A 63,932-nucleotide genomic window follows, 5' to 3' on the forward strand; every position below is an offset into this window, starting at 1 on the left:
AGTTGGTCTGGGTGGGATGCTCTTCAGCAGGTCAATGGGGACGCGATTAGCCTGCTTCTGTGCAGTAGGGATTCTATGATTTATTTGGGTGCTCAATAAAAAGCTTTGTTAATTGAATAATAAATCCGGGGCAACATAACAACGATGTGTTTAAAGGAAGATAAATAAACCCATGAGAGAGAAAGAAGTCAAAGAATATCCTGCTAAAGTGAATTGCAGAGGGACATGGAGCAGAAACATTGGTCTGGACATATCGATCTACTTTGGGCTGTGCTCAACCATAATGTAGGTAAATAAGGTAATATGTTTTTAAAAAATACTAACTGTGGGTATCAAAGCCAACAGGAAGCAAAAACTTTGCTAAACATTAAGAATAAGAACAGTGAAGAGGACAATTGGCCTATTCATAACTGCTGAAGGTGAGACCATAATGGATCATAAGGAAACAGGAGACTTAGAATCATAGAATCATTCAGCGTGAAAACACACCCTTCAGTCCAACCAGTCAATGCGGACCATAATCCCAATCTAAACTAGTCCCACCTCCCTGAGTCTTGAAATCCCCCAAAATACCCTTTCTACAAAAGGGTAGCCAGAACTGGACACGATACTCCAGAAGAGGCCTCACCAATGTTCCTGTACAATTTCAACATGACATCCCAGCCACTATACTCAAAGGTCTGAAGAACGAAGGCCAGCGTGCTAAATACCTCTTAGCCAGCCTGTCGATACATGACCCAAATTTCAAAGAATTATGTAACTGAACCTCTGGGTCTTTCTGAACTCCAACACTTGTCTTCACTGTAAAGAAAGCACAAATGCCAGAATAATCTGTTCAAGGGTCTTTGTGATTGAAAATAACACTTCCAAACGGTAATGGACAAAATGTTGGAAATTAAGTTTGACAAGTTTCTGCGGACCTGATATTTTTCCCTCCAGGCTATTAAGAGGAATGGGTAAGAATATGTTGATCTGAGGATGTGCTATCTTGGTAATGTCACTGGATTAGTAATCCAAAACCTCAAACTAATGTTCTGGCAACATAGATTTGAATCTCATGATGGCAGAATGGTGAAATTTGAATTTACTCAACATGGAATTAAAAAGCTAGTCCAATGGTGACCATCTAGATCAGTAACATCCTTCAGGAAAGGAAATCTGCCAGCCTTATCTGTTCTGGACTGCATTTAACTCCAGACCCATGACAGTGTGGTTGACTGTTAATTGTCCATTCCAATGGCAAGCCACTCTGATCAAGGGGTGATTAGTCCTAAATTTCCAAGCTTGCCAGATTCAGAAAATTGGTTTACATGATGGCAAATGCCATCCCAATAATTAAAGTTGAAGGAAGAAATCAGTGGTCCATTTTCATTCTTAAAATGAGTCACACCAGGTTGATTTTCATGCAATGAAGCATGTTCAGGGATTGAGGGATATCAACTAATTATAGTGCAGGATGCACGTTGAATCTGGGGTGATTTGAAGATCTGTACAGGATTATAATGGAGGGATTGGCAGAGCTCGTGGTATTATTAAGCTACAATGCATGTCACATCTTCTTTCTTCCTAGGAGTTTTGTTTGTGGTTTCTGAAACACACAGTAAGATTATCTAAGAAACTGTTACCGAAGTCAATAGAATGTGTACCAGAAGCATGAAGAAGCTCTTGTTTCTGAGCACCATCCTCACGATCACAAGGGCAAAAACCTATGACAAGTGCGAGTTAGCTCGAATCTTCAAGCGTGCTGGATTGGATGGTTTTGAAGGATACAGTCTACAAAACTGTGAGTTTCAGTAGCTGCTCATAAATAAATGCCTCAGTTATCATCATAGTCTGCCTAGTATCTCCTTCTGATTATTCTGAATGACATTAATGAGGTTTTTGGATAATAGCTTTGACTTTGTAACATTCTAAGTACAATTATATAACTTTTTTAAAATGAAGGAATAATTATGTATATATTGACACATTTTTGGAATTGAATGATTGAATAAGAGAAGGTTCACTCAGCCTTCTGAGATGTTGGGTTGTCTTCTTTTTTTAGATTAGATTACATTAGATTAGATTACATTACAGTGTGGAAACAGGCCCTTCGGCCCAACAAGTCCACACCGACCCGCCGAAGCGAAACCCACCCATACCCCTACATTTACCCATTACCTAACACTACGGGCAATTTAGCATGGCCAATTCACCTGACCCTGCACATCTTTTGGACTGTGGGAGGAAACCGGAGCACCCGGAGGAAACCCACGCAGACACGGGGAGAACGTGCAAACTCCACACAGTCAGTCGCCTGAGGCGGGAATTGAACCCGGGTCTCAGGCGCTGTGAGGCAGCAGTGCTAACCACTGTGCCACCGTGCCGCCCACTAAATTATCCAACCTTCTGTGGGAAGGTTGGATAATTTAGGCCTGTATTCATTAGAGTTTAGAAGTGAGTGGCGATCATTTTGAAATCTAATGATACTGAGGAGAATCAGCAGGGTGGATACTTACAGCACATTTCCCCTTGTAGGGAGACTAGGGCCAGAGAACATACTTATGAATAAGACATCTCCTGAAAGAACTGTGGATGCTGTAAATCAGAAACAAAAACAGAAGTTGCTGGAAAAGCTCAGCAGGTCTGGCAGCATCTGCGATGAGAAATCAGAGTTAATGCTTTGGGTCCAGTGACCCTTCCTCAGAATTGGGGAAGAATCCTTTCTCTCAGATAGTCACTAAACTGTGAACATCTGTTCCCCAGAGCGGTGGAAGCAGGACGTTTGAATATTTCTGAGTCACAGGTGGACAGATTCTTGATTGATAAGGGAATCAAAAAGAGTAAGTGCAACATTGGGATTAAGGCCACAATCAGGTCAGTCAAAATTATTAAATCTGATCTTAGAGCTGGCACAACATTGAGGGCTGAAGGGCCTCTACCGTGCTGTACTGTTCTAGGTTCTATGTTCAAATGGTGGAGTAGGCCTGAGGGGCTATTTGGCCTTCCCCTGCACCTAATTTGTAAGTTTATATGTCCATGCCATGGGGTGGCAAGGTGGCTCAGTTGTTAGCACTGCTGAAAATGTGTTGCTGGAAAAGCGCAGCAGGTCAGGCAGCATCCAGGGAACAGGAGAATCGACGTTTCGGGCATAAGCCCTTCTTCAGGAATGAGGAAAGTTTGTTAGCACTGCTGCCTTACAGTACCAGGGTCCCAGGTTCGATTCCAGCCTCAGGTGACTGTCTGTGTGTGTGGAGTTTGCACATTCTCCCTGTGTCTGCGTGGGTTTCCTCCCACAGTCCAAAGATCTGCAGGTCAGATGAATTGGCCATGCTAAATTGTCCATAGTGTTAGATGGATTAGTCAGAAGGAAATGGGTCTGGGTGGGTTACTTGTCGGAGGGTCGGTGTGGACTTGTTGGGCCGAAAGGCCTGTTTCCACTCTGTATGGAATCTAATCTAATCTAATGTAATCATAAAACAACATGATGAATGAGCCACTATGGTTTGATTCTGAATATAGGAACATACAATCACACAATACAGATCAGGCCCTTTGACCCATCGAGTCAGCACTTGCATAGCACAGATCGTTCTGCCATAGTGCGTGTTTCGTTAGCACGAATTCACTGTAACGCGTTTGATGAATTGAGGATACTCTTTGTAAAACGCAAACTTTTAAAACGTGTGTTGGCTGTAATACCATTACGTCACCAACACTTTAAGCTCTGTTTCTAAAGCGCGATTTTTCTATTGCACAGGGTTGCACAAGAACGAAACCATTGTATTATAGATTAACTATCTGTAGTCCTACTTCCCTGCACTGGGGCCACAGCTGGGTGCTGTGCTTTTCCAGCGCCACACTTTTAGACTCATAGTCTTGAATGTTATTACATTTGAAGTGCTCATCCAAGAAACCTTTCAAGGTTGTAAGGTTTCCCAGCTCAATTTTAATTGAATACTGGATTAAACTGAAAAGGCTGAGTGGGTTTGCTTATCTCTACCCACCCACTTTAAGGGTCAAGTTATGAAGAGAGATGATACAAACTAGACCTATATTCTCTCAAAGTTAAAAACTTAAAGGGTGAGCTGATCAAAATCCTCAAGATATTAACAGGAAAGGACAGGCTTTATAAAGATAAACTGTGGGTGGCACGGTAGCTCAGTGGTTAGCACTGCTGCCTCACAGCACCAGGTTCCCAGGTTCAATTCCAGCCTCGGGTGACTGTCTGTGTGGAGTTTGCACATTCTCCCTGTGCCGGTGTGGGTTTCCTCCGGGTGCTCCAGTTTCCAAAGAGGTGGGGGGTTAGGTGAATTGGCCATGCTGAATTGTCCATAGTGTTAGGTGTCAATAGTGACAAGGAAATGGAACTGGGTGGTTTACTCTTCGGAGGGTCGGTGTGGACTTGTTGGGCCGAAGGGCCTCTTTCCACACTGTAGGGGATCTAATCTAATCTATTTTTACTGGTTGGGGATTTTAGAACCAGGGGCATAGTCTGAGAATAAGGGCCAGACCAGTCAGGAGAGATTATAGGAAACACTGGGACACACAAAGGGTGGTAGAGGTTTGGAACTCTCTTCCACAAACGGCTGGGGATGTCGGATGAGTTGTTAATTTTAAAAATGAGTTGGATGCATTTTGTAAAAAAAGAACCCACAAAGGACTGTAGTTGCTGGAAATCAGGAACAAAAGCAGAAAGTGCTGGAGGAATTCAGCAGGTTTGGCAGCGTCTGTGGAGGAAAAGCAGAGTTAATGTTTCATTACCCTTTTGCGTGTACCTGGGAAAAGCATGCTGAAGATGGGCAGCAAAAGGAGGAGATGTAGCTCAGAGAGTGCGATGAACAGTTGGCCAAGTTCAGGGATGGGTAAAGGTTAGCCTGGAAGAATAAAGAGCTGCTAATAGGGAGCATCAGTGGCTGATAATGGGTTGTTTCTAAGGGCAGCCCTTGTGATGACAAGGCCTGGTGGGGGTTGGGGTAAGGTCGTGACCCTAAACTGATTGCACTCAATATTGTGCTGAGCTTCACTAGACTGCAAAAATGACCCTGAGCTTCCAGTTGCCTGCCATTTTAACACCCCACCCTGTTCCCTGGCCAATATCTGTCTCAGGCTTGCTGCAGTGCTCCAGTGAAGCTCAGTGTATGCTGGAAGGACAGTACCTCATTTTCCGGATGGGAACCCTGTAACCTTCAGGGCTCAATATTGAGTTAATCATTTTAGGGCCTGAGCACCATTTCCTATGTCGTTACCCCAACCCCCACATGCCAGGCCTTATCATCACTTGGGCTGCTATTGCAAACAACTGATTGTCCACCATTAACGGTCCCCATCAGCAACTATTGATTCCCCTAGGCTGACCTTCACCCATTCCTTTGCCCCTCTGTTGTTCTCTCTCTGTGGGCTCCATCTCCAACTATGTTGACTCTTCCTCTCTCCCTCCCACCCCATCTTCAGCACATATACCAGCCTTTTCTGAGCTATAATCAGTTCTGAAGAAGGGTCACTGGATCTGAAATATTCACTCTTCTTTCTCTCCAAAGATATTAAGGGATATGGGCGAAAGGCAGGTATATGAAATTAGGCCTCATATTAGCAATGATCTTACTGATTGGCGGAAAGGGGTCAATGTTCTGAATAGCTTTCTTCCATTCCTATGTTCCTCCTTTTTCTCTGATCCCCAGGGGTTTGTACCGCCTTCTATGAGAGTGCATACAATTCTGCTGCCCTCAACATTGACTGGCACCAGGGGAAAATCTTGTCAATGGATTGTGGCATATTTCAGATCAACAGTTTCTGGTGGTGTCTGGATAATGATACTCCTGTTACATTAAGGAACTGTGGCATGAGCTGCTCAGGTAAGACACTCTTTTGTCGTTCCTCTCTAAAGTTAAATGAAGTGCAGAAAATAGCTTACCTGTAGTTTCTTTAAAGTTCTCAAGGCGAACTTGGTGAGAAACTGTCCATTAGACTCTGATTTCCCCACTCCTTCCCAGGACCATCTTGGACATGCAAGGAACGAACAAACTAATTCTCAGTGCTGCTGTGAGTGCACCCACAGAGATAAACAGCTGAGTTTAATAAAGCCTCTGTGCTGTTCATAAAAACTTTCTTGAACTCCTCAGTGCCAACAAAAAAATTTGGAGAATGAGAGACAAGGCAAACGAGAATTCAATCAGTAGTAGGACACTAAGACGTTCGGAGGAACAGAGGGATTTCAGGGCACTTTTCCACAAATCCGTGAATATAGCAGGATAGGTTAATAGGATAAGAACAAAGAAAGAATGAAGAACAAAGAAAATTTACAGCCCAGGAACAGACCCTTCGGCCCTCCACACCTGAGCCGATCCAAATCACTGTCTAAATCTATCGCCCAATTCCTAAGCATCTGTATCCCTCTGCTCCCCACCTACTCATGCATCTGTCCAGACGCATCTTAAATGAATCTACCGTGCCTGCCTCTACCACCTCTGCTGGCAACATGTTCCAAACGCCCACCACCTTCTGTGTGAAGTACTTGCCGCGTGTATCCGCCGTAAACTTTTCACCTCTCACCTTGAAAGCATAACCTCTCGTTAATGAATCCTTCACCCTGGGAAAAAACTTATTTCTATCCACCCTGTCTATACCTTTCATGATTTTTTCAACCTCAATCAGGACCCCTCTCATTCTCCTTTTTTCTAATAAAAACAATCCTAACCTACTCAACCTCTCTTCATAGCTAGCACCTTCCATACCTGGCAACAGCCTCGTAAATCTTCTCTGCACCATCTCCAAAGCGTCCACATCCTTTTGGTAATGTGGCCGAACCAATGTCTTGTACAATTTTAACCTGACTTTCCAGCTCTCATACTCAATATCTCGTCCAATGAAGGCAAGCACACCATATGCCTTCTTGACCACTCTATCCACCTGTGCAGCAAACTTCAGGGTGCAATGGACCTGAACTCCCAGATCTCTCTGCTCATCAACTTTTCCCAAGGCTCTTCCGTTTGCTGGATGATTTGCTCGAGAATTAGACTTCCCAAAATGCATCACCTCACATTTGCCTGGATTGAGCTCCATCTCCACTTCTCCGCCCAACTCTCCAGACTATCTATAATCTCCTGTATTCTTTGACAGTCCCCTATGCTTTCTGCTACTCCACCAATTTTCGTGTCATCCTCAAACTTGCTGATCATACGAACAGTGACCTCTTCCAGATCATTTATGTATATCACAAACACCAGTGGCCCCATCACTGACCCCTGTGGAACACCACTGGTCACCTTTCTCCATTTCGAGAAACTCCCTTCAACTACTACACTCTGTCTCCTGTTGCTCAACCAGTTCTTTATCCACCTAGCGAGAACACCCTGCACAACACGTGGCTTCACTTTCTCCATTAGTCTACCATGGGGAACCTTATCAAACACCTTACTAAAGTTCATCTATATGACATCTACAGCCCTTCCTTCACTTCCTCAAAGAACTCTATTAAGTTAGTAAGGCACAATCTCCCCCGCATAAATCCATGTTGCTTATCACTGATAAGCCCATTCTTTTCTAAATATAAATAGATCCTATCCCTCAGTACCTTCTCCAGCAACTTTCCCACCATTGACGTCAGGCTAACTGGTCTGTAGTTACCCAGAATATCCCTACTACTCGTCTTGTACAAGGGGGACAACATGAGCAACCGTCCAGTCCTCCGGCACCTCACCTGCTTTTAAGGATGTCACAAAAGATATCTGTCAGGGCCCCGGCTATTTCCTCTCTCGCCTCCGTCAGCAACCTGGGATAGATCCCATCTGGTCCTGGGGATGTGTCCACCTTAATAACCACTAGCATACCCAACACATCTTCCCTACATATGTCAACGTGATCCAGAGTAGTTAAACATCTATCTCTAATCTCAACTATTAGTTAATAGTCAATAGCATGCAAGGCACTTGCCTTTATCAGTCGTGGATGGATTACAAGAGCAGGGAAGTCACATTGGAGTTGTACAAGACTTTGGTTTGATCACATCTGGGGTATTGTGTGCAGTTCTGGTCACCACACAAGAGGAAGGGTGTGATTGCACTGGAGGGAATGCAGAGGAGATTCACTAAGATGTTGCCTGGGATGGAGCATTGTTGCCATGAAGAGAGGCTGGACAACCCCAGATTCAAGAGAAGGTTGAGGGGGACCTGATGGATGTCTATAAGATTATGAGAGGTATGGAGAGGTTGAATAGAAAGCAGATGTTCTCTTCATTGAAGATCAATAATAAGGGGTATAATCTTAAAGTGAAGTGCAGAAGGTTTAGAGGGAAAAGATTTTTCACTCAGAGGGTGGTGAGATCTGGAATACACTACCTGGGTGGGCCATTGAGGCAGGAATACTCGCAACCTTGAAAAAGTACTTGGGTGAGTATTTAACATGTCATAACATTAAAGGCCATGGGTGGGAAAGTGGGACTCAGGCAGATCGTAGCATAACTTTGATAGGACAGACTTGATGGGCTGACAGTACTGTATGATTTTATAGAAGGTGTATGAGGTTATGAGAGGTATGGATAGGATGGAGAGGAAGACACTTTTCCATTGGTAGTAATAATAATAACCAGAGGTCAAAAATTTAAAATGAGAACACCTAGAGGAGATTAAAGGAGAATTCTTTTCACTCAGAGGGGTGTGCAACTCTGGAATACAGGGTATGAATAGTTGGTTCAGATAGAAGACCTCATAACACTTATTTAGTATTTAGATATTCACTTTTTTGAAGCTACTTCATGTGATATGGGCATTAATATTTATTGCCCATCTGAATTGCCCAGAGGGTAGTTAAGGGTCAACCACATTGCTGTGTTTCTGGAGTTAGGTGTCGACCAGACTGGGTAAGGATGGCAGTTTCCTTCCCTCATGGACATGAGTGAACTAGATGGGTTTTTAGCAACTATCAACAAGGTGACAATTAGACCATCTTTTTCCCCAATTTTATTGCAATCAAATGTCACCATCTGCCATGGTGAAGGTTCAAATCCACATACCCAGCACATTGACCTGGGATTTTGTGTCACTAGCCCAGTGATATTATTGCAATGCCACTACCTCCTGAACTATGGGCCAAAGCTAGAAACTGGGAGTAGGGTAGTTAGATCTTTGTTGTCCCATACAGACCTGATGGGCTGAATTTTTTTTTCTGTGAAGTAAACACCTGCGATTCTATGACTCCCGTGACTTGGAAGATAAAGGTCCATTTAAAGAGAAAGTGAGGACTGCAGATGCTGGAGATCAGAGTTGAAAAGGGTGACACTGGAAAAACACAGCATCTTGAAATAAGGAATGCCGGAAAAATCGACTCTTCGGCTCCCTGGATGCTGCCTGACCTGCTGTGCTTTTCCAGCGCCACACTTTTTGGTCCCAAAGACCCATGTAGTCAAGAACCATCCAACCAGTAATGACCCCGATTCTCAATTGGCTGAGTGCTGGTTGACCAATGATATGGGATGTGTGGAGATGTGGATGACTTTAGAACAGTACTGCACAGTACAGGCCCTTTGACCCTTTGTTGGAAGTCATGGGATGAAACCTCCAGGAATATGTTCACCCGAGTTGTTGAAGCTACCGGGTATCTGACAATGCCAAGCATACAGGAAAGGGTTGTAAGTTTACTCACTGAGCTGGAAGATTTGTTCTCAGACATTTCGTCACCATGCTAGGTGCCGACTTGCTTGGCTCAAGCTTTCTTCATCCTAAAGGTGGAGAGAATTTCCTCCGTCTTGGCCCACTGCTGTAGAAGGGAGTTGATTAGCTCAATTGGCTGGATAGCTGGTTGTCTAATACAGAGTAACAGCAGTTTCCACACTGGCTGAGGTTCCAGTGAAGAGCTCTCTTACTCAACCTCTCCCCTTCACTGAGAAGTGGGGTCACCGTCAGGTTAAAGCATCGTTGTTGTCTCTACAATGACTGAGCAGTGCGACAGTTCAGTCAGACTGTGGTAACTTTAGCTAATAATGGTCTACGTTACAAAGGTGAATTTTGAACATTGATGCTTCTGAAGAAAGTGATAGTGGAAGATGCAGGTGCACGCTCAGCTTTGCTAAGGCAGTGATGACTCAGTGATACCAACATTGTCTTGGAAACTTCTCGTGATCACCTTCCTCCAGGACCACCCATTGCTAAGTGAGATGAAACTTGACATGGGACAAAATTCAATTGTCAAGGGACCATTGATGGATATTAAATCATTAGTTTCTTGAAGGTCACTTGGACTACACTTTAAAAAGCTGGTACAGGTAGACAACCCTTTTCCGAAATCCCGAAATCCAAAAAGCTCCAAAGTCCAAAGGTTTTTTGTGAAGTTTTTATTCTTATTAACAAGGCTGTTTGGCATGCAAACAGTTAACCCAACTCCACACCCACTCGATGCGTTTAACTCAGATGTGATGCTTGTGGGTGTGGCCCAACACTGGCAGGCCTCAATTCTGTTTCAGGGCCCATTTTACTCACAGTAAGTCTGTTCTTCGGAAAGATTTTAAAATATTTCATCATCGAACTGTCACTTATTCTGAAATTCGAAAACCAGCTGGTTCTGAGCATTTCAGATAAAGGATTGTGCACCTGTACCAGCTATGGCGAAGCCAGACAATTCTGAGTGGAACACAGAGTCACCCCAGTGCAACCCTGAGGGAGCACTACACTGTTAGAGGTCCCATCTTTCAGGCAAGTCGTTTAGCCAAGGTCCCATTTGTTCTTTGAGAGGTGTGTAAAATATCCTTTCACCTAAGAAGTGGGAAGTGTACTCTGGGGTCCTGGCCAATATTTATCTCTCCATTAAATTAATAGATTATCTGCACATTTATATAATTGCTGCTTGCTGGAGTCTACCGGGTGGTTTTAAAACAAAATGATGTGCCAGTGACAAACCCAGTATTTGTTGCACTCTCTGAATTGCCCTTGAAATTAATACCTTGATCCAGCCATTTGCAAGGGCAGTTGAGAGTCAACCACATTAACATGGGGCTAGAGTAACATGTAGACCAGACCAGGTAAAGATGGCACATTTCCTTCTCTAAAGGATATTAAATGTGTTTTTATGACAGTCAATACCAGTTTAATTGTCATTGATGGCTTTATGTTCCAAGTTGTATTAAATTCAGACTCCACCAACTGTGTCTGAGGGATTTGAACCAATATTCCTAGGGCCTGGGTCTCTGAAATATGGGTCTAATAATATTACTACAATGTCACAGTACTTCTAGTGTGGTGTGAACATTGTCTATGTATTTCCTACATTGCAATTGCAATGCAAACCATTGGCTGTCTGTAAAACACTTTGGTATTAGTGACAAAAACTGCTGGATGAATGCAAAATCTTTCGACGCATTCTAATATCATACTTATTATCTTCTATTGCAGCTTTCCTAGATGATGACCTGACCGACGACATTGTATGTGCGAAGAGCATAGTCAAGTTGCATCCTGGAATGTCAGCCTGGTACAGAGCGCCCTGTTTCTTCTCTCTTTCTCTCACTAAAACTTTGACATTTTTTATTGACATCATGTAAAGTATCATTTTGGAGAACCAGTCCAAAGTGCTGTACACTCCCTATTGAAACTTCCAATATAAAAAACGAGTCAAATTTCAGCTCAAGGAATTGGTGCCCATCCAACACCCTCAACATTCACTCTCTCCACATTTATGTCCAATGGCAGTAGGGTATACCATCTACAAGATGCACTGTGTTGTAGTGGTGCAGCTAATGTGAGCCTTCAGCTGACCACCACTGCCACCATGGTTGTACAAGCTAACTAAACAATTTGGCATCAAAAAGAAGGTTTGTTGCTACTTTCCTCCTGTAGGGTTGGGATCTATGGGGCCTGCTTTGTCTCATGTGGTAGAGGAAAACCACAAGGGTCTTAAACAAGACATTGGTTTATTATATGACAACAATCAGGTACAAGTCACTTTGGTATGATGGGAGAAAATGAGGACTGCAGAGATCAGAGGCAGAAAGTGTGGTGCTGGAAAAGCACAGCCAGTCAGGCAGCATCCGAGGAGCAGGAGAATTGATGTTTTATAGAACATAGAACAATACAGCACAGAACAGGCCTTTAGGCCCTCGATGTTGCACCGACCTGTGAACTAATCTAAGCCCATCCCCCTACACTATCCCATCATCATCCATGTGCTTATCCAATGATTGTTTAAATCTCCCTAATGTGGCTGAGTTATCAAGAAGCCCTGATGAAGGATTTTTGCCCGAAATATCAACTGTCCTGCTCCTCGGATGCTGCCTGACCGTCTGTGCTTTTCCAGCACCACACTTTTTGACATTGGTATGATAGGCAATGGGGATTCTACATGTGGTCAACCTCTCCTTTGATATCTAGAGCTGTTCTGCCTTTCCCCATACAAATATTTATGATATTGTCCCGTTGGGTGCAATTCGGTGCAGCCTTCAGCATTAACTCTTTTAGAATCGTCCCCTTAAAACAACACATTTCAGCAATTGGCCAAAGCTTCTTCAAAAGTGGGCACAATTACAATGTTTCAAAGACATTGGATAAGTACATGAATAGGAAAGGGTTGGAGGGATATGGACCAGGAGTAGGCTGGGGGGACTAGTTTAGTTTGCGATTATGTTCAGTTGGACGAAGGATCGATTTTCATGCTGCATGGATCCATGATTCTATGACTCTATGAGTTAGGTTGTCATAGTTTGACTTCAAATTCAGCACCCTCCAAATCTACAACTTCTACCGCATAGTCAGCAAGAGCATGTCAACAACAGGAGCTGCAAGTTCCTCTCCAAGTCACTCACAATCCTGACCTGGAAATATATCTTCATTCCTGTAGTGTCACAGGGTAAAGATCTTGGAACTCCCACTCCAACAACACAGAGGGTGTCCCTACACCAAATGGGCTGCGGAAGTTCAAGGAAATAGCTTGTCACCAATATCTAGATTAGAGTGGTGCTGGAAAAGCACAGCAGGTCAGGCAGCATCCAAGGAGCAGGGAAATCTATGTTTTGGGCAAAAGCCCTTCATTAGGACTGAAGGCAGGGGTCTCCAGGGTGGAGAGATAAATGGGAGGGGGGTGGGTGGGGCTGGGGAGAAGGTAGCAAAGAGTATAATAGGTGGATGGGGGTGGGGATGGAGGTGACAGGTCAGAGAGTGGAGTGGATAGGTGGGAAGGAAGATTGGCAGGTAGTACATGGTTGAAGAGCTTCAGGGCAGAGGAGATGACCTAGGGGTTGCAGTGAGAGAGAGACTCACTGAGATTTTTGTGGAGAGAGGAGGAGAACTTCTTCAAGAACTTCTTGCAAGAGGCTTCACAGTAAGGTTAAAATCAACTAGGCAAAAGTGAGGAGTGCAGATGCTGGAAACCAGAGTCTAGATCAGAGAGGTGCTGGAAAAACACAGCAGGTCAGGGAGCATCCAAGGAGCAGGAAAATCGACGTTTCGGGCAAAAGCCTTCATCAGGAATGAAGGCAGGAAGTCTCCAGGGTGGGGAGATAAATGGGAGGTGGGGAAGGGTGGGGGAGATGATTGGGGGGAAGGTAGTCATCAATATCTCAAGGGGAAATTAGGGATGGGCAATAAATGCTGGAATAAATAAATAAATGAAAAAGAAAGCAGGAGATGTGAGAGTTTCAGTTTAAACTTGGTTTGAGAAAATATTGCTGTCATGGATGAGAATGGAGAGCCAGGATTTGGAGCTCACTAAGATGTTGTTGCACTGTGGAGACCAAAGAAAGGAGACTGCGTCCTTGAAAGACATGAAGAAATTATAGCTTATGGAATCCAAATAATTAAAGGGTTTTGTCCATGACCATCTCTAAAACTCCAGCAAATGTATTTCATTGGCTATAAAAGGCTTTTGGAGCTCCTGGGTTAGTGATAAGCGTTGAACTAAAGGATTGGAGTTGGTGTAGGTTGTGAATGCAATGTTGAGCTGCCACCAAACAAGTGGATAGATTTGAGTAACACAGGGTGGTGGAAGAATCCAATGTTCTTCACTCCACCTGGGATAACAGCTTTCCCCTTTCTCTCTTTCTCCCTCTTGAGATGGTCCTCAAAACCTAACTGTTTCACCAAAGACGTTGGCCACCTTCCCTAATTGGTGATTTTGTGTGGTTGGCACTGAGCAGATTTACACAGCTATTGCTGGGACTGGAGGGTTTGAGCTATAGGCAGAGGCCGAATAGGCTGTGGCTTTTTTCGCTGGAGCATTGGAGGCTAAGGGCTGACCTTATAGAGGTTTATAAAATCAAGAGGGTCATAAATGAAGTGAGTAGCAAAGGTCACTTCCACAGAGTAGGGGAGTCCTAAATTGGAGGGCATAGTTTTAAGGTGAGGGGGTAAGATTTACAAGGAATCTGAGAAGCAACGATTTCTCACAGAGGGTGATGTGTGTATGGAATGAGGTGACAGATGAAGTGGTAGAGGTGAGTACAAATGCAACATTTAAAGGACATTTGAACAGGTACATGGATAGGAAAGGTTTAGAGGGATATAGGCCAAATGGGATTAGTTCAATTTAGAAAATCTGGTCAGCATGGACAAGTTCGACCGAAGGGTTGAGAGTATGGTGCTGGAAAAGCACAGCAGGTCAGGCAGTATCTGAGGAGCAGGAGAATCGACATTTTGGACAAAAGCCCTTAATCAGGAAGCCTTGATGGAAGGCATTTGCCCAAAACGTTGACTCTCCTACTCCTTGGATGCTGCCTGACCTGCTGTGCTTTTCCAGCACCACACTCCCATCTCTAATTTCCAGCATCCATAGTCCTCCCTTTCGCCAAGTTGAACCGAAGGGTCTGCTTCCATGCTGCATGATCATATGACTCTATAGCTGTCAAGCATTGTCCAGTTGCACTCCTGTGAAGTACTCAGTGTTCTTATTTGCAAATTAAAAGTGCGACATCAACTCCAGTCATTACTGCTGTAAAGAAGAAGCAAAGGCCAAGCCTTACATGAATGTCTGAGTTAATGTAAAATCAGTCTGAAGTTGAGTTATCTGAAGGAATAAGAGGGAGCCATGGGGCAGAAAGATCAATCAATATTAACTGAGCCATTCAAACAGTATCACATCTTGGACATAGTGAATAGCAGCAAAAACAAGCACTTGTATTTAACACAATAAACCTGCTGTGCTCACAGGAAGTAACGTGTGTCAATGAATAGCAAGGTGAGAGGGAGGTTGGGAGAGAAGATCAAAGCTACAAGCAGATGTTTTGATTTTGAGGAGTTTCAGTGGGACTGGGAGGTCATGGAATGGAACTGTGAGTCTTGTGCTGGGCCCCTTTGAATAGTCAAACACCAAAGTTAGCTTTTGAGGGAAAGGCTGTTTGCAAAGCATCCTATCCTCAGCAGATTGAGAACTGGAGACTGACTCTGGACTGAATGCTGCCATTTGCCTTTTGCAGGACCGCCTGGAATAGCAAGTGCAATCGGAGAAATATTGACCACTTTGTGGCCGGATGTAACATTTAAAGATGGCGTAGACCCAGTTGGTTTGGAACGTTTTGGCTCAGCGGAAGACGGTGTTTACACAAGTTATTTATGCCTTGTTGGAACCTGGTAAAGGGGTGATAGAGGTTGTCTTTTCAAATTGCATTAACTGCTGACATGGATTATTCAATCCCTTTATCCTCTTTCTCAGCGATTGTGTCATGTTATTCTAATGCAGTTAACTTCAGACAGATACAAAGGTCCAACCTTCCAGTTCTTAGAGATAATTCTCAGTCCGTTGAGGAGAATGAGTCACACTGAATAGAAGGGTTTCAAATTTATAGAATGAGACAGCACAAAAATCCAGTGACCCATTAGAATTGCTAATGTAGTGGTTATTTAGTCGACTAGTAATCTGGAGAGCTGGTCTGATGTTCTACCGCATCAGTTGGGCCATTTAAACTCTAAGATTAAATAAATGTGAGTTAAAAATCAAGTATTAATAAAGACAACTATCTGAATATTTTTATAAAAGCCATCAATTCACAGTCCTTAAAGAACGACACCTGCCCTCCTTACCCAGTCTGTCCTAGAGGTGTGACTCAAGGCTCACGTCAGTGTGGTTCATATTCTTCTGAAAGGACTGACAAGCCCCTCAGACAGAAGGGAACTGAGTGATTGACAATCAAAGCTGCTCTTTCCAGCAATGCCCAGAATTGAGGAACAAATAAAAAATATGTATGTGATGTTCCTTTTAAAGAGCCTGACCTCCTTGCTGAGTCTCAGAGGCCTTTAAATGATACCCTTTCAAATATGTGTCCAATTGCTTTCTGAAAATTAGTTCTGCATCGATCTACACCTGCCTTTCAAGCAGCACGTTTTGGATCCAAACGGGATGACATAATGTCCATTCCTCTGTCTGCTACTTCATTTGTCAATTACCTTTAACCTGTGTTCATCTACCTTCCTATCAATGAAACAATACCTCCTTTTACACCCTATCTCTATTGTATATTCTTTAAATATCTCCATTTAATCACCCATTAAACCTCTTTGCTTTCCTTTCTTCAATTATGGGAGGTGGGCATCTCTAGCTGGGCCCTAATTGCCCTTGAGAAGATGGATGAGCCACCTTCTTGAACTGCTGCAGTCCACCTGCTGTCTATCATTAGGGAGGGAACTTCAGGATTTGATCCAGTGACAGAGAAGGAACAGTGATATATTTCCATGTTAGGATGGTGAGTGGCTTGGAGGATGGGTTCACCAGGTATCTGCTGCCTTTGTTCTACATGGAAGTGGTCATAGGTTTGAAAGGGGCAGACTGAGGATCTTTGGTGAATTTCTGCAGTGCATCTTGTAGATAGTACACACTGCGGCCAGTGAGCCTCGGTCATGGAGGGAGTGGATGCTTGTGGATGGGATGCCAATCAAGTGGCTGCTTTGTCCTGGATGGTGTCAAGCACCTTGAGTGTTGTTGGAGCTGCACCCATCCAGGCAAGTGGGGAGTATTCCATCACACTCCTAACTTGTGCCTTTCAGGTGCACAGGCTTTTTAAAGTCAGGAGATGAGTTATCACTGCAGAATTCCTTTCCTCTGACCTGCTCTTGTAGCTGCTGTTTTTGTGTAGCTGGTCCAGTTCAGTTTCTAGTCAATGTGCAGCCCAATGATGTTGATACTGGGTGTATTTAGAGTGAGTGGATCCGCAATGTCATTAGGCTGGGAGGTCTGCATTGTAGCTACATCGAGTAGACAGCAGTGGTTCAGGAAGTGGCCCTTCTGAAGGGCAATTATGGACAGGCAATAAATGTTGACCAGCCAGCAATGCCCATGTCCCATAAATAAATAATTTTAAAAAACGCTTAATCCTAGCTTCTCATGTCTCTCCATCCAACTGAAGTTCTTTATCTCTAATATGATTAGGAAACCTCCTGTGAACTCTCTGAAGGCCTTGATAGCTTTTTTTAAAGTTAGCCACAATATTTCAGCTGAAACCTGTGTTTTGTAAATGCTTTGTATGATTTCCTTGTTTCTGTCATCTGAGCTTCTACTCATAATGCAGTCAGCTATACCTTTGGCTTGACAACGATATCAACTTTATGTCATCGAATCAGTGAATCAGAGAATCACATAGTACAGAGGAGGCCCTTGGGCCCATCTACTCCTGTATGAGCAAAGAGACACAACCACCTGCAATAATCCCACTTTCTCGCACTGAGTCCATAGTCTAGAATATTGTGACACCCCCAAATGCTCATCCTAGTACCATTTAAAAGTTGAGAAGTTACCACATCTCAACTACTCTTCCAGGCAGTGCATTCCAGACTCTCACCATCTTCTGTTGAAAAATCTTTTCTTCAAGTACCCTCTAAACCTTAAAATTATGCCCCTTTTTGTCATCCCCTTGTCACCTTTGAAGTTTGGTAAATCTCAAACTCTCAGGTCTCCCTGATCTTACACCTCTTTTGAAGTTGTATCATTGAGACCTTCTGAAATGTTTGTTCAATATTGACATTACCAGAACAATATTAAATAATCCTTGAGGTAGGTTTTCTACTGGCCAAACAGTTATTAGGCATGTGTAGGTGGGAGCTATGGTTGGGGACCCTGCAGAATGCCCATCATGGCACACTCCAAAGGAATTGCTCAGGAACTTATAGACCAGTGAGCTTTACTTCAGTTGTTGGTAAAGTGTTGGAAAAGGTTATAACCTACACCCTAAAGGGTATAAGAGATAGGATTTACAATCATCAGGAAAATAATAATTTGATTAGGGATAGTCAGCACGGTTTTGTGAAGGGTAGGTCGTGCCTCACAAACCTTATTGAGTTCTTTGAGAAGGTGACCAAACAGGTAGATGAGAGTAAACTGGTTGATGTGGTATATATGGATTTCAGCAAGGCGTTCGATAAGGTTCCCTACAGTAGGCTATTGTACAAAATGCGGAAGAATGGGACTGTGAGAGATATAGCAGTTTGGATCAGTCATTGGCTTGCTGAAAGAAGACAGAGAGTGATGGTTGATGGGAAATGTTCATCCTAGAGTCCGGTTACTAGTGGTGTATCGTAAGGGTCGGTGTTGGGTCCCCTGCTGTTCGTCATTTTTATAAACGACCTGAGTGAGAGCATAGAAGGGTGGGTTAGTAAATTTTCAGATGACACTAAGGTCGGTGGAGTTGTGGATAGTGACGAAGGATGTTAAAGGTTCCAGAGAGACATAGATAAGCTGCAGAGCTGGGCTGAGAGGTGGCAAATGGAGTTTAATGCGGGCAAGTGTGAGGTGATTCACTTTGGTCAGAGTAACCGGAATGCAAAGTACTGGGCTAATGATAAGATTCTTGGTAGTGTAGATAAGCAGAGAGATCTCGGTGTCCAGGTAGACAGATCCTTGAAAGTTACCACCCAGGTTGACAGGGTTGTTAAGAAGGCATACAGTGTTTTAGCTTTTATTAATAGAGGGATCGAGTTCCGGAACCATGAGGTTATGCTGCAGCTGTACAAAATTCTGGTGCGGCTGCAGTTGGAGTATTGTGTACAGTTCTGGTCACCGCATTATAAAAAGGATGTGGAAGCTTTGGAAAGGGTGCAGAGGAGATTTACTAGAATGTTACCTGGTATGGAGGGAAGGTCTTACGAGGAAAGGCTGAGGGCCTTAAGGCTGTTTTCATTGGAGAAAATAAGGTTGAGAGGTGACTTAATAGAGACATATAAGATAATCAGAGGGTTAGATACGGTGGACAGGGAGAGTCTTTTTCCAAGTATGGGGATGGCATAGCTTTAAATTGAGGAGTGATAGATATAGGACAGATGTCAGAGGTAGTTTCTTTACTCAGAGAGTAGTAGGGGTATGGAATGCTTTGCCTGCAACGGTAGTAGATTCGCCAACTTTAAGTACATTTAAGTCGTCATTGGACAAGCATATGGACGTACATGGAATAGTGTAGGTTAGATGGGCTTCAGATTAGTATGACTGGTCGGCACAACATCAAGGGCCGAAGGGCCTGTACTGCACTGTAATGTTCTATGTTCTATGTTCTATAACTTGAACATGACTCTGGGCAAATGAACTGTGCCTAGAATCCTATGAAACTCGCTACAAACATCAGAGAGTCTACAGTCTATCAATACCTCTACTTCTTCAGGAGGCTAAGGAAATTCAGCATGTCAACAATGACTCATAACACTTTTGTCAGATGCACCATAGCAAACATCCTATCCGCATATACCATAGCTTGGTACTGCAACTGGTCTGCCCAAGATCACAAGAAATTACAGAGAGTTCTGAATGCCGCCCCAGTCCATCTCGCAAACCAACCTTCCATCCATTAACTCCACCTACATTTCCCGCTGCCTCGGGAAAGCAACTAACATAATCAAGGGCCCCTCCCACCCTTTTCCACTGGGCAGAAGATAATAACGTTTGAAAACGTGTGCCAACAGATTTAAGAACAGCTTCTTCCTGACTGTTATCAGACTTATGAATGGATTTTTCTCTGGACCTTTCCTGTAACACTATCTACTGAATTGTGTTCCATTACTCTGATGCACTTATGCAAGATCTGATTTATCTTGTTAGCACGCAATGCAATACTGCATCTTGGTAAATGTCAATAATGAATCAAATCAAATTGTATTAGATAAGATGGTTACTCAGGGAGAGTTAGACTATTAAATGCATTACCTCCCAATTAACTGTTAAACAAACCCAATAGTTACTTTACACACAAACCCCAAACCCCTCACACCCTCAAATTTTGACCTGACATTCCTCCAGGACTGAAAGAACCACATCCCCGAGCCCTACTCCTCCATCCCGCCACCATCCCCTGCAGCTGAAGCCAATCTGATCCTCTCACCCAACCCCCACCGTTGCTGAGGAACCTGACCCCTGACCTGACAGCCCTCCTTTGGACCAGGATACCTCAGACGGAACACCAGTCCTCCCCACTGAACCTGTCCTGCACAAATCGACTTGCCCTCAATGCGTACCTGTCCTCTTGTCACCTTGCATCCTGGCACTCTGCCTAGCTATCATCTTACCCAGCAGGCACAGTAATTGCTGGCCACCTTGGCACACTACCCTCCTTTACCTGTCTGGCAACTAACACCATAGCATCATCACATTTACTTTTGGGTATTTACTGTTCGAGAGCAACGGCCAGGAAATGTAAATGTCGGAATACAGTGGCTGGCTGATGTGAAAAGGGGCCACGTTTCACCTTTCTCTGACAATTCCACAAGCAGGAGAGCTGTCAGGGTGGATGCATGGCTCTGCATTTCTGAAGGAGAGAGACCTGAACAGACTCTCCTTCTTTCCTTCTAAAAAAAGATGAGCCAGACCAGTAAAAGTTGAGAGTGTGTTGCTGGAAAAGCACAGCAGGTCAGGCAGCATCCACGGAGCAGGAAAATCGATGTTTTGGGCCGGAGCCCTTCATCAGGAATGAGATTGATTTTCCTGCTCCTTGGATGCTGCCTGATCTGCTGTGCTTTTCCAGCAACACACTCCTGCTGTGTCTGGAGCAATGGAAGCAGTGAGAAACGGAGATAGAAACATCAAGCATTGCAACTTCTGCAATTGCAGATGCAACACCTGCCCGTTTAATTCCTCCCGCCTCACTATCCAAGGCCCCAGACGCAACTTCCAGGTGAGGCAGCGATTTTCCTGCACTTCACTCAATCTAGTCTCCTGTATTTCCTGCTCACAATGTGGTCTCCTCTGCACTGGGGAGATGAAATGCAGACTGGGTGGCTACTTTGCAGAACACCAACTCTCTGTCCCCAAAAATGATCCTGAGCTGCCAGTTGCCGCCACTTCAATGCATCACCCTGTTCCCTGGTCACCATCTCTGCCTCAGGCTTGCTGTAGCGCTCCAGCAAAGCTCAGCCCATGCTGGACGAACAACACCTCATTTACCGCTTGGGGAACCTACAGCCATCTGTGCTCAATATCGAGTTCAATAATTTTAGAACTTGAACACTTTCTTCCATGTCCTTCATTCACCCCCACACCCCAGGCTATGTCATGATATGAATTGTTTTCACGTCAGCCAATCTATTCCCACCTACTTATGGTTCCCATTATCAGTGTTTCTTTCTCCCTGGTTTATTATTATCCATCCCTTTGTCTGACTAACTGACTTTCTCTCCCAGTAAGCTCTGTCTCCACCTGTCATTTACACCACTTACCCCCCACCGTCTTCAGCATTTGTATCACCTTTTCCCAATTATTAGTTCTGTAGCCAGACAGAAAATGGACTCAAAACGTTAACTGTGCTTTCTGTCCACAGATGCTGCCAGACATACTGAGTTTCTCCAGCAATTTCTGTTTCTGTTTCAAATTTCCATCATCCACAGTTCTTTGTTTTACTAAATTACCTGTTTTGTTTAGGATTAATACCTTTTCATTGCTTATAATTCTGTTTTATGCATTAAATTTTTAAAAATAGTTTTGCAAGGTATTTTTTCCAGTTGCAGTTCAAACTGTGAAACTCCCACCCCTGTTTTACATCTGTGCTTTTGAGAGTTAATAAATAAATAAGTGCAACAAATAACAGGCCTTGAGTGTTACATTCCTATTGTACGAAACAATTCTTTGGAATATGATTTGGAGGTGCCAGTGTTGGACTGAGGTGGACATGAACCCAAGGTCCCAGTTGAGGCCATCCCCATGGGTACTGAACATGGCTATTAGCCTCTGCTCGGCCAATTTGCGTTGTTGCCTGTCCTGAAATCCACCTTGGAGGATGGTCACCTGAAGGTCAGAGGTCGAATGTCCCGGACTCCTGAAGTGTTCTCCGACTGGGAGGGAACCCTCCTGTCTGTTGATTGTTGTGCGGTGTCCATTCATCCGTTGCCATAGCCTCTGCTCGGTCTCACCAATGTACCATGCCTCAGGGCATCCTTGCCTGCAGTGCATGAGATAGACAAAGTTGGCCGAGTCACATGAGTACCGACCGCTTACATGTTGGGTGATGTTCCCACGTGTTTTGGTGGTATCCCTGTTGATACTCTGACATGTCTTGCAGTGTCCACTGTGACAGGGTTGTATGGTGCTGTCCTGAAAGCCAGGCAGTTTGCTGCAAACAATGATCTGTTTTAGATTTGGAGGCTCTCTCTCTCTCTCTCACACACTCACACATCAACATCCATGCTCAGACACGTACCCTCTCACAGCCTTATACCCCTTTACACTCACACTCGCACTCATACACATGCACACACTCATATCCTCCTCCCCTCCCCAAACACGCACACACACAGGTGAATTTGTACTTGCAGAATTGCATTTTATTTTGCTCAAAAACTGCATGAATCTATGTAATATTCTGTAAATCCATTTTTTAGAAATTTAATCCGTCTGAACATTGGGGCACAGACAGCCTCACATAGGGTACCTTACACCTTCAATGCATTATCTGACCTATTGTTAAAGTTCACTTGAGAATGTAACTTTAAAAAGGTTCTGGCTTTATATATGAAAGAACTGAAACCAATATGGTCATTCTAAAAGATGAGTGACTTAACAATACATCCAATATATAATCTTAGTTGCATCATACTGTAAAATTTTAGCTATAAATTCTGTGTCTTACAATGTTATACTCCACAACCACCTGACGAAGGAGCAGCGTTCCGAAAACTAATGCTTTCAATTAAACCTGTTGGGATATAATCTGGTGTCATGTGATTTTTAACTTGGAATGTGGGCATTGCTCGGTAGGCCAGCATATATTTCTCATCCTGAGTTGTCTTGAATCACATAACTTCATGCATTGTATGTACAGGTGCATCCACAAAGTTGTTAAGGAAGGAATTCCAGAATTTTGACCCAGCCCCCATTGAAAGAATGGGGATATATTTCGGAATCAGGATGGTGAGTGAATGGCAACTTGTAGGCGGTGGTGTTCCCATGTATCTGGTGCCCTTGTCCTTCTAGGTGGTAGCGGTTGTGAGTTTGGTAGGTGCTGTCATCCCAGTTGTGGTGAATAATGTTAGATGATGAATTTCAGCAATTTGACTTTTCACCAGTGACAATGTTGCATTGCTGACCATTCCATCTTCATGGATAATGCCATGCCTGAGGTGAAATGTCCCCTTCATGGGTGAACTCATAGTAGTAAGGATGCAAAGCTCGAGCGTGGAAATATTGCAGGCAGGGTTGTTGGGTATGAGGAAATCACTGCATTTCCAAGAGGTTGTTTCCTGGATCTGGAAAGTCTTGAACTACACATTGCAGTCTCAGGGTAAGGAATCATCCGTTTCAGATGGAGAAGAACAACATTTTGTTCATAGTGAGGGTTGTGAACTTTTTCCTGCCCTCGAGGTCTTTGGGTGCTTTGTTGTTGAATCTATTCAATATATATTTCATGTTGACTTTCAGGATAAAGTTTGATAGATTTTCGGATTCAAAAGAATTCAAGGGTTATGCACTTGGTAAGAAAAATGCAGTTGCAACAGAAGATTGTACAAGTTCTTATGAGCTGGCTGAGTAGGCTTGAAGGCCTGAATAGGTGACTTATGTTATTTTTCTTATTCTCTTATGAGGCTGGTGGCAGGAATATGGCAAATTTACCTGATTTAGAATCGAACTAATGAGCTGCAGAAACCATGAAAAGCCTCAGATGATGCTGTCTATTCTTGACTGGGAAGGGATCTGCAGCAGGGTGAGAGTCACAGATTCGTAGAGATGTACAGCATGGAAACAGACCCTTCGGTCCAACTCATCCATGCCGACCAGATATCCCAACCCAATCTAGTCCCACCTGCCAGTGCCCGGCCCATATCCCTCCAAACCCTTCCTTTTCATATACCCATCCAGATGCTTTTTAAATGTTGTAATTGCATCTGCCTCAACCTCATTGGACAAATAACATAAAAATAGGGGGTACAATTCTGAAAGAGGTGCAGGAGTAGAGGGACTAGGTGTACATGTGACAGATTATGAAAAGTGGCAGCACAGTTGGAGAGAGGAGGAAGGAAAGCATACGATGTTCTCGACTTTATTAACAGGAGCACAGGGTACCGGAGCAAGGAGGTGAGGTGGTACTTGTACAAAGACACTGGTTAGACCTCAGCAGGAGGATTGTGCTCAGTTGAGAGTTCAAGACTAGAGGAGCGATGTAAAGGCACTGAAGAGAGAGTGCAGAAGTTGAGCCATTCCTGGAGGACAAGAAGGGCTCCAGGAATGAGCAACATCAGTTCTGAGGAATAGTTTGAAGAATTTGGGGGCGGCACAGTGGCTCAGTGGTTAGCACTGCTGCCTCACAGCACCAGGATCTCAGGTTCGGTTCCAGCCTCGGGCGACTGTCTGTGTGGAGTTTGCACATTCTCCCCGTGTCTGCGTGGGTTTCCTCCAGGTGCTCCGGTTTCCTCCCACAGTCCAAAGATGTGCAGGTCAGGTGAATTGGCCATGCTAAATTGCCCATAATGTTAGGTACACTATTCAGAGGGAAATGGGTCTGGGTGGGTTACTCTTCGGAGGGTCGGTGTGATCTTGTTGGGCCAAAGGGCCTGTTTCCACACTGTAGGGAATCTAATCTAATCTAATGGGAATCTAATCTAATTTAGGACTGTTCTCCCTGAGGCGAAGAAGGCTAAGAGGAAATTTGATAGAGGCTTCATGAACATAGAACATAGATTGTTACAGCGCAGTACAGGCCCTTCGGCCCTTGATGTTGAGCTGACCTGTGAAATTCATCTGATGCTCATCTAGCCTACACCATTCCATTATTATCCAAATGCATGTCCAATGCCCATTAAATGCCATTAATACCAATGAGTAACTACTGTTGCAGGCAGGCCGTTCCACACCCCTACTACTCTCTGAGTAAAGAAAATACCCCTCATATCTGTCGTAGATCTATCATCCCTCAATTTAAAGCCATGTCCCCTTGTGTTAGCCTTCACCAGCTGTGGAAAAAGGCTCTCACTGTTCACCCTGTCTAACCCTCTGATTATCATATACGTCTCAATTAAGTCATCACTCAACATTCTTCTCTTAGTTCCCTCAGCCTTTCCTCATAAGACCTTCCTTCCATATCAGGCAACATCCTAGTAAATCTCCTCTGAACCTTTTCCAAAGCTTCCACATCCTTCCTATAATGCAGTGACCAGAACAGCACACAATACTCCAGGTGCGACTTTACCAGTGCCTTGTACGGCTGAAACATGACCACGTGGCTCTGAAACTCAATCCCCCTACTATTATATATCAATGCACGCATTTGCTCGGTGGTTAGCACTGCTACCTCACAACGCCAGGGACCCGGGTTCAATTTCCACCTCGGGCGAGTGTCTGTGTGGATTTTGTACGTTCTCTCTGTGTCTGCGTGGGTGTGCTTTGGTTTTCTCCCACAATCCAAAGATGTGCAGGTCAGGTGAATTGGCCATGCTGAATTGCCCATAGTGTTGGGTGTATTAGTCAGGAGTAAATGTAAGGTAGGGGAATGGGTCTGGGTGGGTTACTCTTCGGAGGGTCGGTGTGGACTTGTTGGACCGAAGTGCCTGTTTCCGTACTGTAGGGAATCTAATCAAACACCATATGCCTTCTTAACAACCCTATCCGTCTGGGTGGTAAATTTCTGGGATTTATACACCTGGACACTGAGATCTCTCTGTTCATCTACACTGCCAAGAATTTTACCATTAGCCCAATACTCTGAATTCCTATTACTTCTTCCGAAGTGAACTACCTCACACTTTTCCGGATTAAACACCATTTGCTACTTCTCAGCCCAGCTCTGCATCTCATCTATCTCCCTATGTAAACCACAACATCCTTTGGCACTATTGACAACTCTGCCTACCTTTGTGTTATCCGCAAAATTACTAACCCATCCTTTTACACCCGTATCCAGATCATTTATAAAAATGACAACAGCAGTGGCCCCAAAACAGATCCTTGCGGTACACCTCTGGCAACTGAGCTCCAGGATGAACATTTCCCATCAACCACCACCCTCTGTCTTCTTTCAGCTAGCCAATTTCTGATCCAAACCGCCAAATCACCTCCAATCCCGAAACTCCATATTTTGTCCATGTGGAACCTTATCAAACGCCTTACTGAAGTCCATATACACTACATCAACTGTGTTACCCTCATCCACCTGTTTTGTCACCTTCTCGAAGAACTCAATAGGATTAGTTAGGCATGGTTAGAATAGTGCTGGAAAAGCACAACAGATCAGGCAGCATCCAAGGGACAGGAAAAAAGCCCATTATCAGGAATGAGGCTGGGAGTCTCGGGGGTAAAGAGATAAATGGGAGGGAGTGGGGTTGGGGAGGAGGTAGCTGCGAGTGCAATAGGTGGATGGAGGTGGGGGTAAGGGTGATACGTCAGAGAGGAGGGTGGAGCGGATAGGTGGGAAGGAAGATGGACAGATGGGCAGGTCATGAGGATGGTGCTGAGCTGCAAGGTTGGAACTACAGTAAGGTAGGGGAGGGGAAATGAGGAAACTGGTGAAGTCCACATTGATGCCCTGGAGTTGGAAGGTCCCGAGGCGGAAGATGACCCACTTTCGCTAGGTTAGGCATGACCTACTCTTCACAAAACCATGTTGACTATCTCTAATCAAATTATTCCTTTCCTTATCTCTTAGAACCTTTTCCAACACCTTACCCACAATGGAAGTCAGGCTCACTGGCCTATAATTACCAGGGTTGTCCCGACTCCCCTTCTTAAACAAGGGAACAACATTTGCTATCCTCCAGTCTTCTGGCACTATTCCTGTAGACAATGATGACATAAAGATCAAAGCCAAAAGCTCTGCATTCTCCTCCCTGGCTTTCCAGAGAATCCAAGCGTAAATCCCATCTGGCCCAGGGGTCTTATCTATTTTCAGATTTTCCAAAATTTCTAAAATCTCCTCTTTGTCAACCATAATCCCATCTAATTCAATAGCTAATATCTCCATATTCTCACTAACATTGCCTTTTTCCAATGTGAATACTCACAAAAAGTATTCATTGAGCTCGTCCCCTCTGGCCTCAGATTCCACACACAACTTTCTACTACTATTTTTGATGGGCCCTAAACTCACTCTAGTCATTCTTCTATTCCTGATATACCTATAAAAGGCCTTAGGGTTTAAGTCATAGAGATGTACAGCCTGGAAACAGACCCTTCAGTCCAACTTGTCCATGCCTACCACATATCCTTATTTAATCTCGTCCCATTTGCCAGCATTGGGCCCATATCCCTCTAACCTGTTCCTATTCATATACTCATCCAGATGCCTTTTAAATGTTGTCATTGTACCAGCCTCCACCACATCCTCTGGCAGCTCATTCCATACACGTACCACCCTCTGTATGAAAAAGTTGCCCCTTAGATCTCTTTTATATCTTTCTCCTCTCGCCGTAAACCTATGCCCTCTAGTTCTGGACTCCCCCAACCCAGAGAAAAATCTGTTTACTCTATCCATGCCCCTCATGATTTTATAAACCTGTATAAACTCATCCCCTCAGCCTCCGGCACTCCAGGGAAAACAGCCCCAGCCTGTTCAGCCTGTCCCTGTAGCTCAAATCCTCCAAACCTGGCAACATCCTTGTAAATCTTTTCTGAACCCTTTCAAGTTTCACAACAGCCTTCCTATAGGAGGGAGACCAGAATAGGTAGAAATTGCTCAGAAAAGGATCAAGACTCTGTGGAATTCATTGCCACAGAAGGCTATGGAGGCCAGGTCATTGAGTACATTTAAAACAGAGATGGATAAGTTCATGATTGCCAAGGGGATTAAAGGTTACGGGGAGAAAGTGGGAAAATGGGGCTGAAAAACCTGTCAGCCATGATTGAATGGCGGAGCAGACTTGATGGGCTGAATGGCCTAATTTTTGCTCCTATGTCTTATGGTCTAAGAACAAGAGAACATAGGTTGGAAATTAAGAAAGTGTAATGTGAGAAAAAAATAACATTTTCCCAAGAGTGGTTTGGATCTGGAACAGATGTATGCTTTTATCAGATTCAGTTGAGTCAGTCAAGAGTGCAGTAGCTAATTGTTGCAAAGGCATAAGGAAAAGGCAGGAGAATAGCACAAGGTAATGATGCTCCTATGGAGAGCTAGTACCCATTCAATGGGTCAAATGGCCTCATTTTGTTCTGTAAAACTTTGTGATTATGTGACCTGACCTCTCCAGAAGTCCATAAACTGTGATCCTAGGATTAGCGATTATTCCCTGATTAACATTCTGAGGAGCATTCAGATGCTCACTATGACTAAAGTTTGATTTAAAGGCAGGCAGCTATTGAAAAATAACGTGGACACTTAACAATTTGAGTATGTTCTTGTATTTATTCATTTCCTAATCCTTGTGGGAACATTTGGAAAATGCGTGGGTTTCCTCTGCGTGCTCCAGTTTCCTCCCACAATCCAAAGATGACCATGTTATGTGAATTGGCTGTGCTAAATTGTCGAGGAGAAAGTGAGGACTGCAGATGCTGGAGATCAGAGCTGAAAATGTGTTGCTGGAAAAGCGCAGCAGGTCAGGCAGCATCCTTGGAGCTGCCTGACCTCCTGTGCTAAATTGTCCCATAGTGTTCAGGGATGTGTATGCTAGGTGCGTTAGTCATGGGAAATGTAGAGTAATAGGGTAGGGGAATGGGTCTGGGTGAGTTACTCTTTGAAGGGTTGGTGTGGACTTGCTGGGCCGAATGGCCTATTTCCACACTGTAGTGATTCTATGATGATTCTGTGATTCTATTAGCCAGATCAAAACAGAACAGGAGCTCAATGCATTGCAGAAGCAGAAGTCAAACAATGAAGGGAATTGGTGTGAGGTTGGAGCATGTTAATAGACCTTCTCAGGGACTCTGTCCCTTACCATCACACTCTCATCATTTGAAATTGTGAGATTAATAGCAACATCTTGAAGAGAAATTTTGTTGTTGGTCTCAAATAGAATATCCAAGGCTGAGTTAGATTTTTGCTGAGGAAGGGAATCAAGGTTTAAGGGGATTGAATGGCAGAGCTCACTCGATGGGCTGAATGGTCTACTTCTGCTCCTGTATCTGATGGTCTTTCCGGGTCAGTCGACTGTTTTATTTCATCCTGTACTGCCCAGTGACACTGAAGCTCATTGAAGGCCATCACCCCTCTCTCAGCAGGAGGAAGGGGGAACTGATTCAGGAACTTCATGGCAGTGAACCACAGATGAAAATTCACAGTCCTACACTGCCTTCCAAACACTGATCAGGTTGGGGGGGTCAACAGCAAATGATTCCCAGGCCTGACTAATTAGCAGCTCCTGCAAGTCCAGGTTAATGAGATGTAAATGCGCTGGCAATGTGAAGATGTGAGAGGTGAGGTACAAAGTGTAAAACTGAGCATTGGCTCTTCTGTCTTCACATTCTGCAACTATCCAGAAGATGACTGAGATCTTGCCCCATGCACTTCTTCTTCCAGCCAGACCTGCAATGGAAAACAATGTTAAAGCTGGAAAAAGCAGGAACTTTGAACAAGAAGAGTCCCATTCATTCCACTCAGCTATATGCCATTCTAGTCCAGAAATAGGTCATTCAGCCCTTTGGGTCTTACATTTAGAATATTGTGAGTAATTGTGGGCCCCATATCTCAGGAAAGATGCACTGGTCCTGGAGCGAGTCCAAAGGAGACTCCTGAGAATGAAGGCTGAACATATGAGGAATGTTTGAGGACTCTGGGTCTATACTTGATAGAGTTTAGAAGGCTGAGAGGGGATATAATTGAAACTTACAGAGTGCTGAAAGGCCTGGATGGAATGGGGTTTGGGAAGATATTTCCATTAGCAGGAGAAACCCCCTAAGACTGGAGGCCACAGCCTTAGAGTAAAGGGAAGACCCTTTAGAACGGAGATGAGGAGAATCTTCTTCAGCCAGAGAGTGGTGAATCTGTGGAATTCACTGCCACAGAAGGCGGTGGAGGCCAGGTCATTGAGTATATTTAAAACAGAGATAGATAGGTTCTTGAGTATCAACTGGGATCAAAGGTTACAAGGAAACATATGTGAGAATTGGGTTGTGAAACTTATCAGTCATGACTGAATGTCAGATTAGACTCAATGGGCCAAATGACCTAATTTTTACTCCTATACCTTATGGTTTGTAAACAGCATGGTATTAAAGTGAAGTCCAGATTCAACCTTCCCCAGTCAATTGTTTTTTTACCTCCCTGCCAAATGGTGCAGAATCCTGGTTCTACTGGGGCTGTCACTTCAAATCTCTGTTATGTTTACACCACTGAGGCCCACCAGGATTCATAGTGTCCCTACAGTGCAGAAAGAGGCCCTTCAGCCCATTCAGTCTACACTGACTCTCTGAAGAGCACCCCACCCAGCACCATCTCATCTCTATAATCCCACATTTACCATAGCTGGTCACTTGCCCCACAGATCTCTACAAACTACGGGGCAATTTAGACTGAGGAGTGACCTTGTAGAGTGGCAGAGATACAGTAAATGGACAAGGGCTTTTCCTTGGGGTAGGGGAGCCCAAAACTAGAGGGTGTAGGTTTCCGGTGAGAGGGGAAAGAGGGACCTATGGGGTAACTTTTTCACACAGAAGGTGGTGCATGTCTGGAAAGTACTGCCAGAGGAAGTGATGGAGTCTGATACAACTACAACATTTAAAAGGCATCTGGATGGGTATATGAATAGGAAGGGTTTGGAGGGACATGGGCCAAATGCTGGCAAATGGGACTTGACTGATTTAGGGTTTCTGGTTGTCATAGATGAGTTGGACCAAAGTGTCTGTTTCCCTTCTGTATATCTCTATAGCTCTAATCCACCTAAATTACGCATCTTTGGACTATGGGAGGAAACCCACACAGCCACTGGGAGAATGTGCAAACTCCACACAGACAGTTACCCAAGGTTGGAATCGAACCTGGGTCCCTGGCGCAGTGAGGCAGTAATGCTAACCACAGAGTGACCTAAAAGGTGAATTTGATGGCAGGGTAAAATCACAAATAATCTTTGTGTATGTGCTAACAATATTCACAGCAAAAAGCTGAGCCAATCCCATCAAGTCGTTCAACCCAATTGAAATAAGGGCACGCTGCCTCAGAAATGGCTGCACTGTGGATCTCCCCTTTTGGGAAAACAAACTTCTACCTTTTTAAAAAAGTGAGGCAAGCATTGAAACTTGCTGGTGCATGTTCTCAGGAACGGCTGTTCAAATCTCTACCCTCTGGTATGACCATGAGAAAAGCCTGAGGTGTCACCAGCTGCAGAAAGTTGGCCGAATACCAACATTGACGACATTGGCTGCAAGTTCCATGGGTGTCCTGAGAGAACTCATGGTAGGCAATGACATCCTTCATAGCTCAGGCATGTTCTACCACAAAAATATCCTAAATATCCTAAAAGTCTCAGATCCCCATCACCTTGTCCAGTTCCCACCTTCTAAACAGGCAACCCTGACTTTCAATTTCACCATTTCTCTGATTCAATCGACTTTCTTCATACCATGATGATGTTTTGTACTGTGAACCCTAGCTCTTCACCTTGCATTCCCTTTAAGTCTGGTTTCTGTCATATTAAATTGTCATCATGGTTCACAGAGGCAGCGAGAAACTAAATAATAAAGCAGGGCTCAAAACATACCAGATATCCATTCCAAGCTGAGTAACAACCACAGACTTTACACATTGAATATCATCAGTGATATCATCATCCAGCAAACCTACAATAAGAAATGAATAAATTTAGCTTTAGTTTTTAGTTGCTCTTTTACAACAAAACCATTGTGCCATTAGAGAGAGCCAAGCTGAAGTTAGGGGGTATTTAGGGCAGGCCACACAATCCCAGCAAACAACTCAATTGATAGACTCAAATAGAGTTCACATCATTAAAAAGTGCAAGTTTTTCTTGCCCCACTGTGTCAACGGAAAGAGAGGACAAGCGGCAGTTTAACCTGATGGTCACTGCATTTCAGACAAAGGGTCAGCTTCAGAAGGTCGGCCATCATGGTGGGGATTGAACCAATGTTGTTGGTACTATCAATGAATCTCAAGCCAGCCATCTAAACTAACTGCCCCCAACATCAACGATACCTCACAAACAACAGTGACATCTCTTTCTAATCACAAGGTGATTTCCCCAGGAAGGAATGGTGACTGAAGGAGAGTTACATACTGAGCATTACATCAATCGAGGAGCTGTGTTTAGTTGACCAATATCTCACCTTCCAGGGAATCTCCTGTTTTCTGAAATCTAAGATGGCCCATGTTCTAGAGAAGGACAAAGAAAAATCTTCCAAGACACTCTGATGCTCACCTTGAAGTACAGCAACTCTATTATCAATGACCCTGGGAAGTCCTGAGGATCAGAGGGACCTTGTATGACTACTGGTCATTAGGACAGGTAGATAAAGTGGTTAAGAAAGCATATGGGATATTTGTCTTTATTAGTCGAGGCATAGAGTTTAACAGCAGGGGGCATTATGCTGGAACTGTATGAAATGTTGGTTGGGCCACAGCTGGAATATTGCGTGCAGTTCTGGAATCCACATTATAGGAGGGATGTGATAGCACTGGAGAGGGTGCAGAGGAGATTTACTCCTGGTGCCTGGGCTGGAGAGTTATGAAGAGAGATTGGATAGACTGGTGTTGTTTTCCATGGAGTAGTGGATCTGGAAGGGAGGGCATGATTGAGATGGATAATATTATGTGGGCATTGACAGGGTAGACAGGAAGAAACTTATCCACTTGGAGGGATCAGTGACCAGGGATATAGTATCACAAAGCTAGTCCCTTTTTGTTTCTAAAAGCTGTTCCTTGGTTCAAGGATACTCTGCCCTTGATTTGTTTCAGAGGGGTAATAAACCAGGCTGGGCTCTGAATCAGTCTGGTTTGGTACAGAAATGAAAAAGATTTTGAGAGGCCTTTTTTATATGTGTAAACAGATGAGACTTCAGGCCAAAGTGGTCATGTTTTAGAAGTGACCTGTATAAAGAGAGGAGAGTGGTCAGTTCTTTAGCTGAACTGAGCAGTTTTAGTTCAGTCTTGAACTGGTTGGAAGTTCAACAGGGAGCTGTGTGGATACTCTCTCTCTCTTTCTGCCCTTCAACTTCAATCTGTAAGCATGTGATCCATTCAAACTGATTTTTAAAGGGAGTTTGCTTATTGGGGCAGTTGTGTATATGTGGAACAGAAAAAAGGACCCCTACAGAACTCAGTCTTGTTGGATAGTCTTTATTCTGTTCTTTTTGTTTCATTGTGTAATTTTGTGAATACATTTTTGTCTGTTTTAAAATCTCGGAGCCAACCCAGCTAACTTAATCTGGGTAATTTACACTACACCTACTGAAATAAATTGCAAGGTTATGGGCTGAGCTGACTGCTGAAGCAGGTTTTGAGTGGTCTAGCTGAGTCCATAACAGACTGGGGGCTCTTGGCAGGATTGTAAACAGCGAGTGGTCGGTGTTAGTGTTTGTATTTCGGATGTTGGTTTGGGTGGGTAGACAAAGTTTGGGATAGGAATGGCTCTTTCAGTCACCAAAAAGTTTCTGGATGTGGATGCAGTGACTATGGATGTTTTGCAAAAATTGAATAAGACCAAGCTGCAGGAATTAGCAGGGAAGCTGGAATTGGAAGTGTTTGCTTCTGTGGGGGAATGAGAGATAATTACAGCAATAGCTCAGCATTTAAACTTGCTGGAGAAACCATTAGAATCTATAGAGATGGCAAGAATTCAATTGCAAATGAAGCAGCTTGAGTTAGAGGTGAGAGGTAAGGAAAAGGCAGTAGAAATGAAAGTTTGAGTTACAATTAGAAGCAGAAGAGAGGGAAAAAGAGTGTTTGAACTTCAAAAACTGACACTTAAAAAGGAAAGTCAGCTTAAAAGGCTGGAGATAAAGATTGAGGGTAGGCTCAGTGAGGAAGTAGTGAAAACTCATGTGGAAGAGCAGAGAGTTAAAACAGCGAGGTCAGCAGCTGAAGGGGCTGATGACTATGAGCAGGTCCATAAAACATGGTTTGGCTTCCAGAATCAATTTCAGTCTCTGAGGGATAGAAATTGGGGTAAAGAGAAATCCTCATGTGGAAAGGGAATGGTAGATCTCAGTGAAGATCATCAGGATAACCTACCACAGGGTAAAAAAAACACCTTTGAGGGGGACAAAGAAGTTAAAAAGCTCCGGTGTTTTCATTGTAATAAAACACAGTGTTGGTGGGCTCAGAGAAAGCCAGATGTAGGAAAACCCGATGAGTAGCAAAATGCTCAAGGGAAATTAGACAACTGCTTCAGAGTGTACAAGATGATCAGAGGTTGATTAAGGAGGAAGTGCCAGATCTGCTTAAAAAATATACATGCAAGGGTAAAGTTTATTCACATAGGCCAGGAGTAGTAGGTAAAGAGGTTACAATATTAAGGGACACAGGAATCCTTTCAGTCTTAAAGCTGAAGGATGAGGGACTATTGCTAGAAAAGGTTCTGGTAACAGGAATTCATTGTGAGACAAAGAGTGCTTAGTTATGTAAAATGAGGCTAGAGGATCCAGAGAAACGTAGAGAATTTGTAGTTGGAGTACTGGACAAACTCTCAGCTTCAGGAATTCAATTTGTCCTTGGAAATGATAAAGCTGATTCACCGGTAGGTGTGCTGCCTACTCTTGTTGAAAAGCCAGTGGAGATGCAGGCAACTGAAGACATGAAGAATGTTTGTCCAGGAATTTTCCCAGATTGTGTGATCACAAGATCACGGAGGCACAAGTTGAAGCAGAAGAGATCAAAAGACACAGATAAGGAAGCTTACATAGCATTATCCGAGATCTTTTTTGATCAGATAAGTGGAACAGAGAAGAAGCAAATAGCTAAACATGCCAATATCTTTAGCTCTACTAAACTGATTGAATTACAGCAGAAAGATGAGGAGTTAAAACAGTTAAATCAAAAGGCATCTTCAGAGAAAGATAGTTAATGCATTCCTGTGTGTTATTACTGAACAAATGATGTCTTAATGAGGAAATGGAAACCATCAAATATCTAAGCAGATAATAAATGGACAGAGATTCATCAAATTGTTTTGCCAGTAGGGTCTCAAAAGGAGGTGCTGAGAGTGATGCTGATAGCATCCAAGCTATCACTTGGAAGTCGTTTCAGGGTGAAAACACAGGCTAAAATGCAAATGCATTTTTACTGTTCAACAGTACAAGTTGTCATTGAATTACTGCAAGGTGTAGTTGAATTTTGCCAGACATGTCATGCATGTCAGCTAATTGGAAAACCACAGGCAGTAATAAAACCTGCACCTTTAATACCTATTCCAGCATTTGAGGAATCTTTCACAGATTCTTGATTGATTGCGTAGTTCCCCTACCTCAAACAAAAAGTGGGAATAAGTATTTATTAACAATAATGGATGTGTTGACTAGATTTCCAGAGGCAATCCCATTACGCAACATTACAGCTAAAAAGGTTGTCAAAGAACCACTTAGATTTTTTACTCGATACGGCCTGCCAATAGAAATCCAGTCAGATCAAGGATCAAACTTCACATCCAAACTATTCATAGACAACTTGGGAATAAAACAATTCAAATCTGCCGCATACCATCCAGAATTGCAGCGAGCACTAGAGAGATGGCATCAAGCATTAAAGGCAATGTTGAGGGCTTATGGTCAGGATTATCCAGATGTTTGGGATAAGGGGGTTCCATTTGTACTTTTTGCGATCAGAGATGCACTGAATGAATCGACCAAATTCAGTCCATTTGATTTAATTTTGGGGCACTAAGTAAGAGGACCGTTAAAATTGATTAAGGAGAAATTAATAAGTCAGAATTCAGAGATCACCCATTTGAAGTATTTGTCAAATTTTAGAGAATGACTAAATAGAGCTGGAGAATTGGCTAGACAGCATTTAAAAGTATCAAAGTATACAATGAAACAGGAAGTGGATAAGAAATCAAAAATTCACAATTTTGCATTTGAAGCTGAAGTATTGGTGTTACTTCCAGTAACAGGAGAGCTTTCAAAAACAAGGTTAAGTGGACCTCATCAAATCGAGAAGAAATTAAGTGAGGTGAACGACTTGATAAGGATTCCAAACAGGAAGGAATCTCACAGAGTGTCTCATGTGAATATGCTCCAAAGTTATTTTGATCGGGAAGGAAAGCAAGAGAGAAGGTGTTAATGATTATAGCACAGAAGGAAAAGCCAAGTTCAGAGGATTCTGAATTGGGCATTCCTCAAATCAAACTGGACATGCTGTGGATGGGGATGAGGGACAGAAGCAACAGCAAGTAAAATAGATGGTCAAGGAGCGAAAAGCAAGGGAATAATAGCAGTCATGAAGTGATATAGGTAAAGAGTAGGTGTTAATAGCAGAAAATAGATCAGCTCTTCTGAGAACAAATCCCCATTCCAATAGGCCGCTTTGCTTTCATGCTCATATTTCTCTTACAGGTCTCAAAGCAAGTTGAAGGAGCAGCACCACATTTTCCACATTGGTAGAAACTCTATTGATGCTGCCAGACCTGCTAAGTTTCTCCAGTGCTTTCTGTTTTTATTTCAGGTCTCCAACATCCAAGGTACCTTGCTTTCCATTGGCATTGTACTCACTGGAGTTCAGAAGAATGAGAGGTGATCTTTCTGAAAACCTGCAGCTCTTGACAGGGTGACTGCTGCGAAGATACTTTGACTCTTACATTGACATTCACCATAGTTGCTGAGATTAATTCAGTGGTGGGCTTTCTCACATATTCATTTGTTCCACGATTAGTGTGGCGTATCATTCACAAAGTTCACTGCAACAGCTTACCAATCCTCCTTTGACAGCTTCTGCCTTAGCTAGAAGGACAAGGGCAGCAGATACATGGGGATGCCACCACTTGAAATCTAGCACCAACCGCCCCCCCCCCCCCCCCAAACCACTCGTCATCCTGACATACAAATATATTGCCATTCCCCTAGTGTTGTTTGGTCAACGTCCTGGGAGAGACGTTCTCTCTCTAATGACATTGTGGGTGTCCCTGCTCTCTTGGAGTGCAGGGACCTTCACATGACCTTCTTGAGAATGATTAGGGATGAAGAATAAATATTGGTTTTGAGCCTCTTGACCCATGTTCCTGCCAGGCAGATGCCCACTTCCCCAACCTACTCTTCAGGCTCCATGCCATCGTACACTGTAGGCCGGGAAACTGAAACACTGAAACATTTATAAAGCACCTTTTACATTTTCAGGGCCTCTCAAACTGTTTTACAGCCAATCAAGTAATTTTTTAAATGTGCCAGTTTTGCATTGCAGGAAATTGTTTTATTCACTTGTGGGGCATGGGCAATCCTGGCAGGACCAGCATTTATTGTCCATTCTTATGTCATTGAGAGGCTGGTGGTGAGCTGCCTTCTCAAATCACCACAATCCATGTGCTTATGTAGTCCCAAAATGTAAGTTCCAGGATTTTGACCGAGTGATGCTGAAGGAACAGTGATATATTTCCAAGTCAGGATAGTGAATGACTTGGAGGGGAGCTTGCAGGGAATGGTGTTCCCATGTATCCGCTGCCATTGTCTTTCTAGATGATCATGGTCATGAGTTTGGTAGATGCTATCTAAAGATCTTTGGCGAATTTCTGCAGTGAATCTGAGAACATAGAACAATGAACTTGGAACATTGAACAGTCATAGAGTCACAGAGTCATACAGATGTACAGCATGGAAACAGACCCTTCGGTCCATCTTGTCCATGCATACCAGACATCCCAAACAAATCTAGTCCCACCTGCCAGTACCCAGCCCATATCCCTCCAAACTCTTCCTATTCATATACCCATCGAGGTGCCTTTTAAATGTTGCAATTGTACTAGCCTCCATCACTTCATCTGGCAGCTCATTCCATATACGTACCACCCTCTGTGTGAAAAAGTTGCCTATTTGGTCTCTTTTATATCTTTCCCCTCTCACCCTAAACCTATGCCTCCTAGTTCTGGACTCCCCCACCCCAGGGAAAGACTTTATCAATTTACCCTATCCATGCCCCTCATGATTTTATAAGCCTCTATAAGGTCACCCATCAGCCTCCGATGCTCCAGGGAAAACAGCCCCAGCCTGGTTAGCCTCTCCCTGTAGCTCAAATCCTCCAAGTTGAAACTTTATTGCTGGAACAGCACAGCAGGTCAGGCAGCATCCAGGGAACAGGAGATTCGACGTTTCGGGCACAGGCCCTTCTTCAGGAATGAGCAGAGAGTGTTCAGCAGGAGAAGATAAAAGGTAGGGAGGAGGGACTTGGAGGAGGGGCGTTGGAAATGTGATAGGTGGAAAGAGGTCAAGGTGAGGGTGATAGGTCGGAGTAGGATGGAGTTCATCCCCTTGGACTTCACCAGTTTCTTCATCCCCCCTCATCATCCCCCCTCCCCCCACCTTGTCTCAGCCGAATCCCTCCAGCCCGGCACCGCCTTCCTGACCTGCAGTCTTCTTCTTGACCTCTCCGCCTCCATCCTACTCCGACCTATCACCCTCACCTTGACCTCTTTCCACCTATCACATTTCCAACGCCCCTCCTCCAAGTCCCTCCTCCCTACCTTTTATCTTCTCCTGCTGAACACTCTCTGCTCATTCCTGAAGAAGGGCCTGTGCCCGAAACGTCGAATCTCCTGTTCCCTGGATGCTGCCTGACCTGCTGTGCTGTTCCAGCAATAAAGTTTCAACTTTGATCTCCAGCATCTACAGACCTCACTTTCTCCTCAAATCCTCCAACCCTGGCAACATCCTTGCAAAGCTTTTCTGAACCCTTTCAAGTTTCACAACATCTTTCCAATAGGAAGGAGACCAGAATTGCACGCAATATTCCAACAGTGGCCTAACCAACGTCCTGTACAGCTGCAACTCCCGTACTCAATGCTCTGACCAATAAAGAAAAGCATACCAAACACCTTCTTCACTATCCTATCGACCTGTGACTCTACTTTCAAGGAGCTCTGAACCTGCACTCCAAGGTCTCTTTGTTCAGCAACACTCCCTAGGACCTTACCATTAAGTGTATAAGTCCTGCTAAGGTTTGCTTTCCCAAAATACAGCATCTTGCATTTATTTAAATTAAATTCCATCTGCCACTTCTCAGCCCATTGGCCCATCTGGTCCAGATCCTGTTGTAATCTGAGGTAACCTTCTTCACTGTCCACTACACCTCCAATTTTGGTGTCATCTGCAAACTTACGAACTGTACCTCTTATGCTCGCATCAAAATCATTTATGTAAATGACAAAACGTAGAGGGCCCAGCACCGATCCTTGAGGCACTCCACTGGCCACAGGCCTCCAGTCTGAAAAACAACCCTTCACCACCACCCTCTGTCTTCCACCTTTGAGCCAGTTCTGTATCCAAATGGCTAGTTCTCCCTGTATTCCGTGAGATCTAACCTTGCTAATCAGTCTCCCATGGGGAACCTTGTCGAACGCCTTACTGAAGTCCATATCGATCACATCTACTGCTCTGCCCTCATCAATCCTCTTTGTTACTTCCTCAAAAAACTCAATCAAGTTTGTGAGACATGATTTCCCACTCACAAAGCCATATTGACTATCCCTAATCAGTCCTTGCCTTTCCAAATACATATACATCCTGTCCCTCAGGATTCCCTCCAACCAGTTGCCCACCACAGAGGTCAGGCTTATTGGTCTGTAGTTCCCTGGCTTGTCCTTACCACCCTTCTTCAACAGTGGCATCACGTTAGCCAACCTCCAGTCTTCTGGCACCTCACCTGTGACTATCGATGATATAAATATCTTAGCAAGGGGCCCAGCAATCACTTCTCTAGCTTCCCACAGAGTTCTTGGGTACACCTGATCTGGTCCTGGGGATTTATCCACTTTTATGTTTTTCAAGACATCCAGCACTTCCTTCTCTGTAATATGGACATTTTTCAAGATATCACCATCTATTTCCCTACAGTCTAATCTTCCATATCCTTTTCCACAGTAAATACTGATGCAAAATACTCATTTAGTATCTCCCCCATTTTCTGCAGCTCCACACAAAGGCCGCCTTGCTGATCTTTGAGGGGACCTATTTTCTCCCTAGTTACCCTTTTGTCCTTAATGTATTTGTAAAAATCCTTTGGATTGTCCTGATTTACCAAAGCTATCTCATGTCCCCGTTTTGCCCTCCTGATTTACCTCTTAAGTATACTCCTACTGCCTTTATACTCATCTAAGGATATACTTGATCTCTCCTGTCTATACCTGACATATGATTCCTTCTTTTTCTTAACCAAACCCTTAATTTCTTTCAACATGCAGTATTCTCTATACCTACCAGCCTTTCCTTTCACCCTAACAGGAATATACTTTCTCGAGATTCTCGTTATTTCATTTCTGAAGACTTCCCATTTTCCAGCCGACCCTTTACCTGCACACATCTGCCCCAATCAGCTTTTGAAAGTTCTTGCCTATTACCATCAAAACTAGCCTTCCCCCAATTTAGAACTTTAACTTTTATATCCGGTCTATCTTTTTTCATCACTCTTTTAAAACTAATAGAATTATGATCACTGGTCCCAAATGCTCCCCCACTGACACCTCAGTCGCCTGCCCTGCCTTATTTCCCAAGTTTTGCATCTTCTCTCATAGGGACATCCACAGACTGAATCAGAAAATTTCCTCGTGCACACTTAACAAATTCCTCTCCATCAAAACCCTTAACACTACGGCTGTCCCTGTCAATGTTTGGAAAGTTAAAATCCCCTACCATAACCACTCTATTATTCTTACAGATAACTGAGATTTCCTCACAAGTTTGTTTCTCAATTCCCACTGACTATTAGGAGGGTCTATAATACAATCCCAATAAGGTGATCATCCCTTTCTTATTTCTCAGTTCCACCCAAATAACTTCCCTGGATGTATTTCCAGGAATATCCTCCCTCAGTCCAGCTGTAATGCTCTCCCTTATCAAAAACGCCACTTCCCCTCCTCTCTTGCCTCCCTTTATGTCCTTCCTGTAACATTTGTATCCTGGAACATTAAGCTGCCAGTCCTGCCCATCCCTGAGCCATGTTTCTGTAATTGCTATGATATCCCAGTCCCAAGTTCCTAACCATGCCCTCAGTTCATCTGCCTTCCCTGTTCGGCCCCTTATATTGAAGTAAATGCAGTTTAATTTATTAGTCCTACCTTGTCCCTGCCTGCCCTGACTGTTTGACTCGCTTCTGTTCTCAACTGTACCAGTCTCAGATTGATCTCTTTCCTTACTATTTCCTTGGGTTTCCCCCCCCCCTCCACACCCCACCCTCCCCCCCCCACCCCACCTTACTAGTTGAAATCCTCCCAAGCAGCTCTGCTTGTATATTAGTCCCCTTCCAATTTAGGTGCAATCCGTCCTTCTTGTACAGGTTACTTCTACCCCAAAAGAGATTCCAATGGTGCAAAAATGTGAATCCTTCTCCCATACACCAGCTCCTCAGCCGCGCATTCATCTGCTCCATCATCCTACTCCTGCCCTCACTAGATCGTAGCACCAGGAGTAAACCAGATATTACTACTCTTGAGGACATCCTTTTTAAATTCCTGCCTAACTCTCTGTAATCTCCCTTCAGAGTCTCAACCTTTTCCCTTCCAATGTCGTTGGTTCCAATGTGGACAATGACCTCCTGCTGGTCCCTTTCCCCCGTGAGAACATTCTGCACCCTCTCTGAGACATCCTTGATCCTGGCACCAGGGAAGCAACACACCATTCTGATTTTTCGCTGCTGGCCACAGAAACGTCTGTCTGTACCTCTGACTACAGAATCCCCTAATACAATTGATCTCTTGGAACCCGTCTCAACTATACCAATCTCAGATTGATCTCTTTCCTCACCATCTCCCTGGGTCACACCCCCCACCTTTGCATTAAAACCAGTCTCAATATCAGAAACTTGGCTGTTCGTGCTACATTCCACTGACAATCCATTACCCCTACATTTTCCAAAGCATACCTGTTTGAAATGGGGTAACCACAGAAGACCCCTGATCTATCTACCTACCTCTCTTACCTTTCCTGGAGTTAACCCATCTATATGACTGTGTCTGCGACTTTTCTCCCTCCTATAATTGCCATCCATCACAGCCCCTTGCTCTTGTAAGTTCCTCATTGCCTCAAACTGTTGCTCCAACATCTGATAGGATTCGCAACCAACAGCATTTATTGCAAATATAATCCTCAGTAACACGTAAACTCTCCCTAAACTGCCACATCTGACAAGAAGAGCATATCACTCTACGAAAGGCCATTTGTACTTCCAAGTGACAGACCCAGAAAATAGCACTGTCTTATTCCTCTACAAAACACTGCTCCAGGCTAACATAATACTTATGGCTTATATTTTATGTTCAATCAAGAGACATATCTCAATAAAACATATAATCAAGAAAGAACACAATATATTCATTACTGCTGACTGAGAGCAAGGCCCCAAAGCCACATTTAAATCTATTCACTTATCTGTCTCTGTGCTCTGACCTCTCCCAAACAGGTTCCTCATGCTCAGTTGTGAATTTCACTGTTTGTTCATTTTCCCAGATGCAGTTCGGTGTCCAGTGATACATGAATTAAACAGCAAAGACAGTAACTGCGCAGGTTCACTGCTGTGTCGGGGAGCAGTGTGGGTTTCCCTCTCTCTCTCTTTCTCTCTCTCTCTTCCCCTCTCTCTCTCTCTCTCTCTCTCTATCTGTTCTGCACTGACCTCACCAATACAGCACAAGATCAGGCCCTTTGGCCCATCATGTCTGTGCTGACCTTAACATTATTGTAAACTAATCTCACATGCCTGCACATGGTCTGTACCCCTCAAATCCCTACCTATGTCTGTCTGAATGTCTCTTAAATGTGGCTATTGTCTCTGCTTCTACTGACTCCCCTGCCAGTGCATTCCAGAAACCTACCATGCTCTGCATAAAAATCCTGCCTCTCACATTTTCTTTAATCTTTCCCCCCCTCACTTCAAACGTAATCCTCCTAATATTTGACATTTCCGGTCTCTGACGATCCACCCTACCATTGCCTCTCATAATTTTATATACTTCTCTATCAGGTCACCCCTCAGACTCTGACACTCTAGTGAAAACAATCCAGATTTGTCCATCCTCCCTTTATATCTGATACACTCCAATCCAGGCAAACTCCTGGCAAACCTCTTTCCCACCCTCTCCAAAGCCTCCACATCCTTCCTGTAGTGTTGCAACCAGAATTGCACACCATACTCCAAAATGTGGCAATCCAGCTGTAATATCACTTTTATATTCAATGCCATAACCAATGAAGGCAACATACCATGTGCCTTCCTTACCACCTTATCTAGTTGTGTTATTACTATCAGGGAGCTTTGAACTTGTACCCCAAGATCCCCCAGTGTATCAATGCTCCTCAGGGTCCTGTCATTTACTGTACATTTTTCCATTGATTTGATCTGCCAAAATGCATCACCACATACTTGTCTAGAGTAAACCCTGTTTGCCATTTCTATACCCAACTTGCCAATTGATCAATATCCTACTGTATCCTTTGGTGATCGTCCTCACTATCCACAACTCCATCAATGTTTGTGTCAGCTACAAACTTACTAATGAGACCACTTACATTTTCACTGAAACCATTTATACATTTTACAATCAGCAGAGGTCCTAGCTCTGAACCTTGCATAACACTAGTAATCACAGAGCTCCAGTCAAAACAACACTCCTTCACAACTATCCTCTGTCTCCTGTGACCAAGCCAATTTTTTTATCCAATTTACCAAATCAATGTGGATCCCAAGTGATTTAATCCACTAGACCAGACTACCATGACGAACCTTGTCAAATGCTTTAGTAAAGTCCATATAGACATCCCTATCCTCAGCAATCATCTTTGTCACTTCCTCGAAAAACTCTATCCCGTTTCTGAGACAAGACCACCCTTGCACAAATGCTGACTATTTCTGTATAGCCCATTCTTTCCCAAATGCGAGTAATCCTAGAGCCTAATAGTCTTCTCCAATAATTTGCCTACCACGATGTAAGGCTTACCAGCCTAAAATTACCTGGGTTATCCCTCTTGTCCTTCACAAACAACCAACCAACATTGGCCTATCTCAAGTCTTCGAAGGCCTCACCTGTGAGACCTCACAGGAATGTGCTGGTCCTGAACTCTGATCAACTGGCCTTTGAAAGATTTATCCTCAGACTCCCCCAATCTAATTTCTCCACTTCCTGCCTAATTTTGTATTCATATTACTGATCGTCTAGATGCTGCTACTGTACATTGGTGATAGAGGTGATTGATGTTAGGGTTGGTGTAAATGAAGTGGGCTGCTTTGTCCTGGATGGTGTCAAGCTTCTTGAGTGTTGTTGGAGCTGCACCCATCCAGGCAAGTGGGGAATATTCTATCACACTCCTGATGTTTGTCTTGTAGATGGTGGACAGAATTTGGTGAGTCAGGAGGTGAGTTCTTGCTGCAATATTCCTAATGTCTGACCTGAACCTTTAGCTCCTGTATTTACTGTACATACTCGAGTAATAGTCATATTTTTATGACTACTTTTTAAGGTAAAATTTTGGGGGTCAACTATTACATGGATACTACTTTTGAGGGGCTGAAAGAAATGAATTATGGTAATTCCAAACACCTGGAGTGGAACTAACAGCCAGAGGACTGGAAGACCGGGAGCAGAACAGAACAACCAGCAGATTGGAAAGCTGGAACGGAACGTGGCGGCCTGCACACTGACTCATAAACATTGATCTGTTATCTGTGAAGAACTGGGGTCAACTTTTACATGAGATAAATGGAAAATCCCAGGTTATTTGGCCAAAAATAGGGGGTTGACTTTTAAATGAGATCAACTATTACTTGAATATATACGGTATATGGCAAATCCAATTTAATTTCGAGTTAATGGTAACCCCCATGAAATAAATAGTATGGGATACAGTGATGGTAACACCATTGACTGTCAAGGAACAGTGGTTAGATGTTAGATGTCTTGTAGTTGAGAATGTCATTGCGTTGCACAAATGTTGCTTGCCACTTGTCAGCCCAGGCCTGCATACTTTCCAAGTCTTGTAACATTTGGACTGATTCAGTTTTTAGGAGCTGCAAACTTAGTAATCAAATTGCAAACCACAAACTCCCACTAACGGCAATTTTAATGGCCAGATCATCTTTGTTCTTTCAATTATGTTGGTTCAAGGTGAGAAATTAACTCTCCTGCTCATCTTTGGAAAAGTGCAGCTACCTGAGAGGGCAACCAGGGTCCATAAGGCTGTGCCACTGACAGCGCTGCACTCTATCAATATCGCAGGAGCTAGAAACGCTGCCTTGGCAGTTATGCTTCGGAGGACACTTTAAACTCACATCCTCTGGCTCAGAGGTTGAGAGTGCTATTCATGGAACCACAGCAGGTACAAGACAAAAACAAGATTGATGTAGTGTTGGTCAACTTACTGCTACAGTTGATTTGACAAAGATTGTAGCTGAATGTAGGTGTACCATCATTGCACCACTCCTTGTTGTTGATCTGGAAAATCCCATAGTTAGTTGATGTGATTATTCCAAGATAGCGGTAATGTCTTTTTAACGTTGTGTTGTATCCACTTTCAATGTCAACCATACACACCCCTAAAATTAAAACAGCACAAGGACGCGATTGGCTGTAATATTTCACAAACACAAGTTTGACTCACTTTTAACCTTTACTTTTTTGGTTTGCTCACAGTCACAAGAATTCGGTGAAGTGCACTCGCTGAAAGATTTTCCAACTATCAATGTTTACTCGGACATCCCCAGAAACTGAAAGTTAATTCCATGAGCAATGAAGACTAGCAGCAGCCCTGAGAAGCAGATTCACAGGAGAGGTTTTTTTTTGCCTACTTTGCAATGTTTTGTTGAATGTGGAAATGGAGAATTAAAGCCTATTTGGCAGAATTAGGTGATTGGTGATGCAAAGTAACCAGGAAACTACCTAACCAGAAATCAATGCCCAATTCTGGGATTTTGCAGTGAATGCAGTGTTGTTGGTTTTCAGCACAAAGAGCAAATTGTGCAAAGATTTAACTCGAGCTAACTTGGCATTTGTAAAATGTTTCAAACAGCTTGGCCATCCATAGCTCTCAGATAATTGCAGGTTCTTGTTTATACTTCAGTTAGTGTTAACAGTGAATGCATGCTGTACGGAGTCACGTGACATCTAAAATGGGCACCAACTTCACTGTTTGGAAAGTGATTGGTGAATTCCTTCTATTGTGTTCATCATATACCAGCTCAGAAATGCCCAGAAGGTCTCTGCTGGTGTTTCTACTCCATGTAAGCCTCCTCCCACTTTGCTTCATCCCACCCTTTCACCGTAACCTAAATCCACCATCCCATTTCATCGACCATCTCTGTTGCTCAAATTGCGAGGAAGGTTTAGATCAATTTTTGGAATGTTACTTCAGGATCTCCGGACAACATTTTCAGTACATGTAGAACACTACATTATTCAATGGCCCCAAAATCTCCTGCAGTTGAAATCTTTCATTTTGTTTTGTTGCTCCCTCTGTTGTTCTGTCATAAATTTGCTCCACTTAGATTTCAGTTACGTTGCACCTCAGGCCTTTCTCTGACTTTTACTTTGATAGTTAAGTGTTCTCCAGGGAGTAGTGATGGTGGAAATTCAAATTCAGTTTGAGTGAGAGCACCTCAGGTCTCAAAGCAGTGTCCTCAACCTAAACAAGGCCAATTACTGACATATGGAGAAAGAGTTGCCTAAAGCAGGAAAAATTGACTGAGGGGAAAATTAGCAGATAAGCAGTGTTTCAGCAATATTTTGTAACACTTAGCCAAAATTTATTCGGGTCTAAAACCATGATTAAATAAGAAGGATGTACCACCTGTGATTAACAAAGATAGACAAGGAGAGTATGCAATCAAAAACCAAGGTATACAAAGTAACAAAAATTATTGGTAGGCTAAAGGATTGGGAATCTTGAAGGAACCAGCAATGCATGACTAAAATGCCAATGAAAAGGAAAAAAAACTGTGAAACTAAATTGACAAGAAACATAAAAACAAACAGAAAGAGCTTCTGCAAGTTTACAAAAAGAGAGTAGCTAAAGTGAATGTGAGGCTCTTGGAAGATGCAACTCTCGGGAATTAATAAAGGGAAATGGCAAATGAATTAAACCAATATTTTGTTTTGGACTTTGAGTGAGAATGCTATGAGCATCTGAAAGATAACATGTAAGCAAAATGCTAATGGGAACAAAATTCTTCAATAGTCACCATCAGGAGGGATAAAATATTTGACAAACTTATAACTGAGTAGTTGCCAGGACCTGCTGGCTTGTATTCAAGAGCTTTAAAGGAAGTGGCTTCAGAGGTAGAGGAAGCATCGGTTGTAATATTCTAGAACTCACAAGAAACTTGGAGGGTTCCAGCAGATTGGAAAATCACTAATGGGCCACCCTTGTTCAAGAATGGAGGGACAGAGAAAGTAGAAAACTATAGCGTAATACATTGACAGAAGTCACATGACACCAGGATCTCGTACAATATGTTTATTTGAAATCACAAACTTTCGGAGCGCTGCTCCTTCGTCAGGTGTCATGTGACTTCTGACTTTGTCCACACCAGTCCAACACTGGCACCTCCACATCATACCTATCATTGAAAAAGAGTTAGAGTCCATTATCAAGGAAGACATTTGGAAAAGCTTAATGCCATCAAAGCAGTGTCAACATAATTTAATGAAATGGATTTGGAAATGGAGGGATAGAGATGAGATGGAGATCAAACAGAGCACTACAGGACCTAACATCAAATCTGATGAAAAGTCACAACCTAAATCTCTTTCTCTGCCTTCAGATGCTGACTGAACTGTTGGGTTTCTCCGGCCACTTTCTGTTTTTATTTTTGGCCTACCTGCAGTTTCTTATTTGCTGAGACCTGAAGATGCACCGACGTGAGGAAGGTAAAACCGTATTTCAGCTGTTTCCCCCTTCTCTCCTCTAATGCTTTCTCTTCCTGGTAGCGGCTGGCCCCCTGTAGCTGGGGGCTCTGTAAAGCCCAGCCCGACATCACACAGTGCATTGACTCTCTAACTCACTGACAGGAACCTAACATGAACACTATTGTGACAGGCAATGAGGTGAAAGAGAGGGCCTAGTGCGGATACATAAATGCACTGGGCTTTGTTAAAAAGCAATGAAACAGTGAGACTCACAGTCCGCCAATCTGTGCCTGTGAAATCCATCTAATCCTTTATCCTTCAAAATCCGAGCAAATTCGCATTTCTCATAGACCTTGGCACCTATTGACATAAGCAGGAGACTGAGAAGTAGGAGTGCCCTCATTAGCTCAGCTGTCTCAATTGATTCTGCTCTTACACGGAAATATTATGTTCAGCTCACAAAGATCCGCAAAGACAAACCTGGAAAATAATGAGAGAAAGAAAATGCATTTTGAATGACAAAATGTGCCAATGATTTAATGATAATCGGAATAAGGGGAAGGAAGAGAAACAGCTGGGGGACCAGGACAGCTTTGCCTAATCTCTCCCCTCTATCTTTCTGAAGGCTGGATACAACAGCTTTACTTCTCATTGCCCAAGAGATGCATTTGTCATACGTTAGACAGGTTCTCTGCCACAGAAAGTGGTTGAGGCCAAAAACAATGAATGTTTTCAAGAAGGAATTATAGACCTTAGGGTGAGAGGGATCAAAGGGCATGGAGGTAAAAGCAGGAACAGGGACTGAGTTGAATAATCAGCTCATAGGGCTGAATGGCCTACTCCTATTTTCTATGAGTGACTGAAGTCTCTTCACCTGATGAAGGAGCAGGGCTCCAAAAGCTTTGTGATTTTAAATAAACCTGTTGCACTATAACCTGGTGTCATGTGAATCCTGAGATTGTACAGGACATTGGTAAGGATTCTTCTGGAATACTGTGTCCAATTCTGGTCACCCTGTTATAGGAAGGGTTCAGAAGAGATTGACCAGGATGTTGCCGGGTATGGAAGATTTGAGTTAAAAGGAAAGGCTGGGACTTTTTTCCCTGGAGCGTAGGAGGTTGAGAGATAACCTTGGAAAAGTTCATAACATAATGAGGGGTATACTTCATTCCCAACTTCCTGACTTACCCCTACATTCATTGATTTCCTCAGTGTGTAAATTTCCATTTTTTAAATTTAAGTGTGGGATTAGGCACATTTGGTGATGACTAACACACCATCCCCATCACTGCGAAAATGTCCAATTGCCCATTGATCAGCTCTGCTAATTACTCTGCTAGTAATCTGTACTAAACCTGAGGTGATGGTTATTGTCAATGGACTAAGACTCCAGAGACCTGGGAAATGTTTTGGTCAACTGGGTTTAATGGAAAACGATGGAATTTTAATTTATTTTTTGAAATAATCTGGTATCAAAAGTCTGATGACCACAAACCATTGGCAATTATTGTAAAATCTGTCTTCCAGATGGGCCTAGCTTATATTTGACTCCAGACCCACAGCAATGGTGTTGACTCTTACCTGCTGTCTGAAATAGCCCAGCAAACCGCTCAGTTCAAGGGCAAAGAGAGCTTGGCAGGACGTGCTGGCCCAGGCAGCAATGTTCCCATCCCATACATTAATTTAGAAAAGGAACCCAAATGGGGAGTGGCCTACAAAATGTGCCCTAAAAGCAGACTGCCCACTGTCTCCAGGCAGGGGAACAATAATCTACAAAGTCACAATCTTGAAGAAGGAAAAGAAAGTCCCACAGTCCAGATTCTACTACCTTGTGAAATGTCCTGCCCATGTCTCTGACATCTGCAAGTTGAGAGTCAACCTGTTGAGTCCATGGTAGAAACCCATAATCCTGAGAAGGTATCGTTCTTGAATTGAGGGACAGCTGAGGAGTCACTTGGTTCTGCTCCAGGGCTGACAGCTTGGATTTTGTGCTCAGTTCCCAGGAGTGATAATTGAACCAACGACTTTCTGACTCCCAGGTGGGATAGTCTTACCCCATTGAGCTGGGCAACTTGATCATCCTTAACTAGGCAGTCATTCCTTTAAAGATACACAGGGTGTGACAGATGGCAATCCACCTGACATGCATAGAATTGGAACCAGTCCCACCCAATGACTCAGCTCAGACAGTGCAAAGATATTAATGTAAGATCACAGAAATTAGGAGAAGGAGCAGGTCATTTGGCCCCTCAAGCTTGCTCTGATAGTCAAAAAGATGCTTTCATTCATTCACAGGCTGTGAACATCATTGGTGAGGCCAACATTTGTTGTCCATCTCTAATTGCCCAGAGGGCTGCTAAGATTCAACCACTTTGCTGTGGGTCTGGAGTCACTTGTAGGCCAGTCAGTGTAGGGATGACAGATTTCATTCCCTGAAAGGCATTAAGGAACCAGATGGGTTTTTCTTGATAATTCACAATTAATTCTTTTTCGCTATGAGACTCTTAATTCCAAAGTTTTATTGAATTGAAATTCTAGTATCTGCTGTGGTGGGATTCAAACCCAGGTCCCCAGAACAGCACCTGAGACCTGGATTGATTGTCTAGTGATAATAGCACTGGGCCATCATCACCCCCGCCCCATCTTTAACTCTACATTTCTGTCAGCACTCACACCCTCAATCCTCTTGTCAATCAGTAATCTATCCAAAGAAGAAGTGAGGACTGCAGATGCTAGCGAGTCAGAGTTGAAAGGTGGGGCGCTGGAAAAGCACTGCAGGTCAGGCAGCATCTGAGGAGCAGGAGGGTCGACATTTTGGGTGTAAGCCCTTCATCACGAATGTGGGAGGTGGGAAAGGGGCAGAAAGATAAATGGAGGAGTGGAATTGGAGCTGGGGGCAAGGTAGCTGGGAAAGCAGCTAGGAAAGTAGGTGGGGGTTAATTGTGACAGGTCTATGGGGAAGGTTGGAGTGGATAGGTGGGGAGGAAGATGGACTTGATTATGTTTAATGGTCCCATTGTGCTATTGGAGGGGAGAATTCTGAACACTGGCAACTCTCTGAGATTTTGTATTATCTGTGTCTTATATGGGAAACCCCTTATTTGAAACTGTGCTCCCTGGTTCTAGATCAGCCCCATGAGGTAAACATCCTCCCAATACCCACCCTACCAAGCCCCTCATATTTTACAATCCAGTCTCATTCTTCTAATCTCTAATCTGACAATCCCTTCATTTAAGACAAACCCCTCAATCCCTAAAACATTTTCTGAACTGCCCACAATGCAGATGTGCCCCTCTGAAAGTAAGATGTACAAACCTGCACAAAGTATTTCAGCAGAGGTCACACTAGAGAGAGAGAGAGAGAGAGAGAGAAAGAGTTTTAGAGAGTAGATTTTATTTGTCATTTCTACCATATACAACCGATACAGTAAAAACGAGACAGCATTCCTGCAGGACTGAGGGTGGTACATGGACACAAACTACACGATCGTACATGGCATAAAGTGCATAAAAAGTGCAAATAACAACAAGTTACAGAGTAACAGAAGGATAATGAATAATAGACATTGCTCTTGCAGCAATTCGAAGTTGTGAAAAGAATTTCAGATGGGAAAGAGTCTGATTATACAATGTTAAGGAGCCTGTTGGCTTGGGGGAAGAAACTGTTGCACAGTCTGACCGTAAGAGACTGAATGCTCTGGTATCTTCTGCCAGATGGCAGGAGGGAGAAGGGTTTGAGTGAGGGGTGTGTGGGGTCTTCCACAATGCTCTTCGCCTTTCGGATGCAGCGTATGGGAATAAATGTCTGTAATAGTGGGAAGAGGGACCCGATGATCTTCTCAGCTGCCCTCACTATCTGCAGTAGGGTCTTACAATCCGAGACAGTGCAATTCCCGAACCAGGCAGTGATGCAGCAGCTCAGGGTACTCTCAATGAACTCTCTGCAGAATGTGGTGAGGATGGAGGGCGGGGTGGGGGGGGGGTGGGAGGGAGGTGGGCTTTCCTCAGCCTGTGCAGAAAGTAGAGACGTTGCTGGGCTATGGAACTGGCCTGATGGCCTGAGCTAATGTAACAAGAGTTCCCAAACACTATATTCCATCACCCTTACAATAAAGGCCAACATTCCATTTCTAGTCTTGATTACATGTTCTACCTGCTGACGATGTTTGATTCATGGACAGCCAGATCTCTCTGTTCCCCAGCATTCTGCCTCTCTCTATGTAAAAAGAATTAGCTTCCCTCTGCTTTCTGTCCAAGTGAACACACTTTTTACCAAGTTACGCTCCATCCGACAAATTTTGGCCAACTGACTTACTTCCCTTTGCAGCCTTTTCTCCATTCCCCTCACTACTTGATTCCTACCCCTTATTATATGGTCAGCACTTAGCAACATGACAAGCTGAGGTTTGCTTTCAGTCCTCAGTTGGAGCCAGGTCAACCAGACTGGGTGAGGATGACAAGTTCTTGCCCTTAAGGAATTAGTGAACCAGATACTATCTTCCGACAATCAACCACAATTTCACGGACACCTTAATTCCAGATTGTTATTGAATTCAAATTCCACCATCTGCCATGGTGAGACTTGAACCTGGGTCTCTGGATTAATAGTTTAGCAATAATACCATGAGTAACCGAGACAGATCGGGATAATTGCACCAACTCACCATGTGCTTGATTGAAGCAGGCTGGATTTATAGGCTATCCATCAGACTTTTCTACTGAAGCAAAGAGTATTGGCAAATATCTCCAGCTTCAACACAGTGGGACGTGTCATAGTGCCTCATTCTTCATTTTCAAATCTACACCCCTGAGATTATGCTCCTCCCTCACTACCAGCAATGAGCCAATGTAACATGTCCACTGACAGAACCCTGGTTTTGCCATGTCTGGAGGGAGGTGGAGACTAGTAGAAGAGTAGGAGGGGAAATGATAGGGAACATGGGAAGGGGGCTGGTGTGTGTAGAGACAAGCCCGATTCATATTCAATCGTACAGACCTATAACAGCACTTTAAAACCCAGGATGACATATGATGTCAAAGTTATTATGATCGGCATATTATAATTAACTCAATGTCCTGCTCAGGATAGAATATCATGTCCTTGCCCTAACAGATCGATGGTTAAACATTGCAGTAGTACAGCACGTCAATAAGTAATAAGATAATAAGTGATAAAGATAGGTGGTCAGAAGTTATCACAAAACTTCAATTTGGCACCTCTGGCCTGTTGGAGTGCATCAAGTGCAGCACAATCTACAAAGAGACAACTCCTTAACCTGTTGCAGAGTTCTAGAGTTCACAGTTCCTATCTTGCCTCAACTTTCCATAATCACCTGGAAAGCCAATGGAGAAACAATCTTTCTGTTAGGGTGAGAGAAAAGTCCAACCATCATTGTGTTAAAAAATCAGGCGATCAAAACCTAGAAGGAAATTCAGAAAAAGGATCAAAGGAAACTATTGTCAACAAAGCATCAAAAATAAAACAGATATGCAAACCCAAATAAACAGGATGCCAGCTATCAAATTATTGAAAAGTAGTAATGACATCAAACATTGAAGAAATTGTTGTGGTTCTGTTCGCCGAGCTGGGAATTTGTGTTGCAGACATTTTGTCCCCTGTCTAGGTGACATCCTCAGTGCTTGGGAGCCTCCTGTGAAGCGCTTCTGTGATGTTTCCTCCGGCATTTATAGTGATTTGTATCTGCCGCTTCCGGTTGTTAGTTCCAGCTGTCCGCTGCAGTGGCCGATATATTGGGTCCAGGTCGATGTGCTTATTGATTGAATCTATGGATGAATGCCATGTCTCTAGGAATTCCCTGGCTGTTCTGTTTGGCTTGTCCTATAATAGTAGTGTTGTCCCAGTCGGACTCATGTTGCTTGTCATCTGAGTGTGTGGCTACTAAGGATAGCTGGACACCAACTAGCCACAAAACAACATGACCAGCTATCCTGAGTAGCCACACACTCAGATGATAAGCAACATGAATTCGACTGGGACAACACTACTATTATAGGACAAGCCAAACAGAGAACAGCCAGGGAATTCCTAGAGGCATGGCACTCATCCACAGATTCAATCAATAAGCACATCGACCTGGACCCAATACACCGACCACTGCAGCGGACAGCTGGAACTGACAACCGGAAACGGCAGAAACAAACCACTACAAATGCCGGAGGAAACATCACAGAAGCGCTTCACAGGAAGCTCCCAAGCACTGAGGATGTCACCTAGACAGGGGACGAAACGTCTGCAACATAAATTACCAGCTCGGCGAACAGAACCACAACAACGAGCACCCGAGCTACAAATCTTCTCCAAAACGTTGAAGAAATTCTCCAGACTCAGACCTTGAGCATTGACAAACTTTATTGCATGATATCATGGGGAGCACACGTTTCCTTAGTACAGTCTGGTGGTTCTCCAAAGTGTTCCAGGTCGCCACAGATGCTGCGCTGACAGTTACTCAAACAGACACAAAACCACAAGATAGTCACTAGATGGCATATATGAGCAGAGTCCAGAGGCCGGCCTTGCCAAATATTGCATATAACGAGGTATCATTCTCAGACTTTGAGTCAATGCACACTCTAGATACTATATTCGCCCATTGATAGCATCTGACTGGGTTGCACTTTTGCACAGCAGATAGCAGATAAACAGTTCATGAGTTATGTGGGAAAAACAGAATGTTCTAGCAGGCTAGGGGCCACCCAAGACAAGGGGCCAAGCTAGGCGAGAGCAATATCATGACTGACCAAACTGGCTGAAAAACAAGCAGGCCAGCAAAAAACAGTTTCCACACCAAAGTACAACACAGGGATGCTTTTGCAATTACGATTTTCACATTTAAACTCAAGTAGCATCAGAAATGTAACAAGTAAATTAGAAAGACCTGACATTCACTCAAAAACATGGAAAAATGCCTGCATGTGATCTGGATACAAAAAGCAGGACCAATCCCGTTCAGCTGATTTCTACCTCATCAGTCTACTCTCGATGACCAGGGTAGTGATGGAAGAGGCATCGACACAGCAATGATCTGCTCATGATGCTCACTTTGGGATCCACCAAAGTCACTCAATTCTGGGCCTCATTATAGCCTTGGTTCAAATATGAATAACAGGAGGTGAAAGTGACTGCCTGTGATATCCGAGTGCATTTGGCTGAGTGTGGCATCAAGAATCTCTGCAAAAACACTGGAAGGGAATCAGGGGGCAAAATCTCTATTGGCTGGAGTCTTATCTGGAATAATGGAAGATGGCTGTAAGGTTATAGGTCAATCATCCCAGTCCCAAGTCATCTCTCCAAGCATTCATCAGGATGATGTCCTGGGCACTATCATCTTTGACTGCTTCATCAATGACTTTCTTTCCATCATAAAGTTAGAAGTGGAAGGATTCACCACTATTGCGAATGTTTAGCACCATTTGCAAGTTCCCCTCCAAGCCACTTATCATCCTGATTGGAACTACAGTCAACTCCCGGGTTGTGAACAGATTCTGTCCTGAAGTCTGTTCGCAATTCAATTTATCCACAAGTCAGAGCACAATGCAGGACAAGATAAAATAGCCGTTCATAAGTATGAGGAGAAGTCTGTATGTCGGATGTTTAAAATTACAATTAAAATATGCCTGGAGAGGATCACGTTCATAAATTCGAGGACTTTCTTAAATTGAAGACCTGTTGTATATCATTGTTTCTTGACTCTGGCCAGTAATTAACTCAATTTCCTGCTCAGGATAGAATATTGTATTCTCACCCTAACACCTCATTGTTTAAATATTACAATAGCGCAGCATGTTGCTAACCAGTAGTTAGTATGTGATAAGTAATGCAGGTGCATCCTCTTTGCTGGGCAGTAGTTACTACACAAATCCATTTAGATTCATTCATGGGATGACGGCATCGTCAGCTCTCGACCAGCATTTGTTGTCCATCTCCAAATGCCTTTGACAAGTTGGTGGTGAAGTGCTTTCTTGAATCATTGCAGTCAAGATGTTTAATGACATCAACAGTGTCGTTAAGGAGGGAGTTCAAGATTTTGTCTCAGCGACACTGAAGGAACAGCGATATATTTCCAAACCAGTATGATGAATAGCTTGGAGGGGAACTTGTGAGCAGTGGTGATCGTGTGTACCTACTGCCCTTGTCTTCTCGATGGAAATGGTCATGGGTTTGGAAGGTGCTGTCTAAAGAGCTTTGATGAATTTCTGCAGTGAACTTGTGAGATGGTACACACTGATGCTCCTGTGTGCTGCTTGTTGAGGGAATGAATGGTGCTCATGGTCGATAGTTTGCCTATAAATAGCCTGCTTTGGCCTGGGTCGAATCAAGCTTTTTGAATATTGTTGAAACTACTTTTATTGAAGTAAGTGGGAAGCATTCTATCGCAGTCCTGACTTGTAGATGTTGGGCAGGCTTTGAGCACCAATAGAGGGATAACTAATTGCAGGATTCTTAGTTTCAAAAATGTTTTTGTAGCCATAGGAATTACAAAGCCAGTCCAATTCAGTTTCTGATCAATATGAACAATGAGGATGTCAATTTAATGATAAGGATGCCATGAATGTCAAAAGGAGATAGATCGATTTTCTCTTGGTGAAGGTGGTCAGTTCCTGGCACTTGTGTGGCATGAATGTTGCTTGTTGCTTATGAACCTAAACCTGGATATTGGTCAGATCTTTGGAAGGAATTGCTGTTTGTAGACAAACACGTGAACCAATTGTGAGTAACAAATACAGCCAATCAAATCTTTCTTTTGGGTAAATCTTTAGCCTATCTTACTGTCTCTCCCTACAGTATGACTTTGGCATCGTTTTCCTCATCAGGAAAGGCAGATGCAAAGTCCTCCTCTCCTGTCTGCTCCCTCTGCCAACTTGCATAGATCCGAATTTTGTTCCTCATTACATCCTGTCAATGTTGCTACCCTTTTAATATTTGTTGATGACTCTTAACTTTCTATCCCCTCCATATTTAGTTACAAGCCTCTGAGAAAAGAACAGGTTTGGAAATGAACCTACTTTTCACAGGTTCTGAAGAAGGGTCATTGGACTTTAAAAATTAAGAACATAAAACATAGAACAGTACAGCACAGGAACAGCCCCTTCAGCCCTCCAAGCCTGTACTGAAAATGATGCCATTCAAAACTAATCCCATCTTCCTGCACATGGGTTCATATCCCGCTATTTCCTGCTTGTTCATACATTGTATAAAATGTTGCTATCTTATCTGCTTCTAATACCTCCTCTAGCAGCGTGTTCCAGGCATCCACCAACCTCTGTGTAAAAAACTTGCATTGGGCAGCTGCTTTATACTTACCCCGTCTCACATCAAACCTATGTTTCCTCACATTTGACTTTTCCAGTCTATCCATGTCTCTCATCATTTTATATACTTCTATCAGGTCACCCCTCAACCTCTGACACTCTAGTGAAACCAATCCAAGTTTGTCCAACTTTTCCTTGCAGCTAATACACTTCAATCCAGGCAATGTCCTGGTAAACCCCTTTTGAACTTTCTCAAAGCATCTACCTCCTTCCTATAGTGTGCTGAGCACACAATACCCAATTGTGACATAATTACATTTTATATAACTTTAACATTACCTCCCAATCAACAAAGGTAATATGCGATACGCCTTCTTTACCACATTATACACTTGCGTTGCCACTTTCAGGGACCTATGGACTTGTATCCCAACTTCCCTCTGTATTTAAATGCTCCTAAGGGTTCTTCCATTTACTGTAATCTTTCCTCTTGCATTTGATCTTCCAAAATGCATCACGTTACACTTGTCCAGATTCAACTTCATTTGTCATTTGTCCGTTCAACTTTCCAACTGATTTATATCCTGCTGTATTCTTTGACAACCTTCCTCATTATCCACAACTCTACCAAACTTCAGGTCATTAACTTTGCTTTTCTCTCCAGAAATGCTGTTGGACTTGCTGAGTTTTAACCAGTGTGGTCTGAGTTCATTTCAGAATTCCAGCATCTGCAGTTTTCTCTTGGTTGACTGTGTGCTTGGAAAAATAACAATTAAATAAATGCTTCAAGGTACTTTCGAAAACAATTGCTCTCTTCCACTGTGGCAACTTTTAAGTAGATTAGATTTCCTACAGTGTGGAAACAGGCCCTTCAGCCCAACAAGTCCTCTGACGAGCAACCCACCCAGGCCCATTCCCTTACGTTTACCCCTGACTAATGCACCTAACACTACAGGCAATTAGGAAAGCCAATTCACCTAACCTGCACATCTTTGGACTGTGGGAGGAAACCAGAGCACCTGGAGGAAACCCACGCAGACACGGGGAGAGTGTGCAAACTCCACACAGACAGTTGCCCAAGGCTGGAATTGAACCCGGGTCTTTGATGCTGTGAGGCAGCAGTGTTAACCACTGAGTCACCGTGCCGCCCTCTATACGTGGATTACTTATGATTGAACAGGACTTACAACATTAAAAGAATCTGTTCTGCCCAACCAGTCCATGGTTTTTTGTATTCTACTTAAACTGTCTCGCATTTCTCCTTATCTAAATCTACCATGTGACTAATAATTTCCTTCCTCATCATTTGTTATTTAGTTTCTCATAAGGTGCATCTATATTATTCAGTTCAACCACTTCTTGCCGAATACTTGAGGAATCCATATTGGATTTCTTGGTGACTAATTTTTTTTTTATTTGCATGTTGCCATCACTTAATGCCCATCCCTAATTGTCTTTATTGAGTTGACTTCTTGCTATCTGTGTATAATGCCATTTGGGAGGGAACTTCAGGATTTTGATTCAGTAACACTGAAGGAACGGAATATATTTCCAAGTCAGGATGGGGAGTGAATTGGAGGGGAACTTGTCAGGGATGGTATCCTTGTCCTTCTGGATGGAAGTGGTCATGTATTTGGAAGATGCCATCTAAGGAACTTTGGTGAATTCCTGCAGTGCATCTCGTAGATAGTACACACTGCTGCTCCTGAGCATCAGTTGTGGAGGGAATGGATGCTTGTGGATGTGGGGCCAATCAAGCAGGCTGCTTTGTCCTGGATGGTGTTAAATTTCTAGAGTGTTGTTGGAGATGCACCCATCCAGGCAAGTGGGAGTATACCAGCACACTGATGACTTGTGCCTGGTAGATGGTGGACAGGCTTTGGGATATCAGGCGATGTTGATTGCCACCAACAATGCAAGAGGAAACTCTGTCTGCCCCCACTCAAAACCTTTCACAATTATAAAATCTCCATTGTGTCAGATCGCAGTCTTCTCTTTTCAAGAGTGGAGACATCCAGAATGTCAATATTTGAAAGTAACAACCTTTGAAAGCTTCTCTGCGTGCTCCCAGTGCGTCTATATCCTTCATATACTGTGGAGATTGGAATTGCATGCAGTTCTCTAAGTGTGGCCCAGCTAATATTCTAATGCAGCCATTCTTCTATAAAACGATGACTGTGTTCTTGTGCAAGCCCGCATTACAGAAGAATCGCATGTTACTAGCGGCACTTAAAGTGTTGACGCTACAATCGCGTTACAGCAAACACATGTTTTAAAAGTCTGCACTTTAGAAACAATGTCCCTAATTTGTCAATAGCATTGCAATGAATTTACATTGATGAAATGGGCATTATGGCAGAATAATGTGTATTCTAATGTTCAATATATTTTAGCATAACTTTCCTGCTTTATAATTTGGTCTCTCAAGAAATGAACTAAATGCTTTGGGTTTTTTTAAATGGCATTTCTAACCTGTGACACAACTTTTAAGTGTTGATGTATTTGTACTCAGATGTCCTCAAACCCACCAAGACTTGCACTTCCCAGTTAATAATCAACCTCTGTACACTTCTTTCCAGAAGGCACTGTCACAGATATACCTGTGCTGAACTTTATTTGTTAACGAATTGTGGGTCATTAACACCTTCCTGTAATTTGCTTCACTCCATCTTGGAATTGACTATCAGCCCCACCCATCAATTTATTAAAATTTTAGAAACTTTGTAAATTTTTGAGTTCAAAATGTTAGATGTAAAATCTTACCTGTGAATATTTGTTGACTTATCGTGAATATTGACACTTTCTCATCTCCATATTTTAGGCTGGAGCAGAAGATATACAAGATTTTAATAATTGCCAATTCTAACTTAAAAGTCTTGAAAATTCTGTTATATGACACTCCTATCGCTAACTTCTATTTCTGTTTTTTGCCCTTTGTCTCTGATATTTTTATCAATAAGAAATCATACATTCCTGCAAAGAAAAACACAGGATATTTCATCTTGAATCTCCTACTGCATCATCCTGGAGACTAAGCTTTAATTTTTGGAGACCCGCGGGCTATCTTGAGGATTTGATAACACCATTTTGCAGTGTAAGTGAGTTACTTTTACCTTACCAGCATTTGCCAAATGAGGGCTCTTTTCATTTCAGAAGGAAGAATTGAGGGGTAACAGATTGTGAAAGTATTTGAGGTGGAAGCCAAGAGAAAGGCAGTTCCTTACAGAAGGAATCAAAACTATCATACATTTTGTCAGGAAGAATGCAGAAGCAGATATTATATAAAGGGATGAAAGCAAAGAAATAAAGCAAAATAGTGTGCATGCTGGAAATCTGAAAGAGAATGCTGGAAAAACTCAACAGGTCTGGCCGCACCTGTGGAGAGAGAAAGAGAGTTAACATATCGAGTCCAATATGACTTTTCTTTAGCTGAAACCAGGCAATGCTTCTGGACAGGTAGATCTTGGTGTTTTCGACATGAATTGTACAAAGTTTACCATGTAGGTGCAGCAGGTAGACAAGTAGAATGTTAACCTATATTGTATTATCAGAGGGCAGTTAAGCCTTGCCAGGACCATGCCAAAGGGCAATTAAGAGTACAATTACATTGTTGTGGGTCTGGAGTCACGTGGAGGCGAAACCAGATAACAATAACATCTTTTCTTCCTTAAATTGCATAAGTGAACAAGATAGATTTTTAATGATGGTTATCTGGTCACGACAAGACTGGTTTTTAATTCCAAATTTTTATTGAATTGAAATTTTAACATTTGCCCCATTTTGGAATTTGGAGCATATTTCCAGACCTTTAGCTAAGAGGCTCAGGACTCCTAGTCCATTGATTTTGCCATTACACCACTCACCGCTCCTTAAAGTGCTGGAGGTGGATAAGAGAAGGTCACCCAGGCTGACTCCTGGAATGAAGGTCTTGCGTTGTGAGGAAATGTTGTGCAGTTTAGACCAATACTCATCGAAGTTTGGAAAATTAACGTGATCTTATTGAAACATGTAAGATTCTGAGAGGGCTGGATGTGAAGATACTACCTAATGGACAGGAATCAGATCTAGATGCACAGTTTTATAATAAGACATCTTCCAATCAAAGTGCAGATGCGGAGGAATTTCTTCTAGTGATTCAATGTTTGCTATTCTTTTCCACGCATTGAGCAGTGGACGCTGAATCATGGAATCGTTCCAAAGCTGAGCTGGATAGATTTTTGATCAGCACTGTGCTGAGGGTGATAGCAGGCTGGCGGGAGTATGGAGTTGAGACCACCAGAAGGTGATTGTTTATTAGTTTCATAGTAATAGAAGCAGAAGTAGGCTATTTGGCCCGTCCAGCCTGCTCCACGATTCATTAAGATCATGGCTGATCTATCCATCATCTCAGCTCCTCCTACCTGCATTATCCCCATAATCCTTAATTCCCCTACCATTGCAAAACCCATTCAACTGTGTCATGTATATATTTAATGAAGTTTTTTTCTGCATTCTTGGGCAGAGAATTTCATAGATTCAATAATCTCTGGGTAAAGCAGTTCCTCTTCATCTCTGTCCTAAGTCTACTCCCTCTAATCATGAGGCCATATCCCTTAGTCCTAGTCTCAACCACCAGCAGAAACAATTTGTCAGCCTCTGTTGTATCTATCCCTTGCACATGATAAGGCAGGCGCAATTAGATTAGATTTCCTACACTATGGACACAGGCCCTTCGGCCCAACAAGTTCACACCGACCCTGCGAAGAGTAACTCACCCAGACCCATTCCCCTATCCCATATTCACCTCTGACACTATGGGCAATTTAGCATGGCCAATTCACCTGACCTGCATATCTTTGGATTGTGGGAGGAAATCCACGCAGACACAAGGAGAATTTGCAAACTCCACACAGACAGTTGCCCGTGGCTGGAATCAAACCCAGGTCCCTGGTGCTGTGAGGTAGCAGTGCTAACCACTGAGCCACTGTGCAGCTGAAGGGCTGTACCAATTTCTTGTGATCATACATGAAGCAGACGAGATGAGCATCGATCTACTTAAAAGAAACCACAATAAACACATTGGGAGAGAGGAAGAAATAAAGGTAGGACGAGGCTCACATGGAGTTTACGTACCCTCAAACACGAGGTATGACAAAAGGCCAGCTTCTGTGTTGTAACTATGATGAATCTTGTAACACAGTGTAGTGAAAGTCGACAAGTGTGCTGCTGGAAAAGCACAGCAGGTCAGGCAGCATCTGAGGAGCAGGAGAGACTTGACCTCTCCTACCTCATCTTCCTTCACACCTATCTGCTCCACCCTCTCCACCGACCCATCACGATTGCCAGCCACTTGCATCCACCGACTGCCTTCCCAGCTACCTTCTCCCCAGTCCCACACCAGCCCCACAACACCCCCCATTTATCTCTCATTCCCCCTTCCACTTGCACATTCCTGATGAATGTCTTATGCCCCCGAGTCTCCTGCTCCTCAGATGCTGCCTGACCGGCTGTGCTTTTTCAGCGCCACACTTTTCGACTCTGATCTCCAGCATCTGCAGTCCCTCCTTTCCCCTCCATGGTTTGGTGATCCAACAACAGTAAAAAGTGCCATTGCTAATTGTACGAGCATCAGTGATTGGGAGAACATAACAATTAGTCATCTCAGAGGAATGAAAAGCTCAAGGTCTGACATTTGTGTTTTTCTTTATTGGCTGCTTGTGGTTTTTGAAGTGAATACACAATAATGTTAAAGAGCAGAAATTATTCTTAGATTCACTGTCTACTGCATGACTATGTGCATTATAAACATTAGTACAAGCCTGAGGTATGTTGATGGTTACCACAGCAGTCTCTCACTATAACAAGATCCAGTGTCCATGTCATCATCTTGAAGGAAATTCAATGTAAGCTTCAGGCCTTTAATGGAAGACAATGTGGAGAAAGCAGGAACAGGCTGCAGAGTCAGATGATCAGCCATGATCACATGGAATGGTGATACAGGCTCGAGGGGCTGAATAGCCTACTCCTGCTCCTATCTTCAATGCAACCATTCTGTCGACCAGGTCACATTTATTCTACCACTACTACACAAACATGTACTACACCTTCATTTGCTTCTCAGCTATTGGCTTCGAGAGTGTGGTGCTGGAAAAGCACATCGGGTCAGGCAGCATTCGAGGAGCAGGAGAATCGACATTTCGGGCAGAAGCTCTTCATCAAGAATGTGATGTCGATTTTCCTGCTCCTCGGATGCTGCGTGACCTGCTGTGCTTTTCCAGCACCTCACTCTTGACTCTGATTTCCAACATTTGCAGTCCTCACTTTTTGCTCTCAGCTATTGGTGTTTGATTAACTTGAAAATCTCACAGCAGTTGATTTTTACCCCAACAAGATGATGTTACCACAGCCTTTACACGCTTGGTGACCTCTTCTCTGTGCTAT

The 63,932-nt window shown here is 43.4% G+C and overlaps 2 protein-coding genes across 3 annotated transcripts; one reads left to right on the forward strand and one right to left on the reverse strand.

The window, feature by feature from the left end:
- The first annotated feature begins 1,577 nt into the window (after positions 1-1,577).
- LOC122555592 (lysozyme C-1-like) lies at positions 1,578-21,932 on the forward strand. Of its 2 annotated transcripts, XM_043701625.2 has the most exons (4): positions 1,578-1,783; positions 5,661-5,834; positions 11,361-11,439; positions 15,371-21,932. In XM_043701625.2, exons 1-4 carry the CDS (start codon positions 1,639-1,641, stop codon positions 15,435-15,437), a joined length of 465 nt encoding a protein of 154 aa, XP_043557560.1. In that variant the 5' UTR covers positions 1,578-1,638; the 3' UTR covers positions 15,438-21,932. The 2 variants fall into 2 exon arrangements, with proteins under 2 accessions (XP_043557560.1, XP_087848578.1); XM_087992452.1 differs by lacking the exon at positions 15,371-21,932 and having other exon boundaries at positions 11,361-11,639.
- Positions 21,933-29,661: 7,729 nt separating this feature from the next.
- Positions 29,662-48,645, reverse strand: LOC122554856 (lysozyme C-2-like). The gene is made up of 4 exons (XM_087993188.1): positions 48,516-48,645; positions 45,761-45,934; positions 31,968-32,046; positions 29,662-29,797 (listed from the first exon to the last, which is right to left on the reverse strand). Exons 1-4 carry the CDS (start codon positions 48,643-48,645, stop codon positions 29,731-29,733), a joined length of 450 nt encoding a protein of 149 aa, XP_087849314.1. The 3' UTR covers positions 29,662-29,730.
- Between the last annotated feature and the right edge of the window lie 15,287 nt (positions 48,646-63,932).

This window comes from Chiloscyllium plagiosum, unplaced genomic scaffold, assembly GCF_037043375.1.
Source record: "Chiloscyllium plagiosum isolate Xiang-an unplaced genomic scaffold, Cpla_swu_hap1 HiC_scaffold_12, whole genome shotgun sequence".
NCBI classification, from domain to species: domain Eukaryota; kingdom Metazoa; phylum Chordata; class Chondrichthyes; order Orectolobiformes; family Hemiscylliidae; genus Chiloscyllium; species Chiloscyllium plagiosum.

What these genes read in the sequence shown, in the direction of transcription:
- LOC122555592 (XM_087992452.1), top strand. Translation starts at nt 1,639, where the DNA reads ATGTGTACCAGAAGCATGAAGAAGCTCTTGTTTCTGAGCACCATCCTC. An exon ending in AGGATACAGTCTACAAAACT is followed by an intron (nt 1,784 to 5,660) that starts GTGAGTTTCAGT and finishes TCTGATCCCCAG; the next exon opens with GGGTTTGTACCGCCTTCTAT. An exon ending in CTGTGGCATGAGCTGCTCAG is followed by an intron (nt 5,835 to 11,360) that starts GTAAGACACTCT and finishes CTTCTATTGCAG; the next exon opens with CTTTCCTAGATGATGACCTG.
- LOC122554856 (XM_087993188.1), bottom strand. Translation starts at nt 48,645, where the DNA reads ATGAGGGCACTCCTACTTCTCAGTCTCCTGCTTATGTCAATAGGTGCC. An exon ending in TTGTCAAATCAACTGTAGCA is followed by an intron (nt 32,047 to 45,760) that starts GTAAGTTGACCA and finishes TTCTTATTGTAG; the next exon opens with GTTTGCTGGATGATGATATC. An exon ending in CAGCTTGGAATGGATATCTG is followed by an intron (nt 29,798 to 31,967) that starts GTATGTTTTGAG and finishes TTTCCATTGCAG; the next exon opens with GTCTGGCTGGAAGAAGAAGT.